Raw genomic sequence first — 71,224 nt, forward strand, 5'->3', positions numbered from 1 at the left:
CGGGCGCACACCCCGAGCTGCAGGACGCTGCTGGATCGCAGAGAGGAAGCGTCTCAGGCCGCCGTGTACCTGCGTCGCCGGCCGCATCTCCCGGAAGCTGCTGGTTCCACCTCATCGGGTCAAAGTGTGAAAGCGACCGCGATGCGGTGACTCATCCGTCAACCAGCGCTGGCTCCGGCTTCAAAGCCGCTCTGCACGCCGTCTGTGAGTTCTCCCGGTTAGAAGACGCCACGTTCCAATGTGAGAGGCTGGAAATGACGTAATGACAGTATGGATGGGGGTTTGGGGCTGGCTCAGCTGCCGCTCCTGCACTCTGGATGGAAGGCAGATCGAGGGATTTCTCTTACTGCTCAGAGGCACACTGTCCTGTTCACCATATGGTGGAGTTGTTTGCATAGCTGGAGGTGGGAATTAAACACGCACATCGCTGTTGAGTTTTTTTTTTTCTTTTTTTGCCACAGTCAGGAAGAAGAGAGGTCCCGCTCAGTGAGAGAGTGGTCGGTGCTGCTGCCTCAGAGCAAGGTCCCCGGTTCAAGCACGCTGTAGTTTCTCCCCTAGGCCTGGTGCAGATTTGATTTCAACAACTTTATAGCATCTTGTTCTCTGCACAGATGCATCTACCAGGCATTAACGATAACAGTTTTTGACTCTGGGGATCGACCGAGTCTTGACTGGGCTGATATTTGGCATCATGATATTTTTTTAAATCTAACAATCCGATCAGGGATCATTTTGGCTCAGAGGCAGCCCAGTCTCTCTACCTGGAGTCTACTCTGCCTCCAGCATCGTCCCGCCCACAGCACCAACCGATTGGCTACACTCAGAGCCGGCAGGGCCAACAGCCAATGAGCAGTGAGAGCTGCATGCACAGTGACTGCAGAGCCAGAGATGTATAGAGCCAGAGATGGAGCATCGAGAGAAGAGAAGAAGCTCCGTCAGTGAAATAAACTCTGGAGAGAAGAGAAATGTCTCCTGAATAGTAGAGTAATCATGTAAAGGCTGAACTCTGCTTCCACATGGACATGACGCCGTAAAACACAGGAAATCCCAACATACGTTATGAAAAAAAGTCCTGCTAGCTTAACGCTAACTTGTATGGGACAAGCCATTGACATGCTAATGTAACCCTTTTACCAGCCTGGTCGTTAGAATAAGTGCGTAATTTATCCTTTCCAACATAAATACTGAGGTAAAAGAGACATTTGAATGTTAAAACAAAATAAATAAATAGTATGCCCAGGGGTCTGTATGATTCTCACAAATGTTACAAAAAATTCCTCCATAATTCAAAATGAGTATCATCCAAGTTACTAATGCTTGTGTAAAGGAAATGGAAACTTTGAAATAAAGCACTTTCAGATTATTGTTTGTATTAAATTAGTGATCAAGTCAAAACAAACTTTTTAGTAAAGAACATTAAATTCAAGTTTCTTTAGGGTACACTCCGAGCTCATCTCCACTGAAACATGTGGAAAGTCTGACCCCACCAGTCTGCAGGGAAAACCTCGTCCTCTTCCCGGTCCTCCAGCAGGTGAGTCCGGCCTCTCTCCTCTCTGCTCGGCTACACGAGGCGACCAGCCCGTCATAGCGGCGTTAGCTCCGGCTAGCTTAGCCCAGCTGACCCGGTCCGTCCAGAAACGGCCTCCACTCACTTCCGGGTCTGAGCTAAACTCCTCAGCAGCCCGCGGGAAGCCAGGAACCGGTGTCCAGACCCTCAGGAATCTGGTTCTGCTCACTCGTACGGTCCTAAACTTCTCCTCTGCTGCCGCAGGAGACGTTGACTCCTCACGGTCCTCATGCACCGCATGCGTCAAACATCATGCACGTGACAAAAGACATTCCGCTCCAAACAAAACTATAAACTTCTAAATCCGAAACCCAACTGCTAATTATTTCAATATTAACAGGCAGATATTTCCCTCACTCAGAAAAAGACAACAATTAAAGTCTGAAGACTCTGCCGTCAGCGTGCGAAATACAAACAGGAAGTAATAATAATAATAATAATAACAATAATAATAATCATAAAGTAAAACATGACAGAATATTGTCCTGAGTCTGAAAAGGTCCACCACAAGACACATCTGTTGATTTCACTGTCCTTTAATAGACTCGCGCCAAAAGCAGCTTCCATAACCGACTCCAAACTCCTGAAAGCCTTTTACAGAAGCAGTTCCGTCTGTGTCCGTCCCTGAGCTGCAGTTTATGCCTTACCTATTTGAAGATATTACTTCAGAGCAGCTGAATGTACCCCCCGTCGCTTTGCCTCCATCACTTTCATTTACTGCCATTACAGCCCAGACCTCTCTCTCCTTCTGCACACTCAAGTCTTTCTGCGCCGCTCGCTGCCACATCCTGCTTCAGGCTCTATTTCTGGCTCTGTACGGTTCTGTCACTCTCTGCCTTCTTTCGGAGGCCAATCTATCCATTAGTTTGTCCGTCCTGTTTGTTCTCTCTCCACACACAAAAAAAGAAATTGTTCCAATTATGGTTGGGATGATTGGGAAACTAAAAGCCAGGAAGGCACATGCAGGATGACCTGCGTGACGCCGTTACAGACACAAGTGAATGATTCAGCGTGGAAAACATTCAACCCGACATGGTGGCGTGTGTGTTTCTGGACCTCGTTTCAGGAGGCTGAGGCCGTCTCCGGACTTACAGCTCTGTTACTGGGCGACCTCCAGAGCGCTGGTTTCAGCTTTATGCTTTCCTTAAAGCACTTCAACACTCGTTCGTTCTTCCGTTCCATCGAAGCTGGAGTTCACAACTACATTAACACTCATAAACCTGGTAATGCTGCTCAGACGACTGTCCGTTTCCACTGAAAACAGCGTGGTGAGCCTGCCAGGCCATCAGAGGGCACTGTTACTGTCAACACACCTTCTTCTCTTGAATGTTTCAGCAGACCAGCCCTAAGATATGAGTGAAACTCTAACTGTTAAGACAACAGCTGAAAGCTACGCCTGAGGTCCCGTTTCCACGACAATGGTTCCAACGGTTCAAAGAAAACATGTTTTTTCTATTTCTGTCTCTAAAGTTTTATGTTTACATGGCAACGTTTTGAAAATGATGTAGTTTTTCTTTTGGGCCACTAGATAGTGCTGTTTTCTGTTGTTGTAATGAAACCACCCACCCACACACACACACACACACACACACACACACACACACACACACACACACACACCATAGAACAAGACACTCTAAACATTAACAATGGAGAACACAGACATTCATGCTGACAGAAAACGAACTTGGATTATTATGGTGGCTGTCAATTCTAAAACTACCAGGACCAGGAGAATCTGGACTGGAACCAGGGCCAGGACCAGGAGAATCTGGACTGGAACCAGGGCCAGGACCAGGAGAATCTGGTCTGGGAGTCATGACACTGGAGGAAATCATGGTTCATGTCGTCTCTACTGAGCATGTGCAGAACCACTGTTTGCTCTGGCCGTGGTGTTCATGACCAGACGGAACATTTCAGAAAGTTGCGTTTTGTCCCGTTTCCTCTGAGAGAAAGACAGAAAGTCCAAAACAGTCCATGTAAAAACCCACTGACCCCTCAGGTCCTGTAACCCACGTTGGAATTATAAAAACATGCGTTGTGCCCTGATACGCTCCGACCTGCAGCCACAGTAAAGTGGCTCCGTTAGCAGGTGGGTGGCGACGGCGTCAGCATTGATCCTCCTCAACAGACGGCAATTGTAAATAATACATGACTGTTTGGGTAGCTATTGATCACAACACTCCCACGGCCTTCAGAAGTGCAGCCTGGAACACTGCGCGCGTGCGCGTGTGTGTGTGTGTGTGTGTGTGTGTGTGTGTGTGTGTGTGTGTGTGGACTCATATTTATCCGTATTATTGGAAGCTGAGTCTGTTTACAGACTCACATTAAGGAGGATAATCAGTGTTTGGATTGAAGTTCAGTTGAGAAAGAAGGAGTTCCAGGTGAATTTACTGTCAGTTTCTCAGATAAACAAGCATTAAAACGTGTCTCATCTTGATTTTGTGAAGCTGAAGGAACTTAAACCTGCTGTTATCTATCTGGGCAATATTTCTAAAAGACGGCACTGCTGAAAACGACGTGCAGAGAAGAGCTGGTGAAGCTGGATCTGCTTTTCTTCTGCCAAGATCAATATGGAGGTCCAGAGACGATCTTCAGTAGCAACAAAGCTGTCTTCCTCCGTGTGTGTTTCTAAAGAAACCAAACAGCCTCCGCCAGCCTTCAGATCTCAGCCTCTGGGCAGCAGATCAATCCATCTGTTGAACACCTGATTCCACTCGTTCTCCCTTATCGATCGTCCTGATCATGTGGCTGCAGGAGCAAACAGGAGCTGATGAAGGAGCTGGAGTCTGCTGCATTCTGTAAATTAAAAATAAATTCATTCTGCTCCTGAGCAGCAGCCCATGTGACCCACGCTGCAGGTGAAGCCTCCACAGGGCGGAGACACAGTGGCAGTCAACACGTCGGTGTGTGTCGGCTCTGGAGCTCCTGACGTCTGCAGAGGTCACTGATTCCACTGAAACGCTCCTGGATGGTTGGAAAGGCTCGTATCAGTGTGCAGCTCATCCACTGTTTTCAAAAAGTGGCGTTTTGGACCGTTTCCACTGAGACAGAGTCACAGCAGCCTTTTTCAAAAAGTTGTGTTTTCAGTGATTCCGACCGCCGCTGTGGTGCAAACGGTGCTTAGAAGACTCTTTATCTCACCGTCTGCCTTCAGCTTGAACACTTTTAAAGCCAGAAACTCTCAGTAAAGTTTCTGTCTGACAACAACGCCTTCCAGCCTGCACAGCGGGAGTGTTTCCCTCTGAACTGCATGGACAATCACACAGGTGTTCCTCATCAGCCAATCAGCTGGCTCCAGGCAGTCCAATCAGCCAGGCTTCACCTTTCCCTCCGGGAGGTCCCTTTGCCTTGACGGCGTCCGGATCATGATTGTCAGCGCTGAGGCCCACACCTGCAGCCCTCCGTGCTGGTTTTTCATTTCGATGCTCTCTGCCGCCGCCGCCCGCCTCTTCAGATAGCATCGCCTCATAGATATCTCTGACAGCTTCCTGCTCCTGTCCGCCGGCGGCGATAACACGAGGCGGATGACGGCTCGGGGGCTGAGCGCCGCTACAGAACGTCCCGCCGCCTGGAGGAACGTCGGCACCGGTCAGCTGATTCCTCCGCTCAGAGGTTTTCAGGAGGCGGAGCAGCGTTTCACCGACAGCATCCTTTAAGCACCAGTAGCCTCCTGCTGATTCCTCAAATAACACACGATCACCAAAATTTAAAAAAGAAAAGACGGACATCCTGACTATTTTGGATAATTTCTTCGACTAAAAAGCAGATTACTCTTAAATTATTGAAGTTTTGCTGTTTCAGTCATTGAGTTGTTTCCAAATGGAAATTCACCGGCCCCCAGCTGACTGAATGCATCATTTTCATGACAGCGACAGAAAATCCAGCATTTCCCAGCTGAGCACACAGTTTAAAAGAGGCTGAAACTTCAGATTTTAAAGCTCATTTTCTCCCCAGGAGAAGTTTATTGGACACCAGAAGGTTTCGGTGAAACTGGTTTCACGTAGAGAATGTAGTTATTTGATTTTGCGAGAAAAAACGACATTTTCATCGTGTGTACTCTGAGCCGAAACAAAGAAACAAGGAAAAGTTTAAGTTTTAAATGTTGTTATGGCACAGATTTACCCCCTCAGGATGAAAACGAACCAAACCTCAGGCGTAGAGCAAACCTGACCCTTTCCTTTGTAACAACAATAAAATGATGAATCGCAGCTAAACTTGTAGACTGAGTCATGTTGATGTTCTCCAGGCTGAACGTTAAAGCATGAGAACGGGAGGAACAGCTTCAAGAGGATATAACAAGTTTTCCCAAACCAGCAGTTTGCCTGAACACATCCTCACAGCTGCTCACTGGAACCAGCTGCTCACAGACACTGGAACCAGCTGTGAACAGACACTGGAACCAGCTGCTCACAGACACTGGAACCAGCTGTGAACAGACACTGGAACCAGCTGCTCACAGACACTGGAACCAGCTGCTCACAGACACTGGAACCAGCTGTGAACAGACACTGGAACCAACTGCTCACAGACACTGGAACCAACTGCTCACAGACACTGGAAGCAGCTGTGAACAGACACTGGAAGCAGCTGCTCACAGACACTGGAAGCAGCTGTGAACAGACACTGGAAGCAGCTGCTCACAGACACTGGAACCAACTGCTCACAGACACTGGAACCAGCTACAGATGCTCTGTTTTTTAAGATTTTCTGGCTCCTCTAATGCCATGAAATCATAGAGCTGAGCGTCAGCTCTGATTCACCTGATTGTTTCATCTGATGCTGGCTGACACACACACACACACACACACACACACACACACACACACACACACACACATACACACACACACACACACACATACACACACACACACAAAGGCCGGGTGAAGCGGTGACAGTCGTCCTCCCTGGAGCCTAAAACACACACACACACACACACACGCACACACACACACACACACACACACACTAATTTTCTCACTTACACGCCGAACACAGCACAATATGAGGAGGATAAGAAGTGGAGACGGTGGCGGGGAATGGGTGTGTGTGTGTGTGTGTGTGTGTGTGTGTGTGTGTGTGTGTGTGTTAGATAATCCTCCACATCACTTGACTGTTCAGAGTCCCACCCCACTTCTCACTCCTCCTCACCCCTCCTCACTCCACATCATTCCTCCTCACTCCACCTCACTCCTCCTTACCCCTCTTCACTCCTTGTCACTCCTCCTCATCCCTCCTCACTCCGCATCACTCCTCCTTACTCCTCCTCACCCCACATCACTCCTCCTCACTCACTCCACCTCACTCCTCCTTACCCCTCCTCACTCTTCATCACTCCTCCTTACTCCTTCTCACTCCACATCACTCCTCCTCACCCCTCCTCACTCTTCTCCACTCCACATCACTCCTCCTCACTCTTCTTCACTCCACATCACTCTTCCTCACTCCACCTCACTCCTCATCACTCCTCCTCACCCCTCCTCACTCCTCCTGTCTGAGACTCTGAGCTCTGAGGAAACAGAGAGTGATGAGGGATGACAGCAGATTTAGTGAAATGAATCTTTAACCGGAGCAACGAGCGGCTCGATGGACGACGGCCCGGTTTACACCACAGGGCCGGGGAATGGGTGTGTGTGTGTGTGTGTGTGTGTGTGTGTGTGTGTGTGTGTGTGTAAGATAATCCTCCACATCGCTTGACTGTTTGGAGTCCCACCTCACTTCTCACTCCTCCTCACCCCTCCTCACTCCACATCACTCCTCACTCCTCCTTACTCCTTCTCACTCCACATCACTCCTCCTCACTGCTCCTTTTACACCACGACGTTTTACAGCTTTCCTCACGTTGTGTGAGTGTGTTTACAGAACACGGAACTTTTTGAAAATACTCTGTCTCCGTGGAAACGGGAAAAAAGCAGCTTTTCTCAAATTTACCTTTTGTGTCAATACAGAACAGGCACCCAGTCCACATTTTCAGCGTTTAGATAATGACACAGAATTTAAGCAGAGATCAAAGTATTTGATCAAACCGGTTGAATCTTCACCCTGATCTGCCTCGTTCTGTGTCACCATGACTCTCCTGCAGACAACCACATGTAGCCGCAAGACCAAATCTCGTACAGCTTTAGTATAACATTTGTTGGGTTGCTAATAGACATCGCTCAAATGTTTATCGGTCTTGAAACCCTCAAAACTGATAAACGACAAAAAGTTTACAAAATTGGAGGAAAAAACGACCCTCTAAGCCGAAATGCTACAAAAAGGTTTTTTCTGTCTTTGAATTCAAGCTCAATTTGTAAAAATGTCACAAAATGCCAACAAATTTGTCAATTTGTGCATAAAAGCTGCTGCTGAGCGACCAGAGAATGGTCACATTTCAAACTCCAGTCACCTCTCCAGCCGACTCCAGCAGGAACGGGTGGAAATGAAGGCTTTTCAGGCCCGACGTGACCCTGGCAGGAACGCCACTTCATTTAACTCCCATCAGCTCAATGTCCGCCTGACTGGGAGGAGACGGCACCGTCAGCAGTGACGGAGGACCTGGAGCTCCACGTGACCAGGAGAGCTCAGGCCCCCTAACCTGATTAGGACCCAGCAAAGAGCCACTCAATTACAGTTTTTCACAATTGCTAAAACACTAAACCCCATTGCCTGAACCAAACTCTCAGTGGCCTAAACTCATTTTTCGAATCAAACACTCTTTTGGCAAAAACTTAAACACTGTTCAGGTCCTATGCTCAATTTGCAAAACCGATCTGCTCTTTTTTGCAAAACCTTAGACACATTCTCAGTCACTAAACACATTTCACAACATTTTTGCAAAATTGTACTCACTGGCAGCAAAATGTGAACACAACTCCAACACAGCTGTCATCTTTTACACACAACAACTCAAAAATGAACACACATATTTCTAATGATGTGATCAGACCAAGAGCGCACAGAGACAAGATGCTGGAGACCGAATCTCCATGACCATGACCATGCAGTAGTGTGCTTTGGTTATGTATTTATTTTTTGTTATGACTGTGAATTTAGATATCACTTTGACTTAGATGCTTTTTTTTTTCCTAAATGCATTTTCAATATGTAAAATAAAAATGTTCTGTGCACTACACACTCTGAAAACTGCTGGTTACTGTAAAAATAACCCACATTGGGTGAAATTGCTGACCCAGCGCTGGGTCCAAAAGGGACCGAGCCAATGCAGGGTTATTTCTACCCAGACATTTGGGTTGAAGAGTTGACCCTGATGCTGGGTCAGGATTTACTTTAGATTTACTTTACTGTGAAAATGTAAACCCTTAGAATTCAGATACACGTGCCCTCTGCCATGCAAGGCTGTCAAACCCTCCACTGGAAGCCAGCTGGGGCTCAGGGCAGTTCATTGACATGTAGAGGAAAAGATTTGAACTAACAACCTCACAACTGCTAGACAACCACTCTGCCAGCTGAGCCACAGCCACACATCCATAGGGAGAGGGATGTCTCATATGTCTTTTCCTTCTTAGCCATTTCAATAATCCTCAGTGAGAACTCAGGACTCCAGTTTTCTGTTGCGTATGTTGTTAGAAGTCTCCAGATGCAAGAAGGAGAAGGAGTTGCAGGAGTGTTCAAAATGGTGATTTTGTTCAAATCATCAATTCACTCTGCTGGGTCGACACAATTCATCTAATTTTGGGTAAAAGTGACCAAATTTGCACAAAATCTAGGGCTACCCAGGAAATGTGTTGGGAAAATAACCCAGCAGGTTTAAAAGTGTGGACTGCTTGCTGTGTCCTCAGTTATTTCATGTAGTGTCTAATGAACGATCTGAGGTGAAGATATTTTTACCTGCTGTGTGTGAGATCTGAACGCATAGTGTGGTTTTGATCACAAGAGAACTGGTTTTGAGGTGATAATTCGGTTTTGACAGAAATGTCTGAGGTTTTTGTGAATGCAGTGTGGATTTTTGGATTTGTGTTTAAGGTTTTGAGAAAATGGATGGAGGTTTCAAGAAATGTGTTTTAGCAATTGTGAAAAACTGTAATAGGACCAATTGAGTGGTGTAGCCCCGCACAGCTGCTGCCTTTTCTGCAGAGAACAAGAGTAATGAAGCCTGACTTGACAGTAAACAGCCTTTTGAAGCTTCATCGATTCCCTCCTTTATGATGCTTTCTGGCACGAAACGTCACTTAGCTGCAGTAAAATCACTAAATACCAAACTGTACCACATGACATGGTCCTGTTTCTTTATATCAGGGGTCAGAAACGCAGCTGATCTGGCACTGTCGTCTCATCAGAGGCTAACTTTACTCTTCAAGTTCTTCAAAAAACACAGAATTATTTCTCTAACTGTGTCCTTTCATTTAAATCACAGTCTAATTGCACAAAAAGTGAATACAGTGGGTGCAGAGTTCTTCACTTTTGAACTCCTTCTTGAAGCCTTTCAATGAAATAAACAAACAAACTGTTTTTCTTGATTTAAATTACAGAGATGTAGAAATGGTCATGTTGGTGGCATATTGTCATATTGATCGAATTGTTCTGCAGATATTTGGGTGCAGCCACGCTGGTTGCTGTTTTCAGTCAGAACTTTACCAACTGTCAGCTGTCTGAAGTCTCAGAAAACCTGCTTAAAGCAGAAGTTACAATTACCGTATTCTCTGGACTCTATGTAGCATCTGTCAGAAAAGGTTTCGTAAAGCGGTTAAAGACACACTTACATTAACATACATTAAATTTGATCAGAAGCAGCAGGGATGTTTCTGCTGGACTGTAGAAACATTCTGTTGTCATCCAGTGACATCTAGTGGTCCAAGATGGTATTTACCAGTATATTGTGATCGATAAGTCACTTCGCTGTTTAAATTTCAAGAACAGCCAGAAGACTACAAACGATGTGACTCATATTCCAGAAAATATGGCAAAGCTGGTTCAGGGTTTGAAATAGTGTTTTAATCATCAACACTTTTTCTCTCCATCCCCATTAGAGGTGATGCTCAGAGGTTTGTAGGTTTGATTCCGACTGCTGACAGAAGGGTCCATGAGCAACGCCTTGAGTCCACTGCTCATGTGAGTTATGAACAGAACTGATTAAATACAGAGAAAGACATTCCACAAAGACATCAGTGAGTTTGACATGTAGCCTCCAATGTTATGAAGTGGAAAATACGAAAAGTCCCAGTCCTGGTTCCAGTCCAGATCCTCCTGGTCCTGGTTCCAGTCCAGATCCTCCTGGTCCTGGTTCCAGTCCAGATTCTCCTGGATTTTATAGCTGACAGTCACCGTAACAACAATTCAACTGTGTTCTGTCCATATGAAAGTTCTCCATTGTTAGTGTTCACAGTGTATTGTTCTCTGAGCACATGTGTGTGTGTGTGTGTGTGTGTGTGTGTGTGTGTGTGTGTGTGTGTGTGTGTGTGTGTGTGTGTGTGTGTGTGTGTGGTTTCACCCAGGCGCCAACCTCCGCTCATAAAACATGAAGATAATGTGGAAGTGCAAAAAACTGTAATTCTGGAGAAATTCCAGCAGGGGGCGATGATGCTGGCTTCAAAAAGAGCCCCGGTCCCATTGGAGCCCATTCAAAAATGCCGATTTTCAGAGTGCAAATAAACATATAAAGCGCCTGGTTTCAGGACACATTTTGGTCTCTGTCACTAGTTTCTATAACCGTGCTGCTTCACCAGACTCTGATTTTCACATAAATCATCTGTTGATTTTATATTACGAGTTAAAGTTTTGCATAAATCGCCCTATCACTGCGCCTCCTCTGTCCACGTTATGTGGTCACATGACAGGCTGGACCAATCACATTTACATCCGGTTTCAAATATTCAGTGTGGAGACGTCCTGCTGGACTCGCTGAAGTCTTCAGAACGGCGGTTGGGAACTCTATGGGTGACGTCAGGAAAGGTCTGTCCATTTATATACAATCTATGGTTTCACCACATAAGCAACAGCACCCACTAGTGGTCCAACGTGAAAACTACATCGTTTTCATCGTTTTTCAATGCAAAGCAAAGTGTTTTCAGTGTCACTGAAACGTTGTCATGTGAACGGGGCCTCAGACGCATTCAAGCATGATTTAAGTTGTTCCAATTAGAATGTTTGGGAAATTCTTACCAAACATATTCATCCCAGTTAAAGACTCATCAGCAGTGAAAGGTTTAAGCACTGTGTGTACAGTAGGACTCTTTCCTCTCAGAGGCTAATGCTAACATGCTAACGCAGCAGGACTTTCCTCTGTCTCTGCACAGCTCGGTGTCACGGCCTCAGACGACTGGAGGCCTGAAAGACTGAGGCGCTTCGAGCTGTCTGGTCGCTCGGCGGCGGCGAGGAAAATGACGGCGCCGCCGCACAAAGCACTCTGACGAGAGAACGACAAGCGCTTTCAGGTATTGTTGTGGCCGAGATAATTGTGTTTTCTTCTTCAGGTGGCCATGATTGCAATCTGATTCACATCAGAATTTCAAAGATCTTCACACAGCTACACACACACACACACACACACGAAAGCAGAACTAGCCCTTTCTTTTCTGTACTTGCGTTTAAAGTAAAAAAACTGATGCTTTTTTACACTGCATTAACATTAACTGAAGCAAATGTATTGATAGTTTCAATTTCAATAAACTCCTGTTTACTGCAGGACTCTGTCATCAATATTAATCCAACAGAAACACGAGAGACGCCTCCCATCAACATGAATCTGTATCAGCTGTACAGGTGTTGAATGTATGTTTGAGAAAAAAATGGTATTGTGGTAGTTTAAAAGGATGTTTCACAGCTACACACACACACACACACACACACACACACACACACACACACAAACACAAAGCTGGCATTCCTTTCTCTTCCCACCAAATTGGTTTAATGATGCACAAATGTCAGCCATTTAAGAACACATAGCTGCATCTTTGTCACAGCCAGAATCTAAACGTATTTATATTTAGACAAGCAGACCCCCCCTCCATCACCCTCCACCCCCACCCTCCGCCTCGTGCTCTCCCATCCCACCACCCGAGCCTCCATCCCTGGCACCACAGCCTCTCATTTCCACCCTCCTCCTCCTCCTCCTCCTCCTCCTCCTCCTCCTCCACTGCCAAGAAGAAAGGCCGCGATGAATTCCTGACATCCGTCGGTGTTAATTACAATGAGCGCGCGCGCACCGCTGCAAACGTGTAATTATCAGCACCTCGGAGAGCGACGGGCCCGCAGTTTGAGCCGCCGGGAGGCAGGAGTGACGGGCTAATGTGCGGGGCATCGGGGTGATCGTTCCCGCTCTGCCCTCCGCGGGAACAGCCTCTCCACACGCGGACACATGTCTGATGAATAATGCAGGCCGTGCACGCGCTGAGAGCCGGGGAACCTGCGAGGAGACTGTGTGAGAATACAGAGGGCGAGAGAGCGCGAGGAGCTTTCTCTTTTCCAGTCGGAAAGTCACTTTGCCTTTCAAAGTGGGGGCATTTAAATGTCGTGCAGGGCGGAGGGTTCTGGAGGAAGCCGGAGTGAGATCAGGATCTGCCTCCCAGCTCGCGTGATCTTCTCCATCACGCTGTCACACATAAGTGGTTTAGAGGAGGGAGAGACGCTGGCTCACAAACTGAAGAATCGCCGCAGAAGGAGACGTGAAAACGGCCCCAAACGCGACGTGAAGCTCTCTCAGCAGCCGCCCACCTCCCCAGCATGGAGCCCAAACACACACGGGCTGCTCATCGCATCTGTTCACAACACGCCAGAGCCAAAAAGAAAAGAAAAAAAGCGTGATCTGTACATCCTGACACCTCCGCCCGCTCCACGACGAGAATACAGCTGAATGTGTTTTCATCTCTGAAGTTGTAAAGGCTTTGAGAGAGTCTCTCGCTGGGAAACACTTTCCTCCCCAGACCGAACCGCAACAGAGGAGACAGAGAGGATGGAGCTGAACTCAGCCGTCTGCTGGAAAACAAGTGGATGCAAATATCAACAGTTGGCTTTTACTTGCAGGTGCGTGTGTGGTGCGTCTGCAAAACTTTAACATGGCCTGAAGAGTAAACCTTTAAAAGACCTATCAGAAGGATCGAGCTCATTTTCTGGCCTGAGACCAGTTCCAACCGACAACTTCTCACCGAGAGAGCAGGAAGGCCGATGAAGCGACGCAGCATCACCGACACGGAGGAACTCTAAAGCACACCTGGAGAACCAATCAGAGCCTGGACCGGAGCAGGCACGAGGGCAGATCCTTTACCGAGGGAGTTTGAAGTTACGCGGTTCTGAGAGAGCCTCTAAATCCTCCCCGGTGCTCCTCCGCCGGCGCGATGCGCGTGTCTGGGGGGTGGACGCGGTTCTGTCGTGCGTAAAAGCGCTGCAGGTACTCACGGGTGCCATCGAAGCGGGTGGCGATGGTATCCAGGAAGGTGTTCTGCGGGGCCAGCAGCCCTCTCATCACCGGCATCCTGCTCCGGGTCGACTGGGTCCTCCTGCCTCGGCGGCCCGGGGCGGCGCTGGACTCCTGCTCGGAGCCGAAATTAGGCAGGAAGCGGGAGGTGCCCGGTGCGCATCCCAGCCCCTGGAGGAGCGCACCGATCCGAGAGACGCGCGGCGGCTCCACCTTGGCACCGCGGGGGCTGTGACCATAATCAAGTCAGCGGGGAGCGAGTAGGAACCGCGGGGGAGGCACGTGCGCACCTTCCGACGGGGTTTGATCTTTTTTTTTTGTCAGTTTTTTTTTTAATCCAGGAAAACCTTTAGACGCGTGTGGGCGCGCGCGCGCTGGGGAGACGTGTGGATGTATGGATGGAGAGAGCGCAAGTTTTGGTGCTGATGGTGCGTGAAGGGAATCTTATAACATCAAGCTCCTCCTCAGCGCTCGCTCTCTCTCTCTCTCTCTCTCTCTCTCTCTCTCTCTCTCTCTCTCTCTCTCTCTCTCTCTCTCTCTCTCACACACACACACACACACACACACACACACACACACACACACACACCCTCTCTCTCGTTGCGTGGTTATCTTTTCCACAACCGAGAGCCGGGTCACGTGACTCCTTTCAGGTCTCCCTGTTTCAAAGTGGAGGATGGAGACACCAAACAGCTGCCGTGGCCTTTCGCTCACCGATCAATGAAACCCACAGTGGAAAATCAGACCGGGCACCAGGACGCGCGCGCGCGAAGGAGTGGAAACAGTCTCCATTTGCTGTTAAATATTGATACCTGCAGGCGCGAGGTGAATCACGCACCCTGATCATTCACTTGCGGTTTGAGGATGATTCGATGGGTGAAGTGTGATCGATACGTTTCCTTATTGTTCAGACTCCACAATGGATGCGTCAGTGGAAAAGGAGGAACAGGGAGCACGCGCCTTATGTAAAGTCACATGTCGCCATCTTCTGGTTTCTGAGAGAATACACCTTGTTTTCGGACTTTAAAAAAACATTCAGAAAAAAACAACAAAAAAACACACTTTTTTCTTATTGTTTAAATATCAGAAGGAATTTCTGAATTATTGAGATGTTTTCTTCAAGAATTGTTGATATGAGTTAAAAATGTGCTGCAGCTATTGGATAGATAGATAGATAGATAGATAGATAGATAGATAGATAGATAGATAACAACAATAATAATAGATTTTATTTATAATGCACTTTACATTTGATTCCAAATCTGAAAGTGCTACAGACAAAATAACAAAATAGATAATAATAATGGTAATGATAATAATAATATAATAATAATAATAGTAATAATAGTAATAATGATAATAATAATGATAATGGATTTTATTTATAATGCACTTTACATTTGATTCCAAATCTCAAGGTACTACATAAAAAAATAGATAAATAGATGATAAAGTCCTCTATCTTTAGTTTATCTCTCATAAACTCTCCTGTCGACGTGGGCGTGGCTAATCAGCTGATTACGATCATTACTTTTTTATGAATCAGAGGGAGAACCAATCATAACGCTCTATTTCCAGGTCCCGCCCCACCGCCCATCGCTTTTGTCTTGTGGTCTAATGTGATTGGCTGGGCCGCTCGTCGCTGTCCCCTGATTGGCTGAGAGCGCTGTCCGTCAGCCGCGGGGGAGGGCGCCGGCTCCCGTGTCGCTGATCCGCTGTCAGGACTCTGTCACTCCGCTTCCTCATCCCGTCGCCACATCCAGCCCAGGACGCCTCAACCGCACTAAGGTACGTCTTTTATCGGGCGTCGGGAACGTTTCTGACCGCAGCACGAGAAGAAGAAGGAGCCGCGGAGCAGGAAGCGCGGCTGTTATCTCAGCATCGCATCTCGGAGCGGCGCCTCCGCTGCAGACGTTAGCCGGCCTGCGTCAGGACGGGCCATTCTCACACCAAAACCGAACAAAACACGTCTATTTATTCAGGTTTGCGCGAATAACATAGAATAGAGAACACCTGTCTGCGTGTTCCTTGCAGATTCAGTCATTTAGAGCCACGTTCACGCGACGTCGGTGCGTTCAAGGGCCTTAAAGAGCCGCTCCGGTTTACGCATCAGTCCTGTCACAATAATGCAGAATATTTTGATATTTAATATATCTGGGAACTGTTAGCATGCTTCAGATCTTCCCTCAGAACGCTTTCTGATCAGTCTCCTCCCCATCATCCGACCGCCATTCCATCTGGAAGCTTATGTAACTTCACACACATCCTGTTACAAAGTCACTCAAAAGCAGGAATCTGAAATCATTGATCCGGAAAAAGACGCAGACCACGTGGAAACGCATGCAAACTTACTCTTCTCTTAAATTCTGCGCTTGCAAAGTGGAAAAATGCCAAAAAAAAATAATACTCTGGTGTTTGTTTGTTTGTCTTAAATTAAAGGAGTTGCTGGAATGTTTCTGGTAATTAACATGTGTTGCAAGGTTTGCTTATTTGTCTTAATCTGGCAGATTTAGGAGGATTATAGTGGAATTACTCCAGCTGATAAATGCTGAGTCACTCCTCCTCCTGCTTCATGAATGAATGAATGAGTGTATTCTTTGAATGAGTGCATTCTGTCATTCATTCATTCAGTATGCACTCCTCTTCTTCAGTGTTGAAAACAAGCCTGTCCTTTACGATTTTGAGAATTTGCAGATTTTCCTGCGTTATTTAGACAAAAGGTTTTGTACACAGTGTCCAGTTAGAAACTTGGACAGACCTTCTCTTTCAACGTTTTTTTTGTGATTTTCTGGATTATTATGTTATTATTATTATTATATTACTATACATTTTAATTGTCACTGAAGCTGTCAACAGTGTGAAAGAAGACATATAGGATTATACAAAAACTGTAAAATGACTTCTCGACTCTTTGCTGTTCTGCCTGCTCTTTGCAAAAGCCTGTAACTTCTTTACATGTTGAAATAAGTCAACCTTCCTTCCAGATGTCTCCCAAAATCAAGGCCGGCTCGGTGGTGGAGATGCAGGGAGACGAGATGACGCGAGTCATCTGGGAGCTCATCAAGGAGAAGCTCATCTTCCCGTACCTGGAGCTCGACCTGCACAGGTGAGGCTTGACCCTGGCGGAGGGCGGGGGGAGCATCGCGGCGAGGCCTCGCTCACGTAACGACGCTGCGGCGTTTTCAGTGACCTGACCACCAAAACGTTCCCGGAGTTTTAGGTTTTCTGTCGGAAACGCTGTGGAGCAAACGAGCTCCGAGTGGGTCGAGGCTGCAGCGGTGGAAAGCTCCCAGGAAGGACGTCTCCGTTTTACTGAATCTGGAGGACCCGTTCCTGCAGACCGGGTTTTTCTGGTTTCCTGCATTGTGCCTGTTAAAAGTGAGGAATGTGATCCACTATCTGCCTCTCTGACCCTGACTGAGAAGCTTTCCTCCTGATAACCTTTCCTCTGGTGGAACTGTAAATCCACGTGAGCTGACTCGGGTCATGGAAACTGTGAAATGATCAGAACGGGTAAAAAGTATGAGCTGCTGGAGCCGAGGAGCAGATGTGGATAAATGAGGAGGAACTCTTTGTCCAGCAGGTTTTTCCCGTGGAAGGAACCGTCAGGGTGAAGTGTGTGTTGTAGTAACACACCTGTCACTTATTTAAGTCTGGTGGAAGCACCTGAGGGGTTTGAAGTGTGGGCGGAGCCTCTACCTTTGTTAGTACTTCTGCTGTTTTTCCCAGATGAATTCCGTTTAATATTCCTGGCCATTATTTCCACTGTTTATATGTTGACGTTTGATTCTGTTTTCCATAAATGTAATATTCAGTTCCTCAGCTATGCAGACGACACTCGGCTCTACGTTTCCACCAAAGATTTACTCAGATTTCCTCTGCGTTCATGAAAGAACCGACTCATCCACTCATTAGAATCCACCTGTTTTCATGATTCACCGGCTTCAGAAGTGATCCGTCGGAGCTCGTTTCATGCAGCTCTTCCTCTGACCTCCCTCTTATCTTCAACCAGGACTTTGTCCAAACCGTTTGCACAAGATGTTTCGAACTGAAGTTCACATATTAACACAGAGGAGTACAGACAAACACTCCACACCTGGCCTTTTCTGCTCATCTTAGATGATTTTTTTGTGGAAAAGCGTGTGGATCATTTATTGATTGTGTGACAATCCTCACAGGTGTTGTGTAAAAATTACTGGAAGTTTCTCAACTCCGCCAGAAGCAGGATTTAATCAAACATTTTCATGGGTTCAGGCCCTTTATTGAGACGCAGCATCAGTCCTGCACTTTCCCAGAGTCCTGCCAGTGAGCCTGGAACCCCGGGCCTTTTGTTGGTCGTCCCTGGCGGAGCCGAGCGTTGCATTGTTGTGGTTCGGTTTAAGCTTTCAGCGCGGTGAGAAAGTGGGTGAAAGGTTGTCAGTGCTCTTGACACGAAGCCAACATGAGGAAACACACAGGCCGGCGCTCGTTTAAGGCGAGGTCCACAGATCGGGCAGACTAAGTAGTGAAGGGACGACTTCTGCTCCAGTGTTGGGCAATATAACACCACCACCACCACCAGGGACGTGTCTGAGGATTAAAATAAAACAGACCTTATTCCTAAAAGTATAACAAGACATCTTCTGCATCAAGGTTTATTACACAATCATAAATTCCAGCTCTGGTTCATCAAAGATGAACTGATTGAAGTCCGGTTCAGGCTTCTGGTGGAAAAGAGACGAAAACCAACAGCAGGAAGTGGATCGTCGTCTGGTGCTCATCCCAGAACCCAGAAGAAAACAACACATTTTGTCTCCAAAGGCGACAGATTAAAAATAGAAAATGTGATTTTTTTTTTTTCCCCCCACAGAGAAAGTTCACAATACAAACACTGAAACAGGGAACGCAAACAGTTTGAAACACACACCTGTTCCTCACAGGTACAAACAGATTAATGAAAGATGGTGGATTCAAACTGAAACAGAATAAAGAGGCAGCCGCACTGAAACCATCGTCAATCTGATCAAACCTCAATGGAGTTTATTTCAAAATCAAAGAAAAGCCATCAGAAGGAACCGGTTCTCAAACATTCCTGCAGAGAGAAGGATCAGAAACATGATGGCGTTTAGAAAATTATGGAGTTAGAAATCCAGGACACGAGTTGTTAGGGAGGTTTAGTAATGAAACTGAGAACAGTACGCTGTAAAGGTTACCTACCGGAGAACGCAGAGAACCATACGCTCTGAAAGCTGTTGTGGTAACAGGAAGGTGATCTGCTCTGTTCAGCTCAGCATTAGGAAGGTGGTCAGAAAGTTCTGGCCGTCTGGTTCCTGCGGTGGAACCCTGCAGTGGTTCTGCAGTCGTCCTGGCACAGAGCCAGCCGTCTGCTCTGTGTGTGCAGGTTTCCTCCTTCCTCCCCCCAGGTTCATGTTCCCCCTCATCCCGACGCTCTCGGGTCTCGTCTGGAATACAATCAGCTCGAGGACGAAGCCGGCGAGGCTTCAGAGGGGATCTGGGTCGCTCCTCCGGCCCACTTCTTATTGTCACCGCCTCAGACAGTGGCGTGCAGTCAGGCAGTGGAGCCAGTACTCTCTGGTTCTCTGGGAACAAAGTGCTTTTTGTTCACGGCGCCTCGCGGTCCTGCTGCCGTCCAGGCTCACCCGCATCCCCCTCTCTCCGTCTCCTCCCGCACAGCTACGACCTCGGGATGGAGAACCGCGACGCCACCGACGACCGGGTGACGGTGGAGGCGGCGGAGGCGGTGCAGCGCTACAACGTGGGCGTCAAGTGCGCCACCATCACGCCGGACGAGAAGCGCGTGGAGGAGTTCAAGCTCAAGCAGATGTGGCGCTCGCCCAACGGGACCATCCGGAACATCCTGGGCGGCACGGTGTTCCGCGAGGCCATCATCTGCAAGAACATCCCCCGCCTGGTGCCCGGCTGGGTCAAGCCCATCATCATCGGCAGACACGCCCACGGGGACCAGGTACCTGCCCACGGGCCTTATGTTTAACACACCTGATCCAATCTGGAGCTGTCCTCACAGACAGTCCTGCTAATCAGCTGTTTGTAGTGCTGACGTGGAGCAAAGCCTCCTTCCTCTCCGCGGTTCACGTCAGGCAGACTCGGGTCGCTCCGAGTCTCTCGGTCAATTATTACGATTCGTCCGCCGTCCTTTGGACCGCGGCGTCCAGCTTGGATGCCACGCCAAAGCCGGAGGCGCCACGCCAAAGTAAACTGTGAGGATCCAGGTGAAGAGTCATTGGGCTTGGCGGGCGGCCGAGGCGTTTACAGCCGACCTTCGCCCCGGCGCCGTTTTACAGCACCGGGCTGGTTTCCTTTGAGGAGCTGTGATTTTTCCGACGCTGTCGGCGTTTGACCGCTCTCCCCCCTCGCCATGTCTCCCGCAGTACAAAGCCACAGACTTCGTGGTTCCCGGACCTGGGAAGGTGGAGATGACCTACACGCCCACGACCGGAGAGCCCGTCAAGTTCCTGGTCCACGACTTCCAGGGTAAGAACCCCAGAGAACCCCGCCCCTTCCACCCCCTCCGCCCCCTCCTCCCCCAATGAGCCCCTTCCACCCCCTCCGCCCCAGTAGTACATGAAACAAACTAAGGAATGATTTTAGAATGGTAAAAATTCCAGACAAAAATTAAAGATACTAACAGTGAAAATAACAGATCATCAGCATAAAGTGATGTTATATAAGATACTGCAATAAGTGAACCAGTGAATATTTAATATCTACCTGAAGTTAGTAACATCATATTTTATTTTTTCTGATCAAAATAGATCATAAAAACCTAAAAAACATGAAACGTGCTGGAGGAATTCAAACACCACCAGACAGGTCAAAGGTTAATTCATGATCTGGTGCATCAAGGCGTTGATGCGATCATAATGTGGCTTTATGTTGAGACCAGTGGACCTTCCTCACATTAATTTAACAATCACAACTCTGAACAGCTTTTCTGGATAATTATTCTCCAAAGATCACAGATTAATTAATGTTTCAGTCAATGACTCCAGATAACGTCTGTATTTACGCCTTCGTGTGGTGTGTGTGTGTGTGTGTGTGTGTGTGTGTGTGTGTGTGTGTGTCCAGGCTCGGGCGGCGTGGCTCTGGGAATGTACAACACGGATAAATCCATCCAGGACTTCGCCCACAGCTCCTTCCAGATGGCGCTGAGCAAAGCCTGGCCGCTGTACCTCAGCACCAAGAACACCATCCTGAAGAAGTACGACGGCCGCTTCAAGGACATCTTCCAGGACATCTACGAGCGGTGAGGCCCCGCCCCCCGCCCCTCCGCCTCGCTGCGTACCGAGCCAGGGCTCACCGTCTCCTGTGTTTCAGGGAGTATCGCTCTCAGTTCGAGGCCAAAGGCATCTGGTACGAGCACCGGCTGATCGACGACATGGTGGCCCAGGCCATGAAGTCCGAGGGAGGCTTCGTCTGGGCCTGCAAGAACTACGACGGAGACGTGCAGTCCGACTCGGTGGCTCAGGGTGGGTCTTCACCGTCCCCCGTCACGGAGAGCAGGGTGGAGGGCCAGGTGGAGGGCCGGGTGGAGGGCCGGGTGGAGGGCCGGGTGGAGAGCAGGGTGGAGGGCCGGGTGGAGAGCAGGGTGGAGGGCCAGGTGGAGGGCCAGGTGGAGGGCCGGGTGGAGAGCAGGGTGGAGGGCCGGGTGGAGAGCAGGGTGGAGGGCAGGGTGGAGGGCCGGATGGAGGGCCAGGTGGAGGGCCGGGTGGAGAGCAGGGTGGAGGGCCGGGTGGAGGGCAGGATGGAGGGCCGGGTGGAGAGCAGGGTGGAGGGCAGGGTGGAGAGCAGGGTGGAGGGCCGGGTGGAGGGCCGGGTGGAGGGCCGGGTGGAGGGCAGGATGGAGGGCCAGGTGGAGAGCAGGGTGGAGGGCAGGGTGGAGAGCAGGGTGAAGGGCCGGGTGGAGGGCTGGGTGGAGGGCAGGATGGAGAGCAGTGTGGAGGGCCAGGTGGAGAGCAGGGTGGAGGGCCGGGTGGAGGGCCGGGTGGAGGGCAGGATGGAGGGCCAGGTGGAGAGCAGGGTGGAGGGCCGGGTGGAGGGCAGGATGGAGGGCCAGGTGGAGAGCAGGGTGGAGAGCAGGGTGAAGGGCCGGGTGGAGGGCCGGGTGGAGGGCAGGATGGAGAGCAGTGTGGAGGGCCAGGTGGAGAGCAGGGTGGAGGGCCGGGTGGAGAGCAGGGTGGAGGGCAGGGTGGAGAGCAGGGTGGAGGGCCAGGTGGAGGGCCAGGTGGAGGGCCGGGTGGAGAGCAGGGTGGAGGGCCGGGTGGAGGATAGGGTGGAGGGCCGGGTGGAGGGCCGGGTGGAGAGCAGGGTGGAGGGCAGGGTGGAGAGCAGGGTGGAGGGCAGGGTGGAGGGCAGGGGGAGGGCAGGGTGGAGGGCCGGGTGGAGGGCCAGGTGGAGGGCCGGGTGGAGAGCAGGGTGGAGGGCAGGGTGGAGGGCAGGGTGGAGGATAGGGTGGAGGGCCAGGTGGAGGGCCGGGTGGAGAGCAGGGTGGAGGGCAGGGTGGAGGGCAGGGTGGAGGGCCGGGTGGAGGGCCAGGTGGAGAGCAGGGTGGAGGGCCAGGTGGAGGGCTGGGTGGAGAGCAGGGTGGAGGGTCGGGTGGAGAGCAGGGTGGAGAGCAGGGTGGAGCATCTACAGTCTCACAGCTTCCGCAGCCCCTGTTTGACTTCTGATCGACGTTTAAACTTTCATATGTTGTTTTTTAAATGCTTAAGGCCTCATAGAAAGTTTTATTCTGATCAAATTTAACTGATTGATCATAAAGATTAAAGTGAGTCAGGATGGCAGGGAATTGCATGAAAGAACAGCAAAAAGACTTCCTCATTTTAATTAAGGCATTAAAAGTTAAAGCGATACTTCAACATTTTGGCAAATTGGCCCATTTAGCGCAATTATTTAGTCATTTGGAATAGCATACTTACTGTTTTGTGAGGGCGAGCTGTTGTTTATTCAGAGGTGAGTCGGGGAAGGTTTTCGGGACGGACACAATGGAAGTGGGTGGTATTTTTGTTCCCCCTCGTCAAACTCATCAAATACACAATCCAACAACCCCAAAACACTTTGGTGGACACGTTATAATCCGCACATTCACTACTACTTGCTGCAGTTGGATTGTTGTTGGATCACTGTGTAGGATTGTTATTAGATTGTTGTTAGATCGTTGTTGGTTCACTGTTGAATTGCTGTAGGATTTTGTGTGTGTTTCAGGACCGCTGTAGTGTTTTGTGTGACGGTGTGTGTTTCAGGACCGCTGTAGGGTTCTGTGTGACGGTGTGTGTTTCAGGACCGCTGTAGGGTTCTGTGTGACAGTGTGTGTGTGTGTGTGTGTGTGTGTGTGTGTTCCAGGGTACGGGTCTCTGGGGATGATGGCCAGCGTGCTGGTCTGTCCTGACGGACGCACAGTGGAGTCGGAGGCGGCGCACGGCACGGTGACGCGCCACTACAGGCAGCACCAGCAGGGGAAGGAGACCTCCACCAACCCCATCGGTAGGACTACACCCGCGGCGTAACCGCCCGGCGACCCCGGCCCCGCTCATCCTGTCCCCGCCCCTGTCTCCGCCAGCCTCCATCTTCGCCTGGACGCGGGGGCTCCTCCACCGGGCCAAGCTGGACGGCAACGCCGAGCTGCGGGCCTTCGCCGAGGCGCTGGAGGCCGTCTGCATCGAGACCATCGAGGCCGGCTTCATGACCAAGGACCTGGCCATCTGCATCAAGGGCATGAGCAGGTGAGGCGCTCCGCCCGAGACGCTCGGGCTCCGGAGACGCCGCTCGGCGCTTCAGGGGGAAATCAGGCAGTCGGAGAACAGCTGAGAGGATGTCGGTTCAGGAAGCGTCTGCAGAGCTGCAGCTCCTGGGAGATGATCCCACAGGCGACAGGGACAGGCGGAGCGGTGATGTGGTGATGGGACAGCAGGTGGAGCAGTGATGGGACAGGTGGAGCAGTGATGGGACAGGTAGAGCGGTGATGGGACAGGTGGAGCAGTGATGGGACAGGTGGAGCGGTGATGGGACAGCAGGTAGAGCAGTGATGGGACAGCAGATGGGACAGGTAGAGCAGTGATGGGACAGGTGGAGCGGTGTTGGGACAGGTGGAGCGGTGTTGGCACAGCAGGTGGAGCGGTGTTGGGACAGTCCTCTGAACTCCTCGCTCTCTCCTCTGCAGCGTGACTCGAGCTGATTACCTGAACACCTTCGAGTTTCTGGACAAGCTGGCAGAGAATCTGAAGGCCAAGCTGGCGAGCCAACCCAAACTGTGACGGCCTGACTGACGCAGCAGCTGCACACACACACACACAGACACACACAGAGACACACACACACACACACACACACACACACACACACACACACACACACACGCGCGCGCGCGCGCGCGCGCACACACAACAATGAACGCACACACTCGCTCCATAAACTCATGCTCACACAGACATCTGCACAATGTGGAGGAAGTGGACCCCGCAGGACTCGTTGGGACTCGGCAGGACTCGTTGGGACCCTGCAGGACTCGTTGGGACCCTGCAGGACTCGTTGGGACTCGGCAGGACTCGTTGGGACCCTGCAGGACTCGTTGGGACCCCGCAGGACTCGTTGGGACTCGGCAGGACTCGTTGGGACCCTGCAGGACTCGTTGGGACCCGGTCGGACTCGGTACACTCGTTGGACTCGCCGTCGCCCCCTGGCTGCGATGAACGCCTCGTCCAGAGGACTGAGGGTGTGTTCTGCCACCGGAGGAGCCTGGAAACCTTCACTGCCTTAATCTGTGTCGATCCCTCAGTTCAGCTCATGAAGCCCGCCGGGCGTCGGAACACTAGGAAGCTTCACACCTCGACTCTGAAACCTCAGAACGGAGAGAACACGGCGCTTTCTCTCTCACTGGAAACAGACAATGTTTAACGCATCAACTGACGGGATTAAATAATACTTGTCTTTTAGTTTAGCACTGTGATGTGCTCGTCCGCTGTATTTATTTGTAGTCTCTTTATGTGTGTGTGTGTGTGTGTGTGTGTGTGTTTACATTAACATCATGTACGTTCGATCACGTCCTGCCAAAAGTGAAGCCATCTGACTGTTGGTTTATAATCTGGATTGTGTTTGTTCATTCCTGAATTTGATCACTTGGAATAAAAAACCTTTTGATTGACTGAGGCTCAGTTCTGTTCTTTCATTTAGAGCCCTGAAAACATGGTTTGGGATCAGTTCAAGTGGAGGATGGTTTCATGCATTCAGATTATTCTAAATAACTGCTCTCTCCCTCTTATGTTTCTCTCTCTCTCACACACACACACACACACACACACACACACACTTCCTTCGTTCTCGTCATCATTGCAGACTGTGATCTTGCAGACTCCAGATCCAGCTCTGACACAAACCCGGCGGCTCTCGTGTGATTGGAGCAGAAATAATGGAACCCTCCCTCCGTTTGGCCAGCAGGTGGCGCCCCTCACATTAAAACCGTCACACCGGGACAACTTCAGTTTATTCCTCACTGGCCTGAGAAACCTGATCATCGGGACTCATCCAGACTGTTTCCAGAGACTCATTTCTGTTTTTTATTCTAACGACATGAGGCGTAATTTGAACCAGAGACTCCCAGAAAGGGAGGAAAGCCCTCCAGAAGAGGAAGGAAACGCTGCAGGTGGGAATTTGAATCGTCCAGCAGCGGAATATCCGGACAGAAATGAAACTCAGAGGAGGAGAAGTGAGGAAGCTTCGAACACCGGGCCGCAGCAGTGAGTACAACTTTATTTATATCTATTAATAACGTGGAATCACGTCCAGTGTCATCAAACTGACAATAACAGCCACCTCAAACCCAAAATTTTTTGTGTTTGTTTGTGTTGTATTTTGATGATAAGCCTGTTTTTATTCAGCTTATTGATAATTAACTTTCACTTTCGTTTCACCGAATTGGAAACGGAAAACGCTGCCTTCGCGGCCCCTCGTAAATTACATCATCAGTATTAAATATGAGCATAAAAGTATAATACAGCTGTTCCAGTACTCCAGAGTGGATTTTCCAGTTTATTTTACAGTAAATGTATGTGGGTACACTGCGTATTATGATGATATCGTGGTTTGAAAATCACAATTGCTGCTTGTTCATGTTCGTGTCGCAGTTTTATGAAAGCCTCATTCTGCCCAAGACAGTCTTACGGATCCTCACAGTCTAAAACACGCACTTTACTCACAAATGAGGCGAAACTGGAACCAATCGAGAAATGCTAAAACTGTTCTAACCATACAGCAGCTGTAGTTAGCAAAGATTAATAACTAATGCAGTAAAAGGTCAAGACTACAAAAGCTAAAAATACAATGAGATATACATAAGTTGTATCTTCATGAGTGAAGCTCAGTTTTTGTATCTCCATTTATTTCTCCATTCTACATAATCAACATGTTTTGTGGCTTTAGACAGATTCTATTTGGACGAAAAACTCAAAAACGACTGTTTTGGTCCTAAAGAACCAAATCGAGACACTTTATTTACATTTTGGTTGATTAAAGCTTTGACCTGAGCCGAGTGTGGCTTCTTTTCTTATCGGTCGACCACTAAGTGCAATCCTGCTTATTTCATGGATTAAATAGTTTGAAACAGAAGTTTATTTCACAGTATACCAGCAGCAGAATTCATGCATCTGCAGTTTTTCCTCCTACCTGTTGGTTCTTGAGTGAAGTGGTCTCATGTGGGGAATCCTCACAGCTGATCACCAGCTCCCTGTTTGTCTCCCAGCTCAGGCTGCTTCACCGTCATCCCGCCAAACCAGTCTCGACGGAGCGACCTTCAAGCAGGTATCCGTCCGGCCGTAACGGTTCCAACCTTCTCAGCCTGAAGGCTGAGATGTGTCTCACGGAAACGGTCTCTGGTCTCTGGTTCTACTCAGCGGCTCAAAGAGAGGAGGCGGCCCTGGAGAGGTGGAGGGAGGAGAACCGGGTCCAGTCGGTCCACATCGCTCCACAGCGGCTGGGTAAAAGACGCCGCGTCGCGCTTCATCGTCATCATCGTCGGTGTTGTTTCACAGCGCTGATGTCTCTCGGTTCGTCCAGGCGGTGGAGCGTCTGAAGCTGAAGCCAGACGGAATCAGGTCACAGAGTTTCATTCCTCCAAAATACAGAAGCGGGTAAGATGACTTTAATAATTCCAGCTCTCATCAGGTGCAGACGATGCTCTCCCGTCACCGAGGATCAAACTCTAAGCAAAAGCTTCTTTTCAGCTGAAGAAGATGGAGATGGACAAGAGGAGAAGACAAGAGGAGGAGGAGAAAAACCAGAGGATGAAAGACACACAGAGGCAGAAGGTGAGCCTGATTCCACCGTCTGGGAGATGAATTCAGTCAAACACGTGACAGAGACGCCACCGGACGGGGAAAGGTTTTTATCATCAGCAGCAGCGTTTAAAGGGGCATCAGTGAGAAGTTTACTACCAAATTATTCAAATCATTCCGATTTTTCACCTGTCATTGGAGAAACATTCCTTTAAACCATCTGTCGTCTCCATCAATAAATGTCTTAGCCAAGTTTTGTTTTTCAAATTAAGAGTTCTGGGAAAAAACAACCAGTTCTTTCAGTATTGCACCTTTAAAGACTGCACATAAAACCAAGGCCCCGTTAACGCCACGGTATTTCAAGTGAAAACTTTTTTTTTTAAATTTCACATTTTTTCACTGTAAGGTTTTGAAAACTATGTTTGTTTCCATGGAAACAGCAGAAACTATGAAAACTGTAGTCATGTTGAGCCACAAGGTGGTGCTGTTCATCGTTTTTTAAATGAAACCCCATGTGAGCAGAGGACAGTACATTATAAAGCATCAACAATGGGAGAACTCGGACATTCATATGGAGAGACCGCCAAGTAGACCATCTACTGGAAAACTACCAAGTCCAGGAGAATCTGGACTGAGATCAGGACCAAGACCAGGACCAGGACTGGGAGAATATGAACTGGGAGTCATGACACTCAGAAGAAAAAGATTGTTCTGATTATCCATTTAATTTATTTATGTCAAATTCAACTCGGTTTACGTCACATGTAAGCAGATTAAATAAAAGACGGAGGCGCGTCAGGCTGCAGGGAAAGATGAATCAGTCCTAAAGGAAGACGAGTCTCCCAGCAGGGGTCCTGCTGAGCATGGCTCCAGTGTAGAAATGTGCAGAATTAGAGCTGAGAGCGTCTCTGAGGTGAAACAGTGATGAATGAAGGTTTGGACCTGCAGCGGTCCACCAGCCGGTGTGTGAACCCCTCAGCCTGTTCAGAGTGTGTCGGGGGCGCCGAGGCTTTCAGTGTTCACAGTTTGGATCCCTCCAGAAGAAGCTTGAACCGCTGCAGGAAGAGCAATCCGCTCCACAGACGGCTGTAATATCTCATGTGACCAGCAGATGTCAGCAGAGGAAAGCGTCTGCAGGCAGCCTCCCTCAGTCCGTCCATGAGAACCACCTGACTGATGTTCCGCAGGGTTCTCCCTCCTCCTCCTCCAGGTCTGACCCCGGTCCCGGTCCAGCGGCGGCTGACGGGCTGCAGCAGCTCCGGGGTTAACGGTGTGTTTTCTGCTGGCGCTCCGCCGGTACCCCGGCCATAGGAATGCTCTGGCAGTCCAGCAAAACAACCTCCTGTTAGACCGCAGACGAGATGGAACCTGACAGCAGCTGAAACCTGCCTCTGGGCCGTGGATCTGCCCTCGTCAGCCTGCAGGGGCGGTTAAAGACCGAGAGCAGAATTCAAACCACTCAGCCTGTTATTGTCAGAATTCAGACTCGTCAGTAATCGTCATGCATGAAATCGCTATTAGCAGTCTTTTTTTCTCTCCTCTGAATGTTGCACTTGTAGGTCAGTGTGCCTCGAATCTGTAGTTCCTCATTACAGGACGTCCTCTGAGACCAGATGTGACCCACTACTGCTTTCCACTGACGTTATATTTAGAAGAAATAGTATTTTACTCCCATTTAAATCAATATAAGCTGTAATAATGAATAAAATGAGACAAATCATTAGTCCTGAGGTCATTTCATTACTAATACTGTGGTGTGCTGCTGGTATTTTGACCAGAGATAGCCTCTTTTCCAGCGTTCCCCTCCTCGTTTGGTCTTGCAATACCAGTCTACACCCCAAGATGGTGTATTGAGCCACTATGAGTAGAACTAAACAGGTTTACAGTATTTCTGCTATAAAAATATGGACAAATTTCTGAAAGATGGCTGAACCACAGACTGGTGCGAAAAGTGGCTGAACACTGCCACCCAGTGGACAACGATGACATCCCTCAGATTTTATATCGTGTTCAGAGACAGCAGCAGCTCTTCAACCTCCGTCCAAACCTTCCTGATAACGAGTACCAGTTCGGTAAAAGTCGATAGCGGAGATATTTATGATCGTGGTTTAAATTCTGAGGTTTTGCATCAGTGAGGGTGTGCTGGGTCGGGGTCGGGGTTGCAGGGTCAGAATAAGGCTGGGTTTGGAAGCAGCTGTCCGGGTGGTGCAGACCGGTGCAGGCCTCACCCGGCTGAGCTGTGTTGTGTTGCAGGCTGAGCTCCGGGAGCAGAGGGAGCAGCAGGAGCAGCAGATGAGGAGGGAGCAGCTCCAGGAGGATCACTTCAGGTCAGACCCGGGTCTCCTCGCCGCCGCCATGCCGTACGTCTCGTCTCCCGTTTTCTCTTCTGATCGGATCACATCGGACGACACAAACCCCCCAGTTTCACAAAGAGGTGTTTTTCAGGAAGCTGCATCTTTTTTTATTTTGTTTGAAGTAAAAATAGAAAATGTAAGTTTGAGAGAAAGCAGAAAGACAGACTTAAAGTCCACTGAGCATGTGCAGAACAGCGATTCACTACAACCGTCATGAGCGTCACACTCGCAGTGTTTCAGAAAAGTGGCATTTTTCCCTGTTCACACGGAGAGGGAGTCCTAGTATTTTCAAAGTTGTGTTTTGAGTGGCTCTGAGCTGCATTGTCATGTTAACCAGCGATCCTCAACCATTTTTTCTTCAACCAATTTTAGCAACATTATTTTTTCGCAGAACGGTGTATAAAATGACCTTAATAAGGGTTAAACGAGGCATGAAAAAAAAACCGACCTAGTTCAGCACAGGAAAGATAAAAAATAAAACTCAATGAAGACTCACAAAAATGTAAATGTGCAGTTTCAAAATAAAACTTCTTATTCTTTCTTTGTGACCCAGTACCAAATGATCGGTCGGCCGGTGGTTGGAGACTCTTGATGTAAACCGAAACCCAAACTATTCCGGCCGTAGTGCCATGTGGAAATTCTAGCAAAAGAACCCGAGTCCCACTAGAACCCATTAAAAATGGGAATTTTACAGTGTAAATAAACACATTAAAATCCTGGTTCCAGAACCTGTTCTGGTCTCTGTCACTAGTTTCTGGACCAGACTCCCAGTTTCATATCAGCTGTCTGCTGATTTGATTTTAGGAGTTAAAGTTTATCATAAATCAGCCAATCACAGCTCCTCCTCTGTCCGACTGATGCGGTCATGTGACAGGCTGGACCAATCACATTACACCTGGTTTACAGTGTTCAGTATGGAGACGACCTGCGGAAGCTTCAGAGCGCTGTGCGGGACGCCACGTTAGCTCCGCCCATCTGTCAATGACACAAACACACTATTACGCTGCGTGGCCTCGTTGCCACGACGACACCTGTACAACAGGAAACAAGAACAACCGCAGAACAGTGAACTCAAACACGCCCTGCCTAAAGGTCAACCCCCCCGAACAGACCCGGTCCTGGACGCCCTGGACCAGCGTCTTGAGCTCTATCGAAGGCGGGGCCTGAATCACCTGACCTGGAACCTTCTCATCAATTCATCTGGATCAAAATGTATCAGTAAACTCTCAGATCTCCCGGGATTTGGAGCTGGATGGAACCCCTGAGCCCGGCTTCCTCTCACAGTTTCCAGGCTGAAGATGAAATGATTGAAGCGTCTAAATGAAACTTTCACTGGATGGATGTCCTCCACAGCGTCACGCCGCTTTAAATCAGTCCCTCAGACGGCGTGGCGGCTGTCTCTGAGGCCGCCTCGGTGTCGAGTGGCGTCTCTGGATTCCTGTCAGAGGAAACAGAAAACAGGAAGAGCCGAAGTGCGAACCTGAAGGAACAATGAGGGCGTTTAGAAAGAGAGCGCCGTGTCAGGCCGGGACAGACTGACTGGTCAACCTCTGTGGGACTTGTCAAGCATCCCGGCCTGTGGAGCGTCTGCGGGGAGAATGAGTGCTCCTCCGTGTGTGTGTGTGTGTGTGTGTGTGTGTGTGTGTGTGTGTGTGTGTGTGTGTGTGTTTGCACTGCAGGATGGAGGAAGTAACGTGTTTACTTCTTGCAGGACCACTGAGACGTTCTTCCAGCAGTTGGAGATCCGAGCTGCAGATCGGCTGCCATCCAGCTGTGCCACACACACGTCATCCCGGGTGAGCCGGCGACCGCCGAGTGTGTGTGTGCGTTGTGTTTGTATACATCGCTGCGCGGGACCGAGTCCCGGGCCTCATATCTGTGGCGTCGGGAGTCCGAGGCTCTGCGGTAATTCACACCCGGAGATCAGCCTCCGTGAGCTGTTTTCAGAGTAAACACTCCGGTCCAGAGCTCGGGTATCGAACCGTGTGCCCTGTGGGCCGGGCGGGAGCGGGGAGACCCTGACTCCCCTGCAGTACGGGGAAAACAGTGCTGCTCGCCGCTCTTGTCTCTCTCTGTGGTGGTTTTCCTGGGGGGGGGGGGCAGCAGGAGCCGGCAGAGTTCAAGGGACTTCCCAGAGTTCCAAGAGACGAAGCGTGACGTGACGGCAGGCCGGGTTCTGCAGCGGAACAGACGGCTGCAGTGAGGCTGTGGCGTCCGGCGGCAGAGCACTGGGTCGGCCACAGGAGGGCGCCGCCGATCACAAGCTGGACACCCGAGAAAAACCTCCACAGGAGCTCTGGAGGCTCAGGAGGGTGTTTGCTGGGAGGGGGCGTGTCCTCCGTGTGTTTGCTGGGAGGGGGCGTGTCCTCCGTGTGTTTGCTGGGAGGGGGCGTGTCCTCCGTGTGTTTGCTGGGAGGGGGCGTGTCCTCTGTGTGTTTGCTGGGAGGGGGCGTGTCCTCTGTGGTCGTTTATCCAATCAGAAATCAACTTAACAAACTCTTCTAAACCTTCCCAAACGAAAACATAGAATCGATGCATTTCCGCTGAGCACAGCCTCTGGAGCCTTCACATGTTTGTTATTGTGTGTTTGAAACGGAGCGTTCCAGCGGAGATGCTGCTGTTCATGTGACTCGAGGCGTTTCCTCAGCTGGCTCGCCATGGCTGTTATTTGTCCTCAGACTCTGACTGCTGAGTCCCGCTGCTGTTTCACTCCACGCTGAACGACGGAAACAGAACACAGAAGTGACAAAGTGTGAAGCAGATGGTTTATTTCTCATGGTCTTTATGCAAAATCCACATCTGAGCATTCCTGGTTGCTCTTGGTGTTTTTTACTAAATGAAGGCGTAACTAATGCCATAAAGCTTTCTGCTAAATGTTGTCAATCAGGACCTCAAATATTTAATCAATGAGAATTTCCCTTGATTTTCTGGCACAGACAGTATTCTGTGGGTCATTTTAGACCAGAGACCACATGTAGTCCCGTCCCATCCTGAGTGGGCCGGACCGCTCCAACTCCTGCTTACCCTTTCAGAATAAGGCACCGCAAATTTGGCTGCCTTGGTGTCTCTCCACCGCATCAAATTGGGCAGCTGTACTCGGCCAATAAGAATGATTCTGGTTCTTCTGAATTCGCACCAGAAGAACCTTTAAATGTAAAACTAGACTTCTTCTTGTGTTGATACTTTTACATCTGCTATCATGATCTCAACATGGAGCCATTTTTACTGAAGCCTTCTGATGTGAAATACAGTGAAAGTCCAGAAAACTGTTGCATTATGGGTGTTTTTCCACACTCCCCCTGACAGCCTGGCCTGCAGGCTAGTTTGCTAGCAGCCAGGTAGCTAGCACCATTGATAGCTCAGCTCAGGTCTCAGTGTGGCGGAAACTTCTCTGTTTTAATTGTAGTTTTGTGCTCGGTAGCGTCGCAGGCCGGAGCCTTGCGGACGGTTTTGGCCCACGGGCCTCATGTTGGACACCCCTGCTGTCAGCTAGCCGCTTGTTCTCACAGCGGCGAACCGTCCTGTCGGCCATTATTCACACCGGGAGGGAAACACTGCAGTCTCTCAGTGACAGGCCAGGAAACACCTTCCTCACACACACACACACACACACACACACACACACACACACACACACACACACAGAGGAACGGATGACTTTCTCTCATTGTTTTACTTTCTTTTCCTCTGCCACTTCTTCTCACACGGATGTAAACCTTTCAGCAGAGAGAAAAAGGAGGGAAAGAGAGAAAAAAGGAGGGAACGAGAGACGAAGGGTCAAACCTCGAGGAAGGAAGATGAAGGAAGCAGCATGAACTATTTGTACTTTAAAATGTTTCCCTCCACTATTTGTACTTTCATCAAACTTCCTCATATCTTCTCTTCTCCGCTCTTTTCGTTTTTATCTCATCCTGTATTTACCTTCACTTTGCTCCTCCCCTCTCAGCTTACCTCTTTCATCACTTTATATCTCTCACTTCTCAGTATTTCAGCGTCATTCCTCCTTTTTTTCCTGTCTTCTCCTCTTTATCTCCGTTCATCTCGCCTCCCGCCTACATAGGTGCTTTCCTCTTCTTATTCTCCGATCTGCTTTATCTTCCTCTCATCTTTTCCCACACCCTCCCCGTCCGTCCGACTCTCCCGGTGCTCCGTCTTCGTCCCTCCTCCTCCTCCTCCTCCTCCTCCTCCTGTCCCTCCGCCCGGCCTCGGCTCGGGAGATGAAAGCTCCGGACCGCAGATCAGCAGACGTGGGAGCTCTTGATGTGGTGGAGCGCTGTTGTTCTTTCAGCCTGATCCCACCTTCATATCCTCTGTTTGTAGGCGTGTGGACGGACATCTGTGGAGTGTGTGTGTGTGTGTGTGAGAGAGATCGCACAGGTGGGCTGCGATCCCCCTTCCCCTTGCTGACCCTTCAGATCTGCTGGGAAGAAGGACTGAGCTGTGGGAATGTGTTTGTTCAGAGGAGGAGATTAGATTTTTCTCCCGTCGTGTCAAATTTAACATTCTGAAAAAAACGATGTACTACAAACTCCTGGTCGGCTTTTCAGGCTGTTTTATGTGAATGTTCAGTGTCTGTTACGTTCCAGGATGGCAGGCAGTGTGAGAGGAAGAAGAAAACTTTAATGAGTTCAAGATTTTCAAAATAAGAAAAACATTTATTTGGCCAGACCAAAAAAAAAAAAAAAATAGCAAGACAAACGATCAGTTAGGGCTGGGCGGTATGGCAAAAATTTTATATCACGGTTTTTTTTTTTTTAAATCATATCGGTTTCACGGTATTAGACGTATTTTTTTTCATGCAAGAGTGTTGTTACACACATTTTCTTCTAATAAGACAGTCATGACTGCAGTTGATTGGCGTTAAATCGCCCATTTGGCGTGATTGCGATGTTATCTGACCCACCGCTTGCTTTGTTTCTCATAGTCAGTCCCTTTAGCGAACGTGTCTTGAGTGGACGTCTGGCTGCTGCTGCAGGCTGAGCTGTGGATGTGGAGGGCGTGGGTCTTAGTTTATGACATTCCTGGTTCTCTAAAACGTGTTTTCGGCTAAGGTGGTGAAGCTAATTGCTAGTGTTAGCACCGCCGGCTAACACTTTCACTCGACGGCATTTGCAAAAGATAGTTGTTTGATCCACGTCGGACCTTTCAAAGCCGAAGAACTTCCAAACCAGAGACGTGGCTCCTCTCTTTGGTATCAGTTCCTCTGGGTAAACGGCGTGCTTCACTTTGAGAGCTCTCGCCGGCAGCCAACAGCACGCTGTGTTGTTGGTGTGCAGCAGTGAAATGGGTCCCCGCTGAAACACTTTACCGCCGCGCACGTTCCGGACGTTGTTTGGGCTGTTCACCGGTGCTGCGGTGTATGAAAAATTCATATCATAACGAAAATAAAGACCTTTATTTGGTACAAACCGGTATACCGCACAGGCCTACGATCAGTCCATCATAACAACATTAATCCAGCGCAAACAAAGCTCTCCTCACAGCCTCACCTCTCACACACACACACACACACACACACACACACACACACACACTCCCAGGCTGCAGCAAACACACACTCTATCCTGCAGCTCCAGTCAGCCTGACTGGCTGCAGGTGAGAGGGAAGCAGTGATCTCAAGGAAACCAGCAGGTCTGAAATATATTCACCAGGAAAAACATCCACACCCAGATAAATCTTTAAATTAAACTGTAAACAGTCAAACATCCACACCAGTCCAGAGGGAAGTGCTGGAGGAAGGAGCTCCTCCCTCCAGCCTCCTGACTGTCCTTCCCTCTGGTCTGATTTCCTCCATCAAACGTGTCGTCGTGTAACCGGACAACAAAACCCTCTTCTTCACCTGCGAGCGTCACTAAAGCGAGTGAAATTCAACCAGTGCTTGAATTGAAAAGCTGATAAGTGACCCGCCTTCGAGCAGAAGAGCATGTTAAGCTACATGCTGTAGAACACTGAATCATTTCATTTTGTCTTCAATCCAGAGTGACGCTGAGGACGGGAATCGCAGCGTGAAGGAGAAGAAGAGCGAAAAGGAAGTGCAGGAGGATCACAGGAGGTAGATTTATTCCTGTTCCTTCATTCCACTGTCATTTTAAAGCTTTCTCTGAATGGAAACGTTGCCTTTAAAGGCGCCGTTTAGTTTATTTTCCTCACATTTGACACACAAGTTGAAGAGGATCAAGAAAAACAAAACTTCAGTCTCCAGAGAGGCTGGAGAAACTGCGTCAGATTCATCCTTTAGTTTGTCCCTTTGGAATCGAACCAGTGGACCCTGGAGCGTGCTGGGTGGCTGGATGTGCCGCCCTCCTGGTGGTTTAGTGGGAACCAGAGCGGCGAGGCGGCTGCAGGCCGGTTCAGGGACGAAGGCTGAATCCCTGCTTCTTCTTCTTCTCCTCCTGCGTTTTCAGGGTGAACTCGGCCTTCCTGGACCGGCTGGAGGCTGCAGGCAGGCAGGAGGTGGAGCGCCCCCCCCCGCCCGCCGCCGAGGCCCACTCCCTCGCTCAACTGAGGCCACGCCCACAGCCGGAACCGTCCGAGTCCACGGGAGCCGCCGGTGAGCTGGTTGACCGTTTGGTCGGCGGTGGATCGGCGGCTTGACGCTCCGCCCGTCCCTCGCTGTCCGTCGTGTTCTGGCAGCAGCCAGACGGGATGAGTGGAGGATGAGTTGGACTCTTTGTGGATTGTTCCTCTCCTTGATGTTTTCCAGACCCGGAGCCTGAGCAGACCCTGATGAGGCTCCAGAGCAGCTTCCCGGACTCCAGCCCCGACTTCCTCCTGGACATCCTGGAGCAGTGCGGCTGGGATTACCACCGGGCCTTCGCTCTGCTCATTACTTGAATTTTATGCATCTCTTCTTGAAGAGGGCGTAATGAACTCAAAGCGGTGCTTCCTGTGTCTTCGGCCTTTTATTTCTCGAGCTATAAAATGATTCTTTCTGCATTTTCTGCTGCAATTTTCCTGCTGACTCACCAACGTCTGATTGAGAGTTGAGGGTTTCTCTTCACTGTCCAGTGGTGCAGGTCCAGGTTATCGGTGTGATCTGGTGTCAGTTACCAAACCTGTCAGTTAAATGCCCGGAAGGTGACCTCTGACCCTCAGCACGACACTATCTCCACACAGCTGCATTAAATAAACACTTTTCAGATTGGGTGAGCCTCCTCCGAGCTGCTGCTGGTCCTTTGCTCCTCATCCCGGAGCGTCCCGGTGTCCGGTGTCCGTCTGCACCCTCCGGTGAGTCACGCCGGGGTTTCGTCCCGGCAGCCGAGCTCCGCCGACGTTCGCTCTGCTCTCTCCAGTTTGGTTGACGGTCGTCGCCGTGACTCACGATCCTCAGATCACATTCAGGCCTCCTAATCAAATCAGCGTGTGCAGATGGAATAACGGCCGATCCCAGTTTACTCGGCTCTGCTGTTTGTTTTAGACTCAAACTGTGATGCATCCGAAGACCTGAACCCCAGTTTGGACTTTCACTGGAAAACCTTTCATGGGAGGTTCCACAAAAACACAACACGATAAAAAAACTGACTGGCTGTGAACTTCCTTCAGGCTGGTGTGTCCAGCGTTTCCTTCTCGTAGGGGTGTGTGTGTGTGTGTGTGTGTGTGTGGGTGGGTGTGTGTGTGTGTGTGTAGACGTGCAGAGCCGGACAGAGATGCTTATCACCTCAAACAGAACAATGGCGGCTCGTCTCCGCATGTGGGGCTGAAAATCCCCTTCCAGCTCCGGCATGAAGTCATGATGGGTGTTTTACAGCTGATCTCATCCAATAAACGTCCTTCCTGCTGAAATGAGCCTCAACAAAACCGATCGAACTCTGCTTTTAAATCCCCAGCAGGAGAAAGATCTGGGTGATGGTTTCTGCAAATGTCAAAATGTCAACACCGAGAGCAAAGGAAACTCAAATACCTGGAAGAACCAGCTCCATTGAAACCCGAGGCGTCACATCCACTTCGGTTCAGGCTCCACATGCAGCACAGATTCACCTTTATTGGGCTAGACCTGAAAATTAGAGCCATAATAACCTTCAAATTTAAACTTAGCTTTTTTTTGTTGTTGTGATGCAGAAGATGCAAATGTCTCTCTTTAAAATAAACCACTTTCAATGAAAACTTATGGGGAAAATTTCAGTGAAAAGTAAAAAAAACTGTTGCATCCCACGTGTTTTTTTTTGTTTTGTTTTAGGGCTGCACGATTTTGACAAAAAACCTAATTGCGATTTTTCTGACCAATAATGCGATTTCGATTCGAATTGCGATTTTCACATTTTATTCTTTCAATTGCAGAAAACAGCTGAAATTATGGTCGAAAAAAATTGTTACTTTTACATGGTCTTGCTCAAGTTGACACATAAAATAACCTAATGTAAACTAAACTGACAAAGCTTCAGGCAGCCGAGACCATGCGTGTCTACATCACGTTTTAAAAAAAAGTGCGTTGTTTCAATTAAATGACAAAATAATAAAAACCCGATGCTGTCGAAATTGGAATTCAATACTGGTCTTGCTTGCATGGTTCACAGAAAATTACTTAGACAACAGTTTTCAACGTTAAATAAATGGAAATTAAAAACCAGAACCGCATATAGGCACCACTGTGAAACCAACTTCAACTCGCCAAAAAAAAAAAAAAAAAGAACTCGCCAGCATCTACAGATAAAGGGTAAAAAAATTAATCCTTATTGCTGTAATATTTTTAGATCACAATCACTTTAGTAATCCTACTCTGGGTCATCTTCCCTCACATTCTTGGGCTGCGCTTCATGTTTTCATGGAGAAAGATGAGAGCATCCACATGCTGGATGAAGGCTGAGCTGTCAGGTGAGAGAGAGAATAACCTACGACTTGTCGATGTTTCTGTAATGTGTAGCGGTGAGTCTTCAGGTGTTGGTACAAATTAGACGTGTTTCCTCTGGATCTGGCTGCTGCACGGCGACACAATCTACATTTGGCTCCACGTCGTTTTTTTTTTCAAACCCAAAGTCAGTCCAAACAACTGAACTACGATTTTTTTTTTTAATACCAGCTGCTCCGCTCCCTCCTCTGCTGTCATCTCAGTCCTTTTCACACCGTGGACGAGTCGCACTGAAAACGTTTTGCTCCTCACGACACCGCAGAGCACACACGCAGGGTTTGTTATTAGCAACCTGACGCTAGTTAGCTGCAGCGGTGCAGTGCATACATACTTGCTTCCTGTTGTCATTTCTGATTGGCCGCTGGCCCGGAATGCAAGACTCGAACGTTTTGATTGGCGGATAGGTCTGTCACTCAAATGCCGCGGAAAAACCTCAGCCCTGTGCGGTTTGGTTACCGCAGGAGATAAAACCTCAATTTCGATGAGGTTTCGGTTAATCGTGCAGCCCTAGTTTGTTTGTTTGTTTGTTTGTTTTTTTAACAAACTCAGGCTGACAGCATGGCGTTGAGGCCCGTCTGACAGCAGTGTGAGCGCTAGCTTCCATGGCCGCACCGTCGGGTTTGCTGTTCTGAAGAAACTCGTTTTGAAAAATCAATGTTTGGTTTGACATTTGTACGGTTTTCTTGGTGGTTTGGCTGGATTGGAGTACCATGCGGGCTGGTTTGGGCCCACCAGCCTTACGTTTGACAGCGTTTGCGGTCTGTAGGGATAATGGAGCCTGAGCTGCGTTTTCATTGGCTCCGAGCACCGCAGTCGGTCCTGATCCTGCTGCTAATCCTACTTTCTCTCCGACCAGTGTGTTCAAATGATTCGTCATCCACGTTTCCCCCGTAAATGTCACTGAGCTGCCCAGTCCTTCAGATGGAGCTTCTGGTACCTCTCTGTGGTTTCACGTCTCTTCCAAACAGCAGCTTCAGATCCTGAACGTCTGTCCAGACTCGAGTCTTGTCCAGCTGGAACTGGACTGTTAGGCGCTGGTTTTACGGCGAGCTTTGGACTCCTGGCCTCACGGAGCGTTTGTACCGGCGCTGTGATGTTTCGTGTGATCAATACCAGCGGAGGCAGCAGAAGGCAGGAGCGGGAGGGTTTGGCGTCTGCAGAAGCAGAGATGAGTGAGAAGATCCAGAGGAGCTCCGTGCTGTGTGGTCGGCTCTTTCTCTCTGTGAGGCCGGAAAAGCCGGACCCTGCTGCACTTGTGGGGTCTGTCTCGTTGGAAAAAGCTTCGCATAATCAGGTAAAAAACATATTTGTTTAAACGAGACTTAGGTTTAAGGGCTAGTAGTTATGACTGCGGTGTTGGTCTGAGGGTTGAGTTCTGCAGGAGATGATTGGACAATGTTTCGATGTCAACAAATACACAGTGTGGTTGTGCATGAAGGAGAAAGTGATCAGGGAGAAAAGCACTGACAGAAACGATGACAAGATCAGCAGCAATGAGAAATACGGGTCAAGAAAGTGTCGAATCAGTCAGTAAACGAAATGTTTTGGCTTTGGTTGCATTGCAGTAAAGTGGTTTAACACTGTCTGGACCGATTGACTGAGGTCCTGCATAAAGCAGGATTTAAAGACTTTCTACAGGTGATTTACTCAGAATAACAGCATGAGTGACGAGATGGGGAGAGTTCTGCAGCCCGGTTACATCTCCAGTGGGTAAAGCAGTGCCATGATAGTTTATGAGTGTCTAAAAATGATGGAGCAGAAGCTCTTCTCACATTTCAGTGTATTTCATTAAAACTGGCTCTCAGCCGAGACTGCAGTCTTTTTTCGAAGTAACTGTTTTTGGATATTTTCATCGTGTGTTCGTCGCATCCACAAGTCAGACCCACAAGGAACCGACAAGGAACAGCAGGGAAGCAGGGCTTAAATAGAGGGGAACACAGGTGTCACGCATCGGGGGGGTAACGAGGCAGGAGACCATGAGGAGCAGGCAGCAACCAGTGAGACAGGACAAGCATGAGAACAAAACCGAACCAGAGCGCCCCCACATGGCCGCAGGGGCACGCAGCATAACAATCGCAATATCTTGCCCCGATAGTCTTCAGAGGCTCCAAAATCCTAAACTCTGTTTTTGAGGTGTTTCACTGCCAGAAGATTAAAACGAGGCAATTATAAGCATCAGGTATGAATGAAATATTAGTTTCTCATTGTCCCAGCGTGCAGACAGGTGACGTTACGGTGAAACAGCTGGGTGCTGTGAGTGACGGTAACCACGGAGCGGCGTTCCTTCAGGCTGCAGCGGCGCCATGGCGCTTCGGCCCAGTTTAGATCCAAAGCTGGAACGAGCTGCGGAGGAGGTTTTGGCCCAGTGTGGAAGGATGAGGTTAGATCACAACATCTCACAACAACACACACGTGCATGTGTGTGTTTTCTCTTCCAGGACGGTTCAATCAGCTCAAATGGAAACAGATCAGGGAAGAAACCAGTTTCCTCAGTTATCAGCATGAAAACATGAAGTCCCCACAGATCCCACGGACGTAAGATGACTTCAAAGTTTTCAAAAAACTCTGTGAAGACGCCTCCCTGTGAGGAACACTTGGCCGTGTGTGTGTGTGTGAGTGTGTGTGAGTGTGTAGCAGGGTTATGCAAGTCATGATATCACATGTAGTATTCCTGAGGTCATTCTCTGCGCCTGCTTTGATGAACTCATGTCTGAACGAGGACGTCTTCCAGAGCAACATCGCTCGTCTGCTCGGACAGCTGGAGTCGGCTCCGGTCTGAAGACAGAAGGTAGCGTGACTCGTCCACCGGGGAGGGAGCCGGGACGGACCAATGAGATCCAGACTGCATGACTTCAGCTCCACAGACTCATCAGGCTGATTAACACTCCTGACAGCCGTCCCGGGAAGTACCCGGTCGACCCGCACAGCTAATTAGGGAGAAAATTCCAGCGTTTGCTTTTCCACCCAGTTGATATCAAGCAAATGTTTCTGACATGATCTGACCTCTGTGCTCTGTGACGAAGACGCCGATGAGCTCAGGCTGTTCTACCTCGCTGTGATCCTCTCTGCAGGCTGGATGTTTGAATCCATACAGAGACTACCTTCCTGTTTACATGAGTTTACATCCTCAAAATAAATATGAACGAATCCAAACATACTCAAAAGAACTATTGTCTCAAACGATTGATAATTATATTTAATTTATAATTAAAGCCTCTGCTTGAAGTCTCTGGACTGGTTTCCTGTTTATCCCCCTCGGAGCAGCAGGTTCAGCAGGTTCAGCATGATCTGGTGTTCTGAAGGGGGTACGAGACCCTAGGTCCAGAACTCTGGTCTTCCATTCTGGGTTCATCTTGGCGCTTGTTGCTTGTTTCTGTCGCCCCCCTGAGGTGAAAGACCAGACTGCTTTGCAGAGGTGACATGGTTCCGGCTGGAACTGGGGGAGCTGCAGCCGATCGAGCTGGTCTGAAAGGAGAATTTCCTCCTATCAGTCGAAGGTGGTTTCCTTCAGGGCAGATTTTCAGAGGAGCCTCCACGACAGCTGCGGGGGGGAGGTAGCTGGAGTGAGGCGGGGGGGGCAGCTGGAGTGAGGCGGGGGGCCATGAGTCACTTTGCTCTGACAACTGACCTACTTCGGCCTGAAGGTATGAGTGTGTTTGTTATCCGCACATGTGGAACAACTGTGTCTCGGCCTGATGAGGAGGGAGGGGCAGGAGGAGCTGTAACAGAGGTTGGGGGGGTGGGGGGGGGGGGGGGGCAGGTGCAGGAGGTAAAACACCGACTTTCCCAGAGCTTCAAAGCTGCGAGGTTTTGGCCTGCGTAACACCCGAGCTGCACAAAGCAAACACACGTTTGACCACAGCGACACACAAGGAGGTAAACAGAAAGAAACACCCACAGGACTCCCACCGGGGGGGCCGGGGGGGCCGGGGGGGCTGGGGGGGCAGCAGGCCTTTCCTGCCCTGCCCCGCCAGTGCTGGTACACTGTTGTTCTTGAACCGAGATGAGTCAGCGGACGCAGAGCGCGGGAACAGCCGGCCTTTTCTCCTCACTCTCATGCTAATGCTCTTCCGTTTCCGTGCGCTCGCCGCTCGCCGCTCGGCCAGCGTGCGCATGTGTGCGAGCGCTGGACTCCTGTGAGATCAAATGGAAGTGGGATTTATTTGAATAAAGGCAGAAGGCTTGAGCGCCGTTACTGACATGGGCGACTGTTGAGCTTCACAGCTGCAAAAACCATCAGAGCCGAGCTTCCCGAGTCGCCCGGCGAGCTCGCATAAATATTTTTGTCTGTTTAAGGAATTATCTGGAGGTCTGGTGCGGGAGATCCTTCCTGCAGCAACACTTGGGGCTTCCTCTTGTTGTGCTGTGCGGGCACTGCCGAGCGGCCCGGACCACCCAGCGGGCGTTTGAGGATGAGCAGAACCTGAGGACAGCATGAGCTCAGCGCCTGGAGCGGCGAGTCCAGAGGCCTCCAAACGCCGCCGACACCAAGAGTCGGGGGATTCCCAGAGGGTGGTTCAAAGCCTGGATGAGGTCACTCAGTGCTGCAGTGCCACACACACACACACACACACACACACACACACACACACACACACACACACACACACTGGAACTTCTGGGTGAAAAATACATTGAGTTACGTCCCTTCAGAAACACCCGGCAGTCACACACAGCCACGCAGCTCTGGAGAATATTAAATATGAGTTTGAGAAGCATAAAGCGTCCCGATATGTCAGAAATCATCTGCATTGTTTTTACAGCTCTGCGGCTCGTTATTTCATTTCACATCCAGTTATGAGCTCATGCCTTGCTCAGATTCATGTAAAGGCCGCGGAGGGTGAAGCAGGGCCAGCAAGTTAGTGTAGTGGTATGCACCGTCACCTCACGGCAGGAGGACCCAGGTTCAAGGTTGGTACAGAGTTTGCATGTTCTTCTTCTTCTGAACCGACCCTTAACCCTCTGAATAATCATGTTGAACGACCATGATCATAACGGAAAAGTCGATGCTACATAAACAGATGGACTTTTGGTCAAAAAATGTCTTTATTTTTTTATGTGCTCACTTAAAAGTTTTAAGCGAGCATGTAAACTTGTTTTTCGTGCACACATAAAGGTAATACGCGCTCGCTTGATACTTTTAAGTTACTGTAAACATAATCAGGAGGAACACGGATCTGTTGAGTCGGTGAAGCTGACTTCAGATTCACAGATTCAGACTTTCAGTCAATACCTCTTAAACAAAACGCCACTAAACACAGCGGACGCCTCTTCCCCGTCGCTGTGAGGAGGACAAGATGCTCCGAGAGCCGCGAAGGACGAGCCGCTGAGGCTGCACCCGAACACCGCAGAGGAAGGTCTGACCGGAGGTGAGGTGGAGGAAATCAACCCCACAGAGTGAAGCACTTCTGAAGAGGAGCTGAGACTGAATGCTGGCTGAAAGTTTGAGCTATTTGTCTTGAGTTCCTTCAGGACGCTCATATTCTCACATGCTTCCCTCAGTTTACCAGGTTTCCATCCAAGGACCGGTCACGTTCCCGTTCTGCTCTCGTTTGTTTTAATTGCATGTTTGTTGTAAAAGTTCCAAATTAACCTTTTGCACATCGAAGGATTTTTTTTTTTTTCAACTAGCTCATATATGAGATCTTAACAAATAATAGAAAGAAACCACCGTCGCATGGTCTTTTCATTAGTTCCTTGCCTGTTTTTCCCTTTCGTATTAACATTAATTGCCTCGAAAGGTTTATTTACTACCACTATCTTTAGCGGTTTTTTTGCTTTGTCCTGATCCATATTCTCCTATCCCTGGTCCTGATCCCAGCAGAGACCAGAATTAGTCAAATATGGACTGGGACCAGGACCAGAACGAGGATCAGGTTCAGGAGAGTATGGACTGGGACGCTTGGAAAACCTTGTTTCCGAAAAATTGTGTTTGCCGTTGTTTCCATGGAGACGGAATCAGGGGGTTTTCATTAAGTTATACTGTCTGTTGTCAAGAAATTGGAATTTCAGTGACTCGGTGCACCGTTGTCATGTAAACTGACGCCCAAAACTCAAGGAAAGTTTTACTTGAAACTGTTGTCGTGTAATCTTTAGAGAAGCAGCGGAAGAAGAAAGCTGACAGCAGCGAGTCATTAGCATCAGCTAGCTTAAATGTCTGCATTCATCACAAATCACACTGTTGTTAGAAAAGTCCAGAACAGCCTCGTGAGTTTTCACCAGTTTGGCTTCGAAGGCTTCGGTTCAGAGACCACCAGAGTAAAGTCCGACCTGGAAAGCGTCGAGGCGTCTCTATTTCAAACGAAGCGAGGGTTACTGAGCCTCGTAAACGTCTGAGCCGTGTTCTGCAGCATAATCACAGAAATATCTCACAAATTGACTGTCAGCGGTTTGCTCTAGTAAAAAAGACGGGCGGGGGAAGCACGCCAAGAAGTCCGGATGAGTCAGTATTAGGAACGCCGCTGTGGATGAGCGGAGCCCGGCTCTCCGGCGTGGCTCCGCCTGGCAGGGCTACCCTCCTGCCGCTCCACAGACGCCGTCCAAACCCGCCATTATAGACCCTCTGCATCTCGTTCTGAAAGATGTCACCCCGTCAAACCTCTGTCCACCAGCAGAATGAACTGAATCAGAACAACAACGTGGTGTTTAAAGAAACATCGGCGGCGACGGTTCCTTCCAGAAAAACAATGTCCTGGTTCCGCTGGGTGAATCCACAGACCTCACGGTGCAGCTGGGACCGGGACCACCGCTTCAGGAGGGAGCGTTCCAGAGAAAACGGCCCGGCAGTGAGGTCTGTGGACGCTCCGGAGGCGTTCCTTCTAGGAATAGACGTCCCTCTGAAGTCTCTCAACGGTAACTTTTCAACGCTTTTAACGCCACAGGCCGGATTCCAGTCCCCTCCATTGTGTATGGGGGGTGGGGACAGGAACGTCTCAGGAGGACGTTTCAAGACCGTCAGCACATTAAAAACCAAAAGTATCTGCATTGTTTGCTAAAGCACTTCCTGCATTTTCATGCAACCCTGTAAATCAGGAGTGTCACACTTATTTTGGTTGGAGGGGCCATGTTCAGCCCGATCGGGTTTCAGTTCTGCGGGTCTGGAAAAACTGTAGCAACGGATCCTAAAAATACAGACAGTTTCCACCATTTGATGCAATTTTAGTGCTAAAAAACACAAGCGCTTCCTTTAATGTTCACAAAAATTGCACTTCTTACCAAATCAGGAAGAATTCTCAGAAAAAAAAAAAAAAAAACTGCAAAAGGAAAAAAAAAACTATGACTGTGAAAATTATTTGTCAACTCAGTTCTATTTCAAAAAGAAACGGACAGAGATAAAGTGCTGTACGGAGCTCATGTCCAGTCCTGTGCAGCCTATGAGGTCGATCATGTTCCAGCACCAGTTTTGGTGATTCCGTTCCCCACGTCACCAGATCCACGTTTCCTCTGACGAGGCGACGGAACCTAAACTGCTCCCAGCGACGTGCAGCCAGCCGGTCAGCGGCGAGCGCCTCACAGGGCCACGGTGGCAGATCGGACGTGTGATTGGAATCAAGTCCTGAGGCGCGGCCCTCACTCCGGTACATTTTGTTTCGGCGTTCACAGACTTTACAAACGGGTTGGAGTGGTGGGAAGTCCGTTCCGACTGTCGTAAAACACTTCCTGCGCAGACCGATGGGAGAAATGTGTTCGGACCGGCAAACCTCAGACTGACCGGAGGGAAGCCTGGAAGTCCTGAAGCTCTGTGATGTAATGGGCAAAACGTGCTAAAACACAGACTGCAGGGTGGGGTAGTGGGGTAGTGGATGGCTGATGGTGGTGGGGGGGGGGGGGGGGGGGGGGGGGGGGGGGGTCAATGACATGATTAAAAGTTTCAGTAATCGGTGGAGGAGTTCAGCTGTTGTCAAGGATGATGGAGACTTAATGGAGTCTTAAAGGGGCTGTATCCTGCTTTTTTAGCTAGTCCAAACCCTAGAAATGGCATTAACATGGTAATAGTTTATTTCTGGCGCAAAGGAAATGTCATTTTGTGTGAAATAAAAGACTTTCTGGGACTAATTCTGAAACCCGGAAGAGAAAACACTGTTTCACTGAAATCCCGCCTCTCCCCCTGTGGACTTTGACTGACAGCGAACTTCATCCAATCAGCGCTTCAAAACAAATACGCTGGCTAGCTTTAGCTCTTTAGCTCTAGCTTCTCTACACACAAAGACACGCGAAAACGTCTTTTCCTGTTAGAAACTCACCAAGCGCAGACCCTTCAGACCCTTCAGACCCTTCAGACCCTTCAGACTCTTGCTCTTGCTTGACTGTTGCTTTCAGACGATGGTTCAAGTTTATCTCCATAATCGGAGTTACAAAAAGCAGCAACGCTGATTGCCGAGGGCCTGCGGGAGGGGGGCTCAGGGGAGCCATCTTCTCCGTGTGACGCGAACGTGGGAAACAGAGCGTTTTCATGGTTGTGGGAGGGGCTGCCTCTCTGAGCAGCAGAAACACGAGGAAAGCTCAAACACACAGGCACGAAGGAAAAAAATGCTTTGGGGTGTTTTTGGTGAGAACATAACTATATAACAAGGTTAAAACATACAAAAAGTGAATTTTGCATGATACAGCCCCTTTAACAGGGTTTGAACAACAACCCTACCCAAGCCACGGTTTGAATTCTGACTCCTCTACCTGAACCACGGTTCGAAAACAGTCAATTCTTCCTCTTCTGCTTCTCAACATCTATAGGCTTTTTAAAGAAATATTTAAAAAAAAAACTGATTTCTATATGGACCCTGAATATGGTGTGGTCGCTTACAATTTTGGCTCACAGCAAGAATATCTGTGGTTCTTTTCCCCACTCGGCGGTCGTTTCTAACCAGAACGGTGTGAAGTGATGACTGGACTGGACCGTGGGCGTTCATGAGTGTTTGCCCTGTGATGGACAGGTGCCTTGCTCAGTGCCCCGGCTTCAGCTCCCCTGCAACCCTCCATTAGAAATAGAACAGAGGATGGACGGATGTTTAAATGCGAGCTCCCACACACACACACACACACACACACACACACAGAGGAATGTGAGCATGCAATGTGCATACAGGCACTCACTCTGGTTCTTATTTCAGATCATTTCTCTCTCTCTCTCTCTCTCTCTCTCTCTCTCTCTCTCTCTCTCTCTCTCTCACACACACACACACACACACACACACACACACACATACACACAATATGCACTCACAAACAAAGTCAAACCACAGCTGAGTCACTTTGCTTCCTGAGGGGAAACTGGCTCCACGGCAGAGGGAGCGACGGCGCTCCCTGCCTGTAGGCCGATGGCGCTGACAGCAGCCCGTCCTGTGCATTCCCGTACGCTTCGCTCACACGCCGCTGCACAGCGCCGTCACATTGCTTTGGGAGTGTGTGTCAACGCGCCGGCCGACCCTTCAAAACGGCAGCCGCAGCCAGGTTTGGTGTTTGGGCCGCCATCCATCACGCGCCGCCGCCGCTCTGCAGCGGGACGCCGGACCAAACGTCCGGCCGGAGTCGTAAAGAACCATCTTCGGCCGAAGCATGAAGGATGAGGAGTGCCTCGGCAGACGGCGCGAGCCCCGCAGAGCGGCGAGCTCAGCCTCCACATTACGTGAAGAGACAAAACACTGAGGCGGCCTAAATCCACAGATCCAGGAACAACGGAGACGATCCGTCAGCGACGCTGGACCAGGCCTTCAACAGCCGCCACACTTTACCTTCACTACCGCAGATATTTGCACGGGAGTGTATATATGGCTCAACACGCACTTCAGTTTGTTAAAATAACACTTTGGCCATGTATTTTTTTAGAATTGGAAAAATCAACACCGTCTATGTTTTAAGTCTCGTTTGATGTTAATGTTTAATGGTGATTTTTTATTTTCATCAGTCAAACCAAGGCTGTGCCTGTAAGCGTGCGTTCAGCTCCTCCCTTCCCTCAGAGTTCACCACTGATAATCAGTGCAACTCGCAGGATACCGGAGATTTGGCGAAGTTTAACACCGCAACCAGGATTCAGGCCCTTTTCACACTCCAGCGAGCGTTTTCGGGTGAAAACAAGACTTCTGCTGCATTTTGGGGCTCAGTTTACACAACAGTGGTGAAAACTCAACTCTTTGAGAATGACCAGGAAAAACAGACAAAGACGGGAAGATGGAGGGGAAAAAATCATTAATCATCTAAAGGTCCGCACATATTTTTCACCTACATTGTCACCAAACCAAACAATTACTATCAAGTAAAGCCAATTTAAAAACAGTGAAATGTCTTAAAAAACTTCACTGAAAGTTGTTTCATTCTGCATATTTTCATAAACTCCCGCTGACAGCATGGCTTTGATGCTAATGCTAGTTTGTTTATTAGCTTTCATGGCAGCATCACTGATATCTGAGCTCAGCTCTCAGTGCTGTGTCGCGTCCACTACTCTCAAGATATTTATTTAAAAAAATCAACGTTTTGCTTGAATTTTTCACAGTTTCTTGGTGGTTTGACCAGATTGGAGCCCCTAAAAGGCCAGTTTTGTCCCGTGGGCCTTATGTTTGACATCCCAGGATACACGTATTCACTACTTCTGAAAATGCTTGCATTGATGACAGCTGTGTTGATTTTAACTGCATGTGAAGCGTTGGTTCAGTGGATACCGCTTTCATCGGTACGACTCATTTCCTCACCTGACTCACCACAAATTTTATCTGCAGATTTTACGAAAAGATATCCTCTGAAATAAAAAAAAACAATAAAAAAACAACAACTTTGTGACCAATGATCTGCTACTTCCTCAGTTATTCACCGTGCCAATTTCGATTTATTTGCTGTAACGCTCCAGTGACGCTCCACCAACACGCCGGACTGGAGGCGCTCCACGCTGACCACAGTGGTCCCACCACTCATGGCGTCATTCTTTGTGAATCGTCAGCAGACATAATGCACGGATCAATCACAAACGAGACATACAAAGCCTTGATTGTCTTCAGGTTATATCTGGAGCTGCAGGGGACACGACGGACGCCGAGACGAAGGTATGCAGGGTCTGCGGCTCGTCGCTCCGCCGTTTCCTGTGTGGTCTCCACAGTGTGCAGATCGTGTTACACGAGCCCCGCTTCATCCAGCGTCCCGTACACAGACAAACCCCAGCTCAGAGCTGGCATATGATCCCATAACGATGATTAATGGCCTCGCTCCTGACGCGGCGACATCTTAAAAATACCTCGCAGCAGGATAATATACACTTCTCTCTTTATACGGAATATTTCTGCCTTTTAGATGCAACCAGATCCAGCAGTTGTTGTTGTTGTTTTTTTAAAACTAACAAATAGGAAATATAATGTTGCTTAGAATGAGAAGAGTTTTGGTGCTTTTGATTGCATCTAACAGCAGATGGCGCTTCTGAGTGAATGAAGACGAGTTACTGAAGGTCTCCTTCCTGCAGGTAAAAACTTCTTGAAGAGCGTAAATCACCTGTTGCTCTGTTGCTTGATGCTTTTTTTCATGAAAACATAAGACATGTTGCATTTTGGGTTCGTGTGCCCAACGGTGCTCGGAGTCGCCTGAAAACGGAAGTTTTTGAAAACGTATCTCCATGGAAACGGAGTAAAACTCAACTTTTGTGAAGCGCCGCTACTCGCCACTGTTAGTGTTTGCAGCATGTTGTTGTCTGCACACACATGTGGTTTTATTACAAAACAAACCAACAGCGCCAGCTAGTGGCTGGGCATGCTAACCACACCGTTTTCAGTATGGCTGCCGTTTCCATGGAAACAGACACCGTTTTCAAAATGTTGCCGTGTAAATGTGAAACTTTTCTGAAACAAAAATGCAAAAACGATGAATGTTCACCTGAACCGCCGTCCAGGAGGCAAAGCCTCACGTAGGAGGCTGCTTTTATTCCCAGCTGCATTTATCTTATAAAACAATGAAAAGCCACGGGATTCCCCCGCTGCCGTTAACGTTCTGGATAGTTGTTTAAAGTTATCACTGAGCTCGTCAAACATCACACCACTGCGCTTCCTGCTGTCCGGCCTTGATCTTGTTTTTCCTTCTGTCTGAATCGACCTTGTGGAAGTTGTGTTACGAGTTTGAAGTGTGTTTTGTGAATGAGAACATGTGTTTGGATGAGCTCACATTTTAAAAGGTCAAATAAAATGAAAAGCATAACGACGAGGGTGACGAAGGGCTGCAGAATATTGAACTACCACATGTTGGTTTACGGCTCCTGACAGCTGTTAACACCGACACAGAATGACCCCAGAGGGTCGCGGCTCTAATGACGGAACATGATTTGGCGTGAGACGGAACGTGGGAGCGTTACATCTGACACAACTGCACGAGTTCAGTCAGAAGGAGGGAGGCGCTCAGCGGTTTGCATGTTGGTGCTTATTGAAAGAAACAAAATGATAAATGGAAATGAGACGACAGCGATATCAAACACCAACACACCTGCAGTTTGTGAAGAGGGAAGCTAAAAATAGTCAATTCTACAGTGGATATCGGAGGATTGTAATCTCATTTACATCGGGACATTTTCCATGTTTCAGTCAGGAGGACTGAGGCCTCCATCACATGACACTGCTTCAAGTGAAAACAAATCATTTTTTACATTTTGTTTTTGCATTCACAAGGTTTTCTGACATGATGTACAATTACTAAAGCGCTGCAGTTAGCACGCCAGGCCACTGGTGGGTGCTGCTGAATGCAGAGAACAATACGCGCTAAACACGAACAACGTTCATATTGACAGACCACCGAGTTGGACTGTTGTCACGGACTGTAATGCAGAGACTGAGCCAAAGCAGTTTCAAAAAGTTGTGTTTTCTACCCGTTTAAATGGAGACGGAGTTGAACCACTTTTGAAAAGTTCCATCTTGGGCTCCGTTACCATTTTCGGAGCACAACGCCGTCGTTGTGTAAAGGGGTGCAGCAGAGAGCTTCCATCCTCAGTTGAAAATGTTGTCGGGCCAACGGGCCCTGAGTTTAGGCCCAGTTATTCCCCAGTTAACAGCTTCTAACAGCGTTCAGGGTCACGAGCAGCAGGGAGAGAGAGACAGCAGCTCTGCAGCTCTCCCGCCAGCTTTCATGAGCTTAATTGATTTGAACAGCAGTTCTCATGTCATGACGGCAACGGCTCCGCTAACGGTTAGACTCCTGGCAGTGATGAGAGGCTAACACACCCTGTGACAGAGGAGCTGGTCTCTGCACTGTTTTTCTTTGGAGCGATCACGCTGTGACCTCAGGCTGATCTGTACATCAATTTAAATCTGAGGAACATGACTCACTGTGTTTATAGTGGCAGACTCCAGCCCAATCTCCAGCTTTTCACACAGGCTGTGTCTCCTTTAGGGGCTGCAGATAGCGGGGTGAGGCAGAGGTGAACGCAGGTTCAAACACACACACACACACACACACACACGGGTCAGACTCTGAAACATGTGTTCCAGCAGTTTACCCTCCGTGAAAAAAAAAAAAGCCAAAATAACATCTTTCCAACGTAGCAACTGTCAACAGCAGAACCAAAGGCCATGTCATCATCAGTTTCCTCCACCCACAGGATGGTTTGCCCGGTGCCCCGTTTCTATTTTATTGCTTACACTGAAGCACAAACAAACACACACACACGCTCACACACAGGCGGTGGGATGAAAATGACTGAAACCGCTAATCATTTCAGGGCCACTGTGTTGATTCCCTCTGGTCCTCACAAAGAGGGAAACATGGTGGAGGAACAGAAGGAACATAAAATCCAGGAGAGAGTTGTTTGTTCTGATTAAATGGGGTTTTAGCTTCGTGTCGTGGCCCCAGACCGCCCCCCCCCCCTCGACCCAGACCCGGGACCTCACCCGCTGTGCCGCCGGCTCATTGAGGATGGTGTTAATGTGTCAGGCCGCCGTGCGCTAGCTGAGCGAGCGGCTAAGACAAACACAGAGGCAGATGGAGAGACGACAACAGCTTACAAATTGACTGGGTGCAGCGGACCTCCGGAGCGGCGCAGGGCATGCGGTCCGGTGGGAGGCGACCGGGAGGCTAATTAGAGGCCTGCCTCCAGAGGAACAGGCCTCACAGTAACGAGGCTGCGCCGCTGACAGATGGACGGCGCGTAATGGGAGGTTAGGGCGACACTGGAGGTCCTCTCGTGAATGGATGAGCATGTGTTGCCGACGGTCCTGCGAGCGGGGGGACGCACGCCGGCGCTCTCCGAGTCTGGGAAAGAAGTTTGGGAAAATCCCACGAGGCCGGGAATGTGCACATGAAGCACACGGCCGGCTGCCGCTCTGACACACTGCATATTTTTAGAGATAACAGGAGAGGCTGAGGAGGTGAGCCTGATGTTCGGTCATGACGTCTGACGTAACGCCTGAAGAAATGTCCGAATTTTTGATTCATTTTTGCTGTAAAGAAGTGGTGAAAAGCGCCGAGGCTGCAGGAACCCGGCATCGCTCCGACCTGTTCGCTCTCGTTCTGTGTCTGTTGGTGTGTAGATCTGTTTTTCATCTCTTCAGTTCATTGTTTATTTCGAGGATTGAGGTGAATTTTGTTATCAGTCGGTCTCACTGCTTTCTCCAACTTTATCCTTCACTGCTACTGTTCCCAACACTTAAAGGTCAATTACAGGTTCTGGCTTCGTTTGTAGAGTTGTCCCTCAATCTGAAGGTTGTGCGGTCGGTGTGAATGGATGAATGTGTGTGTGAATGGGTGAATGTGTGTGTGAATGGGTGAATGTGTGTGAAACTGAACTGAAGTCAGCAACATGTTGCAGAAATGACCGAGACATCAGCCACAAAGACAGGAAGAAGTTGTGTAATCTGAGTGAAAACACTGAGTGAAACCGCTCACAACTCAAAACAATAACTGGCAGCGGAGCGGCAACATGATCCCGTTTGAAACGGCAACGCTTCTGAAAACTGTGGGAAATAGGACAAATACATCACTTTATTCTGTTTTCCTGTATTTCTCCTGAAGCTCATTGAGACGATCAGGTACTGTAACATGTGGCACTGCAGCGAAACAGGAGGGACTTGAAACTGGTGGTGAGGGTGTAAAAACAGCAGCGCTTCCTCAACACAGACTTTCAGACTCAATAAAAAAAGAGCGGCTGGGAGACAGCCATCATTCACATCCTCCCCGAACCGAACAGCTTCTACCCTCAGAAAGTAAGAAACAACACCGCCTCCCCCTCCATCCTTCAGCCTGAAGAGCAGGAGTCCCTCCAACCCCTTTTCTTTCTTTGGTTCTCTGTTCTTTCTTGTATAAAATCGATTCTGTCTTCATTTTGCATTTCCAGCCACAACTTGTGAAAATGTTGTAATAATGGTAGAATTGCGTTCACGCTTTCAAAGCCTGGATTCATCCCAAAAGCCAAGATCAAGCCAGTTCATGTCTTTCTGCTCTGCAGGAGCTTTCTGTTCTCCCTGAGCTCGACTTCAGACACCTGCGTTACCGCTGGCCGTTTACAGTCAAACTCAGCAAAGCTGAGTCAGAACGCTGCAGCTCAGCTACGAACCGGAGCTAAACAGCTGCTCCTGGAGGTACCAGGTCCAGACGGAGGCTCGGGTCAGCTGATCAGCTGCTCCTGGAGGTACCAGGTCCAGACGGAGGCTCGGGTCAGCTGATCAGCTGCTCCTGGAGGTACCAGGTCCAGACGGAGGCTCGGGTCAGCTGATCAGCTGCTCCTGGAGGTACCAGGTCCAGACGGAGGCTCGGGTCAGCTGATCAGCTGCTCCTGGAGGTACCAGGTCCAGACGGAGGGGACGGAGCCTTTTCTGTCGTTCGAGACTTAATCAGTGGTCTAGAACTGGATCAGTAGTTCAGTTCTGTTGAACTCACTGTCCATTGGTCAATATCTAAGCGTACCAATCATCAGTTTACACCCTCACAGAACACATCGATCACTGCTGTGATAAAATCTGATAAATCATTGGCCGTAGCTCGAGAAGCAGATGAGCACTGGTCTACAACTGGATCCAGCCGTCATTGGTGCAGAAGCAGATCAGTGGTCCGGCTGTGTCAGAGAACTCAGTGATTATTGGTGAATAAGAAATAAAACATCCAGAACCACGGCTCTAATCTGTCAGTTTGATAGATCGCCATTCAGGACATTCTGGAAATGTTACACTTTGCAGGCTAAAATTAAATAACAACTCAAATATTTCATCCAAATGTGAGTAAAGACTTCAATGAGGAGGGAGGCAGATGACAAGAAGCCCCCCTTTCACCATCTGTTGAGGTGAGAGAGATTTCTCACTGTGTGACAGTGGAATGGACAGGCCCAAACGTTCCCATCAGGCTGTAAAGGATTAATGGAATCAATAAAAAACCTCTGTGGAAAACATTCTGCCCGGCTTCTGTGGTAAAACAAAAATGATTCAGAAACATTTCAAACCATACAAACGCTGCTGCACAGAAGCCTGATCACATTTCCAATCATCCAGACAGCTCTCGCTGAAATCCAGGATGATTTGTGAGATCTGAGCGGTTTGATTCGGGAGCGCGACTCAGACCGGAGTAAACAGCTGACAGCACAACGAACCCAACAGCACGGGTCAGCTGCTCTCACTGAAAACATTCCCTCAAACAAACTCAGTGACTGAATTTAGCCGCTCCCCCCGGCCCGGGCCCCCACCCGGCCCCCACCCGGCCCCCACCCGGCCCCGGCCCCGGCCATGTCCTGACCAGAGCTGTGGTCGCTCGCTGTCTCACCAGGATCCTCACTGATGACTCTGAACCCTCTGCAGCGCCTTGGCTCGCTGGACCCACTTCATCAAGTCAGGAGACTGCAGAACAAAGCAAACACACACACACACACACACACACACACTGGGACGAACACACACATTTGCAGGCTGTAGTGCTTTCTCAGCACACTGAAGCCTGCTGCATTTACGCAAGGGCCAATTCGAGGCAATTATGGTCTTCCTACCAAAACAGGTCTCCAAAGACTGGGTCTGTCCAACTGCTCGACACAAAGAGCTTTATTTCGCTCGACCCATCTCCTACAATAAATCATGGCACTTACAGCGTAATTGTGATGTATATTTTCTTGTGGTGGCTCCCTGACAGACCAGACTGGCTACATTATGCAAATACTTTCAGTTAAAAATGTAGATGAGTTTTGAAATTGCCCTCCCTCCCTGCTGCCTTGTTGTGTTTACGCTGCGGTTATTGTCTTTCTAAATCAGATATTTTAGGGAAGCCGACTGTTTTTTCTGTGTGAGATGCATTGACACACTGCATTGACAGAGCCCAAAGCACTTTACACTGCATTATCACATTCACCCATTCACACACACATTTGCACACCAGTTCTGCAGCCGGACGGAGGGGAAGCCCGCCGCTGCTCACACACAGTCTGTCAGGAGCCTTTCCAGAGCAGGCGTCACGCCGCTGCGGTCAAAGTGAGGATTGATTTGAAAATGACCATTTCAGTTTACAAGTCTTCAGTTCGTTCATGTGCCTCTCAGTGGATGTCAGCGTCTAGAAGCATCTCAAAAAAACTCCGCTGTACCGAGTGTTATGCTTTAAAACCTGCCTTGGAAAAAAAAAAAACAAAAAAAAAAAAACAAGAAAACAATCACTTTGCCAACCATCTGATTTCGAACTGGATTATTGTGTTTTCATGCATTGATCAGTTGAATTTTGAGTAAATAAAAATCATATTCAAACTGCAAACTAGTGTCAAAGCCGACCTGTCAGGGTGAGATTGTAAAAAGAGACAAAAAGCAAAGTTTTTAGACATTTCACCGTATTTTGCATCAGAAGGTTTCATTCGGGCTGGAATCATGTTGAGATTAGCGTCATGTTCGGCAGTAACTGTTGAAAATATTGATATTTCCTGGTATTACAACCTTTACACCACAACAAAGAAAAAGAATGACGTTCCACTGGGATTGTTCCGCCGGCCGGGTCCTCTCAGGATGAGGCTGGCTAGTGTGGCTCCTGAACTAAAACGTGTTTGACACTCCTGCTTTCAGGCCGTGTGTGTGTGTGTGTGTGTGTGTGTGTGTGCGTGTGTTGTGGAAAACTGTCCAGTCCAATGCATGGAAGAGATTTTGTCGTTCACACACTGCGAGCTGTATTTTAGCACGGCTCTGCACACGTTCACAAGACAAACAGAGAAGAAGTGTTTTCAGAGACTCCTTCTCACGTTCCCTCCCACAGCCAGAACAACGCGCTAATGACCGGATCGCCGGCACACCGCTCTCCTGCAGCCTCCCGCTTCCACCGATTTATGGATGGAACTGCGTGCTGCTGAAAAGCTGCTAATCTGACTTTCATTACTTTCTGCACAGTAATAAATATATAAACTCAGCTGATAACAGCAAGCAGATGTAGAAACCTCCGCTGGTATTTAAATTAATGTAACTACGTTGATTTGATGCCTATAATTTTGGAAAATATGAGAAACCTTTAGCCAGAAATGTGACCTGAATGCGGAGCGCAGTGCAGTGGTCGGCACTTGAACTTGTTTTTGTGTTAATTAAGTTATATATTTCTGTATTCCTCCATCCAAAATCTCTTTCCCTTACACTGTTTAAAGTGCCATCTTTGCCCTGAAAACTGTCTGGACCTCATTTAAATTCCATATTATTTATGGAGAGCATGCCTCCAAAGGCCAGACAGCAACCTTTAATTGACGCTGCTCGCATTTTACTGCTTGTTATGTGATTGCTTGTAAGTCACAAATGATTTGCAGCCACAGCTGTAATTGGAAGACATAATATTCCGGCTGGTGAACAGGCTGTAAAGACGGTGTAGCTGTAAAGTACAGGAGTGAGACTGTAAATTAAAAACCCTTCATGAGCACTTCAGCCATGACTGAGCGACATCCAGCAGACTTACAGCGGATTTACAAGGATCATTATTGCAACCACAAAGTTAAGTAAATATACATTGATTTTCTGCTGTGATCTTCCTAATTTTCGGCGGTGATGACTCAGATGTCGAGGTGCCGCGCCTCGGAAAAGGTGGAGGACGTAGAGTCTGATCGGGCCGTCTTCCCGTCCTGGTTGCGTGTGAGCATCTGACAGAAAGACGGACTGAGACATAAATCTGCAGCAGAGACAGAAACGTGACAGTCTGAGAGAAGATTAATGTTCTCAGAAATGAGACACATGCCACAACCACACACACACACGCACGCACAGTCTCGCACACGCACACACACACACACACACACACACACTCGCAGAGCAGCAGACGAATGACGACTGCGTGAGCGAGTGTTTCCTGGCCTTTTCGCTCAGCTGCACCGGAGTCTGACCAGGAACCGTCTGGGGTCAGAGACATTAACACCTAGCCTGACTCCGCCATCCTTTCCCTACAGCGAGCGCGCGCACACACACACACACACACACACACACACACACACACACACACACACACACACACACACACACACGAGCACGAGCAGAACAGGGTGTGAGGGTTGAACTGATGTGTAATTGAGGTATTGACAGAGGGGACAGATGAACTGTGGGTGCCGGTGGTGTGATGGAAGTCCCGGTGCAGCGGGGATCGACCCGCTGACCCCCCGCCCCGCCGCCCGCCGCCCGCCGCCCACCTGACATGCTCCACTGTGACAGGCACTTGCGTAAGGCTCGTCAGCGCCTCGGGTTGAGAAATGGAGTTTGACTCAGGGAGATGATTTGCAATTGGAAGGTTTTCGGGGTCATTATCCAGTTGAAAATGAAACATAATGCTTGGAAGAAAAACAGCGGAGCAGAAAAAAAAGAGTGAGATTTCGAAATCAATTCTGTTTAAAACGTGTTCGACATTTTACTAAATGTCACTTATTTCTTCACGCTGAATTTGTATGGAGATTTTCTACTCCCACAGAAGGATTTTTATTATTTCTTTCATGAGGCATGTCAGAGAAGAAAAAGCAGAATTGAATATTGAACAAAGGAAATTACATAATTCTGCTTGACATAACAAATAAACAGGAAACGGTGAAGAAGTGTGAGTCGTCATCTGCATACAGGATGACCCAGATTGTAATCTGCCATGTATACGAAGCGTTCACCTCCGGAGTGAAACCTGCCTTCACCAGTGCTCAGCTGGGATCCTCTCAAGTCTGAAGAACAGCTTTTCAACAACACTCACACTTTTCGATCCGCCTGCACATTTGTCTTAGACCTCACTGTCTCAGGTTTTAATCCTGATTTCAGCTTGCTGTGAAATATGTTGTCAAAAATCCTTTCTTTAATAGTGATTAATCACAGAATTTTCACACAAAGAAAGAATTTGTTTTTGGACTTTACTTTTTCTTGGTTTTTTGTGTGTTTTTTTTTTTTGTTTGTTTGGTTTTTTTTAAGTGCCATGTCGTTCTACCCAATACATTGACTACTTTAAATACACTCTTTCAAATAAAGAGTATTGACCCACTGGTCTTCAAAAGAAAACTTTTGTGAAACATCCAGTCGGAGCTATAATGTTGTGAGTGTGTGTGTGTGTCACCGCGTTTGGGTTGCCGTGGTAACACGCGGGGGACCTTCGGTCACATGATGCATGCTGTGATTGACAGGTAGCTACAAAGGGGGCGTGTTTACCTGCAGTCAGCAGGACAGTGGACAGCTGAGTGATTTTCATTCTGTTCTGCTCAGCGCTGCTTCGATAAGCCCCGCCCCTCTTCAGTCTGCACGCCCCCTGCTGGGGATACATTGTACCTGAATCCATCTGGTGTGAACTTTCACTAAATCACCTGAAGTGCATCAGTGTGCTTCCTGGATCAGGCGCCAGAGAAATTCTGGACCGAAGCTCTCCTGTCAAGCGACAAGGTTGGTTTTGGAGTCGCTGCACATCGCTTCCGCTCGTCCCGTCACAGATTGCACCCTGGGTATTTCGTCTGGACTCCTCGTCACGGCCCATTTCCACTCGTCCTTCTTGCCTTGGTTTATTGATTTGACTGCGCGGCAGATGGAAATGCCTCGGAGGAGGATTCCTGGTGGTGAACGCTGCATGAGCGAGCAGCTCGGTGGATTTCTAACGTTCTGCGGTCACGCTGCATTCTGGCCGGCTGACGCAACCGATTAGCTTTCGCCGAATGGATCCTCCCTCGCCTGATTATTGCTTTCGCACAATAATGGCAGGGAGGACTGAAACCACATGTGATATTTCTCTATTGTTTTCTGCAAATAATCCTCATTTACTCTCTACATGCATTCACAAAAAGGGGGATTTCTCTCTTTAATACTGAGCCCATTACCTCAAAATAATGAGATTTCTCTCATCCAAAGAGCAGATTGAGACCTCGAGTGCAAAAACCCACAGCTGGTTAAACAGAGAAGGCGATGTTAACGTGGAACTTGGCCACATTTTATAGTTTGAGGCGTTCGGGGAGGATTTCCGTGACATTTTTTTAGGTCAGAGAAATTCAGAAGAAGTTGAAAGTGTTCCTGAAAACGCACCGCAGCTCGCTGCTCGTTTCCTGCCGTCTGACACAGGAAGCGGGAGAGGAAATGCTAGGACACTGCTGTGGGCGGTTTCAGCCTCATGACCTTTTTACACCAAAGAGGTGCGTGTGCAGCGCTTCGCTCCCGTACAGTTTCCAGTTATCGCTCACAGATAACAGACGGTTCTTTCTACACAGAAAGAACCGTCTGAGCCGCTTTTACCTGGAAATGTAGGAGTCACCATTTATCAGGTTTTATTGAGGTATGCCAGGAGAACTGTTTGTTTTTTCATAAATAAATCTATATCGTAACTGAATGAAAGTATGTAACTATGTATTTGTTTTTATCAATGCAGAATTATACAGATCATGTCAACAACGGAGCCTTATTCATTATAAAGCATGGGACACTATTCAGTGTCGTATCACTGCGTCTTTTATCTTTATCTGTTAATACTGAAGTCAATAAAGCTCCAAACAGGTTTCTCAAGACAAAAACAAGAAACATCAGCAACTGGAGGAGAGAGTGGAAAGGAAAAACTCCCTTTAACAGGAAGAAAGCTGCAGAACCAGACTCAAAGCAGATTCTGCAGAACCAGAAGACCACAAGCATCAATATAGACATACTGAAGCACTGCTTCTCCTTCACTGGACCAGATTTGATAAACATCAACCATTCCAGACAACGGAGAAACAAACAAGAGCTGCAGTTCAGGAGACTCTGACCCTGGCGTTGTCTCCATCAGGGGTCAAACAGCTCATCTAGAGAGGGCCGGACCGGTCAAATAGTGCCGCAATAATATCTAAATTCAAACTTTATAGGTTTTCTTTGTTGTGTCGCAGAGTATTCTTGAGGAAAATGTTGATATGTTCACAAAACCCAAACAATTACTCTGGAAAATGGCTGCAGTCTCAACATACAGCCAATTTTAATAAACCATCAGGTGCAAAATACAATGAAATGTCCAGGAAAAATAAAAAGTAAGTTGCATTATTCATGTTGTTACAAACTCACCATGACATCGAGGCTTTGAGGCTAGTTTGGTCACTTTCTATCGCTTTCGATCAACCTTTTTTCTGCTTCTAACTCATCACCTGCAGTGGCGAATGTTCACTGTCTGCCTAACGTGTCTCTCTAGTTGAGGAGATTGTTTCTTAACTTCACTTTGCTCGTGGTCATAATGATATGGCTGATTCGGCTGGTCTGCGTGATGACCGCTGCGCCGTTGAGAAGAACAGCTGAATGGACCGGGATCATCGGGCTTCTGCCAAGAGCAGCTGGAGTCTCCCGGTTTGGAGCTGCTGCTTTTCTTTCTTTTCCTGGTAACCGATGACGTGTAGTCACCTCGGAGAGCGGTGACGTCCGCCGCCGCATTCCTGCTCAAGTGGCCATCTCTTACGAGCGCCGCGGAGAATCCTGGGGCCGCTTTGTTTGACTGAACGCAGCCTTTCACTCGACGCGCTGGCGAATAATACAGAGGCAGCGCGGCTCTGGCTCTGTGGGAAATGTCAGGCTCTCCAACGGCCTTCGATAAACATCCAGACGGTCTGCCTGGACGTCTGGTCAGCGTCAACGGGCCGAGACCTGGAGCCTTCGCTCTGCCACTGACACACACACACACACACACACACACACACACACACACACACACACACACACACACACACACACATCTGAACTTTTTCCCCTCTGGCAGTATTAATCCATGGGTTGTTTAACCAAATTGAGATGGAGATAAATCTGTCAGCCGGCCGGCCGGAGGTCAGTGAAGCGAGGTGAAGGAGTGTTAACGTCGCCGTGGAGAGAGCGGAGGATTCCCTTAAAGCTACAGTTAAGAGGAATAACAGTCATGTGGTGCAAGGGTGTGTGTGTGTAAGGTTGAATGCAGCTCTCTCTCTCTCTGTGTGTGTGTGTGTGTGTGTGTGTGTGTGTGTGTGTGTGTGTGTGTGTGTGTGTGTGTGTGTGTTGGCCGGAGGGAGTACAGTGACTCTGAAACCAAAGAGAGCCCTGCCCACTCCCACAGTGGAAAGAATGATGTGTTATTCTGTAAATGACACTATTGACCAAACAGATGCCTGAGGTGAGACACTGGGCATGTGTGTGTGTGTGTGCGTGTGTGTGTGTGTGTGAATCACATTGCGTGCAGCCCTTACAGCAGTTATCATATTATTATTTAAAAACACTGAAGCGGTGTGTGTTTTGGTGCGTGCACGCTCCTGCAGACGGTGCCGGACACCATCGATGCAGCCTCCTGTGGAGTGTTTGGAGTGTAAAGCCCCCAGTGTCTGTCTGTTGTGGTGTGTGTGTGTGTGTGTGTGTGCAGTGAGGGGGCCGGCCCCCTCGTTCCACTCTCAGCGTGCTTTCTAATCATTCTGACCGCGGAGGAAGCTGTTGATGGCGTGTAGGTGTGCGTCCGTGCGAGCCGCCGGTGGGTCCGGTCCGTGAGATTGCAGGTGTGGATAAATGCATTTTTTTTACCCTCTCTGCTTTATGAGCATGTAAGCGAGTGAGTAAGTCTGGTGTGTGAGAGCGGCTGAGCGAGTGTTTTGCGTGCGAGTCCACCTCCCTTCATGTGGTCTCGGAATCTTGCCGCAGTTAGCATAATTGTGTTTACAGTAAAGCTACTGCCTACTTCTGACTGGCCGTGGAACAAACACTTACTGGATCAGAATCAAGCCCAAAGCCAACTGCTGCAGCGTGGGATTTAAGAGCAGCGTGTTTTCAGGTAACAGGCGGCACAAAGGGCCGCTTCAGCATTAATCCTCTTCATGTTGTCACGTTGAAATCTGAGTTATTTGTATCAAAACGAGCACAGAGGCTGCAAATAAGACGGCTGCCGACGCCAAGCCGGTGTCTAAATCTTCCTTTTCATTTCAAAACCTTCAAAGTGAGGATCTGAAACGCCGCTTGGACCCGCATAATATCACAAACAGAACATGAAATCTTTCCACTTTGGTTCACCGAGAATTAAGCTGTTGGTCCCAACAAGATCTAAACCGTATGTGACAAAACCAAAACACACACTGATTCACACAAGTCAGGAAGGCAGAGCTGATCCAAGCTGACTCCGGGAGAACAGCGCCCACTAGTGGCCAGCATGCCAACGACATCCTTTTCAAAATAGTGTTGCGTAAACGTGAAACTTTTCCGGAAGGAAAAAGCAAAAACGATGCGTTTCCAGTTGCCCGGTCCAGGATTTAACCTGTTTTCAGTCTTCTGCAGCCTTAAAGAAACAAGCTGAACATTGTTGATGAAACAGTCATTCACTCATCTGCAGAATCTGCTTCACCCTCCTTAAAGCTCAGAGCAGCTTGAGCTGACCCCAGCTGACCATGGAAGAGGACAGGTCCACCGTGGACAGACCGCTGATCGCAAGACAAACAGACACACACACACACACACACACACACACACACACACACACACACACACACACACACACAATTTATCGTCAACAATTAATCAGCATAGCTTCAGACTGTGGTAGGAAGCCAGAATACCCGGGGAAAACCCACCGAACACCACAGAGCGAGCTCCCCGGCTCTCACTTTGACTTCAGTCTCTTCTGTTCAGATCCAGCTTGAGAGTACTGTTTGAGAAAGACGATCGTTCAGACCGGTTGATCCATTTTCTTAGCTATGCTGCTCTAGGTTTACCCCACAGATCAGGAGTATCAAACACAGGTAGTATTTCAGGTTCCACATGCAGCCCAAGTCCATCTTCAGTGGCTCAGACCCACCAGTCTGGAATAGAGTGATAATAACCTTTAAATTTAAACATGAAAGCCTTTCTGTGTTGTGGTCCAGAGGATATGGGATGAAAACGTCGATATTCTCGACCAAAACATGACCACTGAAAATGACCACAATTTTAACCAAACCCTCTGGTGCAAAATGCTGGGAAATGTCCAAATCACGTCTCCTATAGCGTTCTGTATGTTCACGTAGACTCTCACTGACAACGTAGCTTTAAACACCCAGCTAGCTAGCATTCCTGGCAGCATCACCGGGCTCTCAGCTCAGGTCTCAGAGTTCTGTTGCGCCCGTTACTCTTCAGAGAAATCATGTTTCTTTGAAGTTTCTGCCGTTTTCTTTGTGGTTTGGTCACATTGGAGCCTCTTGTTTGGGCCCACGGGCCTTATGTTTGATGCCTCTGCTTCGGATTATTTGCCACCGTTGTACGTTTCCCATCATCAGTCCTGTCTCCTCTCTCTCCCATTGGCCGAGCCAAAACTCCCTGATCTCGGCTTTGTGCCCCGTCAGTCGACAGCATGCCGAGTGTTTCGCTGCCTGTTACTCGTTTGTTGTTGTTGTTGTTGTTGTTGTTTGTTCTTCTCATCTCTCTCTTCACAGTCTCCTCACCTCGACCGTCCAGGAAGACGTCCGGGAAGAAGGTGAGGGTCTGGAGTCGGTGTCCCACCCCTCCATCTCACCGGGGCTCCATCCTGTGAAGTTTGGGGGTTTTTCTCTCGAGTTAGTAGGACGTGTCGTGAAATGTGATCACTTCCAAAACCAGACATATGATGATGATGACGATGATGATGGACTGATGAAAACAGGTCAAATAAAAATCACAACGGCACAAATTGCCTCCCGAGGAGAGACCACACCCACAGGCCGACGACCTCCTCCATGCATCAACATAGCAGTGTTACCTTCCAGTTACTCACACACCTCCAGGCGGTCTGCCGTTGTGGTTCAGTTTCCTGGTTTGGACGCAGGCTGGGAAAAATCCGGAATGCAGTTTGTCCTTCTCACACTGGCATCTTTACGGGCCGGCCCGGATATGTCCGCAGCAGCAGGCACTCTGAGCAGCTGGCATGGCGTGTGCTGTGCGACGGTAACTTTCAGAACTCCCACCACAGTGCATGTGAGCCGGCGGTTTTCACCGGCTCGGTAACGGCCATGTTACTCAGTAACGGCGCTTTGTTTGTTGGTGACCAGGCCGGAATCCAAACCGCTTCAGATGAATAATTCTCAAGGCTTGAAGCCATCAGAGAAAATCTGTCTTACGTCAGGACAATTCAAAGGTTAAATACCGATGAAACAACTTTCGAAAGAGAGAATGGAATTAAAAAAAAGTCTCAACTCATTGATTTCTCGCACATTGACCTTTTATCTTCTAAAAGCGAAGGCATGAATGAATGAATGACTCCAAAACATTTGGATGTTCAGACACTTGTTCTCAGCATTGCAAACAACTTCAAACTAAAACAAAATAAATCAAACACAACAAGACGTCTGCTGCCTGTTTTCACACGAAACTCCAAGTTAAAGTTTCCCTCATCTTCAAGAACTCTGGATCAGAAGTTTTCATTCTGTGTGAAATCATGTCAGCGATAGCAGCATATGACTGGATCCCCCTCTGACTCTCCTGGTGAGCCTCGTTGCTGAAGCTCCTGTGTCTCGTTACCCCTGTCCACATGTCCAAGGTTCCTTTGGCAAGACGACTAGAAGAAGAACGCTCAGCCAGATTTAGTGGTTCGAATAATTTAATGAAGGATTTCTATTCTGTTTAATTCTTACAGTTGTCAGTAGTGAACGATCCGATCCAACCTGTATTACCTAAAAGTTACCTTTTTTTTTGATACAATGATATGATTAATATCCTGACTCTAAAACCATAAAATGCCTTATAGAGCTCCCGTGGTGGGGAGTGCAGGCAGACGGACTCCTGTCCGTTGTTATTTATCGTCAGTGTCGTTGTGGTTCAGCCTCTTCCTGTTGATGCTCCCAGACTCTGTTGTAACCCTCTGTGGGAAAGGTGCTGAGTGCAGTGGGCTTCCTGAGAGTTCCTGGAGATATTAAATCCATCGTTTCGCAGTGACCACATCACTGCAGCACAAACTAATCCTGACTGAACTGCTTCCAAGCCACACAAACAGGTACTGTCATGCTGCAGTCTGCGGCGGACGAGGACAGAGTTCCTCTCTGGGTGAGAGTCATGAATGACCGGGTTAGTCGAGGTATTTCCACTGCGTCCGCACTGATTTATGGGATCCCACACCTCCCATTCAGCACCTTTGCATCCCGTCTATGACAGTCCTGCAGCTGGTGTCCATTCAGAGCAAATCTGTCCACTGGACAGTGCTCCTTCACTCCTGATGCCCACTCCGTCCCCGAACCTGAACCCGAACCCGGTCTGCACACAGCCTGGGTGTTTCCAGTGCAACATGCTGAAACTTCACATCCCTTACTCCTCAGAAAAACATCCCTGTAGGTTTGTGCCTGACCTGAGATTCCTCCGAACGTGAACGTGAACGACGTTTGATCAAGCGAGCTCAGACTAGTTCTGCTCGTCCTCACAGTCCTCTGTCAACAGTCTGTCTCAGGGCTTTAAGCACAGTAAATCCAGCGCTCTCAGCCCGGCTTTTAGACGCATCCTTTAATTCCCTGGATGAGAAAGACTCTCGGACACCTATTAACTTGGCTAGCAGGCCAAAATATTGTGCAAATAATTTAGACACAGTTGAAAGAGATGGCACAATTCAAACATGCAAAACAAACAACAAACATTTCATTGGCTTCTCATTTACTCTGCTGATGAGTGAAATAATCTCAACCATTCGCCAAAGTCTTGAAAGTGCTGTCTTAGGGTTTCAAATGAAGAAGGAGTCCTGGAGGTGCGGTCCGGGTCCCAACATCCCCGAATCTGTCTGGCATGAAGGGACAGAGGAGTTTGAGTCTGGAAATTCCTTTTTCCCATTGACATATCCTGTTTTCAGGAAGTGATGGGCAGTCACACTACAGGGAGCCGATGGGGGTCAAAGGTCTTGCTCATCGACCCACAGTGGTCATCCGTTCACGGTGGGATTCCAACCTGCAAACTCCGCTCGTCTAACCTCCAGGTCAGTGATTCCAACCAGGGGTTCACGACATTACATTACTGCACTTCCATTAAAAGTGGATGGTTTATTTAATTTAAAGTGTCTGCACACAGAGGTGAACTCATAAAGACAGCGGGAGGCCGCTGAGACCTGCAGTTTCAAACACCCTGAGACGGCGTGTAAACCCGAACGAAAAGGAAGCCACCACGGCAGAAAACAAACAGAAGCTGTGTTTCATATCTAGAGCGTTCTGAGGTTCGTTCAGGCGTCCGTTAACCATCCTTCAAGAGCTGGGAATCAATGCTGGAACCAGCCAACAGCTGTGGCTCCATCCATCCTGTGGGAGCAGTTTGATTTTCAGTGTCTTGCTCAAGGATACCTGAGGAGATGGGCAATCAAACCGGCAACTTTCTGATCCAGAGACGACCAGTCTGCCATCTGAGCAACAGCTTCGCTCTGCATCCGAACCGACCCACGACTCTGGGCGATCGGGGGAGTTGGGGGCTCACACTGATAACTGTCACTTTTGTCTTGCCCGTCTTAATCTTTTGCTCAGTACTGTATGTTTTCCAAAGAATCCCTCTGGTTTGTTTCCTCAATAATTTCCAAATATTAGTCATGATCGATGCCGATCTCTCCAGCACGGAGAGCACGTCCAGCCGAACGCCGAGACCCGACATCCACCGGCGGCGGAAAGCTCTGCGCTCTGAGTGAGATTGATCGATACCTCAAACCACGCTCCCTGCTGAGATTCAGTTTTTCCTGTAAGCTGCCTTCTTTTTTTTGTTGATTTTGCAACTTGAAGAGCGCTCCGAGGACAGATTTGGACGAAAGCAGATACCTGTTAGTTAGATTATGGTCTGAACGGCGAGCAGGCAGTCAATGCGCGGCCGAGACGCTCAACCGAATCCAGGTTACAAGAATCCTGGGATTAGAATGTGTTTTCCCACGTCCTCATTTCTCCTTGAACGTTGCATGAGTCGCAGCGCTGTCAGTGAGTTCATCACCCGGGCCACGTAATTCCAAACAGCTGTGAGTGTGTGTGTGTGTGTGTGTGTGCCTATGCACGCTGGTAATCCTGTGTGTTTCTGTGTGACCGTCTCCAGACTGACGTTAGCCCGCCACACCACACAGACTTGTTGATTCCTGGATTCCGCTCGCCGCTCTGCCGCCGCTGCCTCGGTTTCCAGCAGACGCTCCGACGGGCGGCTGCAGGGAAACGGATCAAGACGACATGTTTGCTTCCAATCAGCCAGGGGATCAGCCAGGAATAAATAGGTTCCTCTTTCTGAGGTGATGTATCTCTGGCCGCCGGCTCATAATTGCGGTCTTGCTGCTGGTTAATCCGGCAATAAGCACTGCGTTTGAATTTGATCCCGTCCCAAGGTCATGCTGGATTCTGGTAAAAGGATGTTTGGCAGAGGTGCACAATCTCATGTCAATAAACCCGTGGGTGGGAGCTTTTACTAGCTCCCTCTGCGCGTCCTGTTGTGTAACAGAGTGTGTGTGTGCATACACTTGTGTTTCAGACATCCGAGTCGTGTGTATAACTCCAATACTATGTTTACCGGGAACAAAAAAAAAAAAAACCCTTCAAAGCACCAGTGTTCTCAAACCAAAGAAGCATGAAGGTACTTTAGGCATTTTATGAGGCACACCTTGTTGGTACCAGACTTGACTCCCATCGCCTCCAGCTTTGCCTTGACTCTTGACTCTTGGTGGCATCGAGTCATCAAACGTCCTGGAAGCCTTGCTCAAAGGTTTCGGTCCATATTGATACACCAATGTCTCACTGCACCATGTCTCAGAGCAGCTCTGCTGGACTCAGACCAGGTGACCCTGAAGGTCACTGGAGAACAGCGAACTGATGACGAGGCTCAAAAAACCGCTTTGAGATGATTTGATCTTTGTCTCGTGGTTGCATTACCTGCCAGAAGTATCCATCAGAGGAAAGGACTCTGTCTTCAACCTTCCCCGGTCCAGTTTTGGTGGTCCTGAGTGAGATGTGGCCTCAGCAGGGACACCTGGGGTCCTCTTCATCAGCTTCCAGGTTCATTTCAATGGGAATGTTGTTTAGTTGAGGCGTTCAGGTTCCAAAGTCACAATCAGGCTCTTTTCAGATCAGAGGTCTTTTCAAACACTTGTAAATACTCACAGTCGGTGCTTCCACATGTTCGTTTCTAAGGAAAAGAGATTATTCACAACATTGAAATGGTCCTAAATTGTTTGCAATATAGAATTATAATTATTTATTTAATTTACTTTCCACATTTCACACACATTTTTGTCTTAAAAGACAGTTTTTTTTAACAGGTTTTTGACTGAAGACAGCCACAGTAACTCCAGGCCACTGTTGTCAGGTATTTCACAATCCAGCTTATTAATGGGGTTTTTTTTTCCACTCTACGCAGAGAAGCAGGATACACTGAAATTATCAGCAGCAGTCTGTGACAAATACAAGCTACTTTTTTGAACCACAAAATTTCTGACATCATTGTTTTTACGCTCAAGATTGGATAGTTATTCGAATGCATTCGAATAAAAATATCTTTGATTATGTGCGTGTGCACCCCCCTCCGCGCCACCCGCAATTCAAGTGCCCAATCAAAATTGGCCTGAGGCCAAATCCAGTTGCCGAACCCTGCTTTAGAGTATATTGTTCTCCACATTCTCTATTGTTAATGTTTAGCATCACGATGCAGGAGGAAGGATCCAGTCGCAGGCGGCACAGGACGAGCTGTAACTCTTTTATTTCTCACACACACGAGGAACACAGGGATGAGCCGAGCCGAAGCAAGCATGGACACGAGGACAGAACACGCTAACAGACCCACAAGCAGCCGGCCAACACATGCGAGGAGAGCAGGGCCTCAATAGCAGAGACACAGGCGCAGCACATCAGGATGATGAGAACACGAGGAAGGTGACTGGCCAGGAGAACATGAGAAGAAGCAAACAGAGACAACAGGTGAGACAGGGCGTGCACAAAGGACACAAGCACCTGGAGGCATGCGCAGGAACAAAACAGGCCCTGAGCGCCCCCACATGGCCACAGAGGTACAGGGCGTGACATTTAGAGTGTATTGTTCTCCGTGTTCTCCAGTGTTAATGTGTGGAGTGTGTGGTTTTAAGAACAAACAACAGCACCAACTAGTGGTATCGCCACAAGTTTCCGTGGAAATAGACATCATTTTCAAAACTTTGCCTTGTAAACGTGAAACTTTTATGAGAAAAATGCAGAAACGGGGTGTTTTCACTTCGTTGTCCTGTAACTGAAGCCTGAGATTGGTTTGTCTTCATGGACCGTCGTCTTCCTCGGCTCACTCTGGTCCCTTCCTCTCTCTCGCCATCAGCTGGGATCAGCTCTGGCCGCCTGTCACCCAGAGATGGAGCGATGGATGGATGATGATGGTTTTTCCTTTAACTTCAGGATCCCAAAATAGCCTGAATCCATTCCAGCAGCTTAGCTGCGGAGTCGAAGAGTCCACATGCTGAGCTCCGCTGTCATGCAAGCAGACAAAAAAAGTGATGCTTTATGAAACAAAATAAGGAGAAAAATGACCCTGAAAAGACAAACACTTGACTATTGCAATAACAACGGTGCTCATGATCTCCAAAACACTTCAAGTGTTATCGAAAGGAAGCTATTGAAAGCTGATGCAACAGTGGTGAACGTGTCTCTTTGTCAACATTGTTTGTGAGCATGGTATTTTATTTTAATGCAATAAAAGCTCCCAGTTTTGATATCTGATATGTTTTTTAATGATGTTTTTAGGAGAATGTATAGCTTCAAGGACTGACTCATCACTGCGTTCCATTTTCTTCCACATTTTCCACAACACCCCATGTTTCTCTGGGCGATTCGGGGTTGCAGTAATTGTGTAAAGTTGGAGCCATTTGTTTACGTGCCGAAGTTCACAAACACTTCAGTCACGTCGGGTCACGAGCTGAGCGCAGGGTGAGAGCAGGACCCGCTTGGACGGAGTGGAGAGCACTCACAGGTTCCCAACAAGAAACACTATCTGAAAGAAAGGACCGACGACGGCGAAGCTCTCAGAGTAAATCACATCGCAATCACTGTGACAAACCACTAATGAGGGTTTCAGACAATGTTTGGCTGCTGCAGCCAATCACCTGCAATCAACTGTAGACTTGCTTATGAATGTCCAAAAAACGCCATGCGTGACAGATAATGTAATCAGATCAGCTCGACTGAAGGCGAAGGAAAAGATGCAGTCATTAAAATGACAGTCTGCATTCTGTCAGCTCTCTGCTCAAGGCGCTGAGCGTTATTTTGTTGTTTACAGCAGGCTGGAATAATCTGCCGCTCTGGAACAAGTGTGGGCCGCAAATTAAAGACAGCAGCGAGACGTCTCTGGAACGCCGCAGGAAGTGAGAGTCAGGCTCAGGACGGTCAGCTCTCAGCCTCATGGGAACCGCCGGCTCGGATCAATACCCCGCTCTAAAAATACCCAACGTGACTCTTTTACCCTTATGTTGGATTTTAGTGAAAAGTACACCGAGCCACAACAACTGGACTCAAACTGCATCGGTTCCCAAAGTTCTTTTGCAGACGGTCTGACAGTCGACACGAAGTGA

The 71,224-nt window shown here is 48.7% G+C and overlaps 2 protein-coding genes across 4 annotated transcripts; both read left to right on the top strand.

Annotated features, from left to right (window-relative positions):
• Nucleotides 1-15,612: 15,612 nt before the first annotated feature.
• idh1 (isocitrate dehydrogenase (NADP(+)) 1) lies at nucleotides 15,613-25,088 on the top strand. 3 transcript variants are annotated; one of them, XM_030112325.1, is made up of 9 exons: nucleotides 15,613-15,713; nucleotides 16,910-17,031; nucleotides 19,599-19,890; nucleotides 20,315-20,417; nucleotides 21,012-21,189; nucleotides 21,261-21,412; nucleotides 23,286-23,426; nucleotides 23,503-23,665; nucleotides 24,103-24,196. In XM_030112325.1, exons 2-9 carry the CDS (start codon nucleotides 16,910-16,912, stop codon nucleotides 24,194-24,196), a joined length of 1,245 nt encoding a protein of 414 aa, XP_029968185.1. In that variant the 5' UTR covers nucleotides 15,613-15,713. The 3 variants fall into 3 exon arrangements, with proteins under 3 accessions (XP_029968185.1, XP_029968186.1, XP_029968184.1); XM_030112326.1 differs by lacking the exon at nucleotides 24,103-24,196 and having other exon boundaries at nucleotides 23,503-23,669; XM_030112324.1 differs by lacking the exon at nucleotides 15,613-15,713 and having other exon boundaries at nucleotides 24,103-25,088.
• A 317-nt stretch (nucleotides 25,089-25,405) lies between these two features.
• epsti1 (epithelial stromal interaction 1) lies at nucleotides 25,406-37,345 on the top strand. Its single transcript, XM_030112332.1, has 10 exons — nucleotides 25,406-25,675; nucleotides 26,677-26,735; nucleotides 26,828-26,911; nucleotides 26,991-27,064; nucleotides 27,158-27,241; nucleotides 29,462-29,535; nucleotides 31,274-31,358; nucleotides 35,541-35,614; nucleotides 35,967-36,112; nucleotides 36,266-37,345. Exons 1-10 carry the CDS (start codon nucleotides 25,509-25,511, stop codon nucleotides 36,394-36,396), a joined length of 978 nt encoding a protein of 325 aa, XP_029968192.1. The 5' UTR covers nucleotides 25,406-25,508; the 3' UTR covers nucleotides 36,397-37,345.
• Nucleotides 37,346-71,224: the final 33,879 nt, after the last annotated feature.

Source organism: Salarias fasciatus, chromosome 16, assembly GCF_902148845.1.
Source record: "Salarias fasciatus chromosome 16, fSalaFa1.1, whole genome shotgun sequence".
Classification (NCBI taxonomy): domain Eukaryota; kingdom Metazoa; phylum Chordata; class Actinopteri; order Blenniiformes; family Blenniidae; genus Salarias; species Salarias fasciatus.

Bases quoted from the DNA above. Each gene is read 5' to 3' on its own strand.
- epsti1 (XM_030112332.1), top strand. From the start codon at position 25,509: ATGAGGCGTAATTTGAACCAGAGACTCCCAGAAAGGGAGGAAAGCCCT. The intron at 29,536-31,273 runs GTCAGACCCGGG...TACTTCTTGCAG, and splicing joins CTCCAGGAGGATCACTTCAG to GACCACTGAGACGTTCTTCC. The intron at 35,615-35,966 runs GTAGATTTATTC...CTGCGTTTTCAG, and splicing joins GTGCAGGAGGATCACAGGAG to GGTGAACTCGGCCTTCCTGG.
- idh1 (XM_030112325.1), top strand. From the start codon at position 16,910: ATGTCTCCCAAAATCAAGGCCGGCTCGGTGGTGGAGATGCAGGGAGAC. The intron at 19,891-20,314 runs GTACCTGCCCAC...TGTCTCCCGCAG, and splicing joins GACACGCCCACGGGGACCAG to TACAAAGCCACAGACTTCGT. The intron at 23,427-23,502 runs GTAGGACTACAC...TGTCTCCGCCAG, and splicing joins GACCTCCACCAACCCCATCG to CCTCCATCTTCGCCTGGACG.